Consider the following 72,089-nt stretch of genomic DNA (forward strand, 5'->3'; position numbering starts at 1 on the left):
TGTCTCATTAGTATGATATTTAATTCGATTAAATTTGTTAGTTCAATTCGTTTTTATTGATATTTTATTTTGCAATATATATTTGTTGATTAATCACAATCATAAAATAAATGATAGTATGTTAATTAGTAATTATAATTACGACTTTTTATATGTGGAGTTATGATTTGTACGATCATAAAAAAATAGTTAACTACAGTAACTATAATTATGCCTTTTTGTCTGAAAGAATAAATTTGTAAAAAAAATAATTATCTACATTAACTTCTATTACGACTTTTTACTGAAAGAATAAACTCATAAAAAATAATTAATTCCTCAGTAGTACAATATTTATTTCAATTAAATCTGTTAGTTCAATTCATTTTTTATTGATATTTTATTTTGCAATATATATATTTGTTGATTATATCACAATCATAAAATAAATGACAGTATGTTAATTAGTAATTATAATTACGACTTTTTATATGTAGTGTTATAATTTGTACCATCGTCAAAAAAATAGTTAATTATAGTAACTATGATTATGACTTTTTACTAAAATAATAAACTCATAAAAATTAATTAATTACATTAACTTCAATTACGACTTTTTATCGAAAGAATAAACTCTTAAATGTCGCAGTCAACTGTTACATCAACATTTTCAAACAAATGATTTTGATCATATTTTTGCTGGAAATTAGCTTATTTTGTCAATTTTAAGTGCGTCATGGACATTACATTCTCTCTGTTTTTGTAATTAGTAACAAAAGAAGCCCTACAAAACCCTACACTCCTACTAGTATAATTATTGGGACCATATTCTATATAGAATTATTGCATTATAACCCCATCATTGTTAATGAACATTTAACTTGACCTTGACCAAATGGATAGAATTTTGTTCCTACACACACATGTATATATTATATATATATACGTATAAAATACAACATATATATCTATGTGTATGTATAATTGCGCATGTATATGTACATGTATACATTATATATATACTATTTTTTAATCCCGATAAGACTTAATGTCGAAATTATACAAAATCAAAGAAAGAGATATATATATATATATATATATATATATATATTTTATTTTTTTTTTATTTTTTTTATTTTTTTATTTTTTTATATTATTATTATTTTTTTATTTTATTTTATTTCAGACGTGAATCAAGAGTTATAGAATTATTTGGAAGTAGAATCACAAATAATATATATTGAGGTATGAACTAGTTTGTTTAAAAAGACTCGTGGTTTGATTATAGAGAGTTAAAAGTGAATTTCGACACAAAATTATTACGAAAAAAATGCATTTACTTTTTATTATTATTGATTTTTTAAAACAAAGATTAAAACATCATAAGATTTCTCAATGTTTTGTTATGTTAAACCCTTTTTCACAAATTTATGTCAACAAAATAAAAAGAAAAATTAGTTGTAAATTGATATTCATCATATCGTTGATTGAAAAATATTAGCACAATAATATATCGAGTATGATCTCACAAAAGAAGTTTAAGGAAGGTAAAATGATTGTTTTCGATAGACCTAGGCTGATGAGAAATTACTATTAGTGACATATTTTATTTTTTTTAAAAGTAGTTGTAAGATTGATATTCTTCATATTTCACTCACCTATTTTTTCTTTTTTGAAGACCTTTGAATTTAATGAATGTAGTATACTACAATTAATTTGCAGTGCATTATTGGTTAAGTTAAAACCCAAAAGGACTTAATTTGACATTGATTAAGTTTTGGTCAAAATAAAATAAAAAATTGTTGAATTGATACCTTGACCATTGCATTGGTTGCTTGACAATAGAGGTAATGTTTAAATTTAAATTTAAACTTAAATTTTATTTTTGATTCCAATATTTGTTAGGGTCCATGGCTAAAAGTTAAAGGTCATTCCAAGTACATTGCACTTTACTCAATTACAAAAGCCAAATACTAACAACTTTATTTTATAATGGTGTATTTTACATGTGATAATTCATCTCTTCATATAAAAATATGATTCCTCAAGAATACCACTTTGTTAACGAAGTATAAATTGTTGTTTACGCAATTCAAAGGATATTTCAAAAACAATTTATACCTTCAGAAGAAAGTAGAAGTAAGACTGAATATATAGTACTTTTTTTAAATTTATTTTATTATATATTTCTCGAAGAGAATTTCTCTGACTTTCCAAATATTAAAAAATATTTTACTTATTTTCAAATAAAATGTTAAGCCGATAGACCAATTATCTTGAAACTACGAGAATATATTGACCGGCAAGTCACCTTCCAAAATGTTTTTATAATTAAAAACATAGAGTAAACCGGATATTATGCAAATTATTGAAACACTATTATTAAATGGTAGCATTTACGATATTATTTTATTTCTGACGTCTCAAAATAATTTATATTTTTTTGTGTTAAAATATTACTGTATTTGTGTGTTGCGTGTGTGTATTTTACAAATTTTAAACTATTTTTAGTTATTCAAATTAGATTTGATGCTTAGTTCTATAGACTTATACATACAAAAACTATTTTAATATTTTTGACATACCACTTCCCTTATCTAAGGATAGTATCAATATCTTGAAGTTTTTTTTAATAATACTTTTATGATTTGTACGAAATTAAATTGTCTCCCATTCAATATGATTTAACTTTTTCCAAAAAATAAATAAATTAATTAAGAATGAGATTTTCCAATTTTCCCATACTTTGTTAGTTAACTTTTTGAAAAATATTTTTTCGCAGAGAAAACAAGCCCAAATAGCATTTCACAATGATTACTGTTCGGCCACCAATGGCGTAGCCAAAAAATTCATAAAGGATATTCAAAATTTAGATAGTAAATATTAAAAAAAATTGATAATTTAATGTATCAAAAAAAGATCAAACTAAGCAATATGTAACTAAATATAAAAACATTTTAATAGAATTAACAAGTGTATGATTCAAAACTAACATAAAGGCAATATAAACTACTATTAAAAGCATAATTTAAAGTAAAAATGTAAAAATAAGGAAATCACAAAAAATTTATCTACATGACTCCATGAATTAAACCTAGGCATCGTGTAGTTTTGTGACCGCCCTAGCCACTTCACTACAATTTTCTTTATTTTTAAAGGTGTTCATAATACTATATATATAAATACAGTAAAATTTATATATATAGTAATTTTCTGACAAAGGATATCCAACTGGTGAATTGGACACTTCAATACAACTATTGCTCTGTCCTTGTTGGCAACACTCCAGCATATTTCATCTTCATTCTCACTCCTGTAGTCTCCATTCCTATCTCCCTTACCCCTGCGTTCCACCTCCGTAATATTTATTTAGATTATATATAACTATTCTTTTTATTTATATATCAAACATAAAAAATAAGTAAAAGGGTCACTTGCAAAATATTTTCCTTCGTACCGAACACATTCTAAAATATTTGAATGTGGGTCCACTGCCGACCAACAAAGAAGAAAAGAGGGTCCACAAGGCACTTTCTTTTTTATGATTGTTCTCTTATAAAGAAAACATGACTGGCAGGCAAAGTTAACTTCCAAAAAATACAAAATCAGAAAAGTTAAAATTTGTGTACAATTTATTCAGTAAGAAAATAAAAGAGTTAAAAAAGAAAAAGATTGATAAAGATATAATAATTTGTTGCCAAATGTCCATTTATTAATAACTTTAAAAGGACCACCCCTTTACCTTTTCTAGCTGTTTTTATTTTTATTTTTCCTTTTTCTCAGTGTGCTATAAAACTCATTTAATTTCGTTTGGTCCAATCTACATCATTTAATTAAATTAAATATGTAGAAATAAATTAGTATATCAAGTGATAAGATTTTAAATCATTGGTCCATTCATTATAGATATTCTTGTGGTAATAGGTATCCATAATCCATGCATTGTTTTCTTTATTTGAAATAAATTTATTTATATATACAACTCATCAAACACAGGGGAACACTCTTTTGACAGAATTTTAAATGACAAAAGTCTTTAGTATTTCGAAACATCTGAATTATCATCGATCTTGTTACTCCATATAATGTTATCTTAGGTCAATAAATATTATACAAAATAAAATGAACAGTATTGAAAGTCTAACTAACTCTTAGAAACATAGGACTTCCAATAAAAATGATACTTTTTTTATAAAATTTAAATTATGAATCAGTCTGCGTCGTTTCTTCATAAGATCAAAAAGTCCTTTGGTAATAGGTATTTTTATTAATCTGACATCAGCCCCTAGTTTCACCTATGCATGGGTCATGGGTGTTTGCATTTAATTTCGAGAAAATTGATTTTAAAATTGGTAATTGAAGAAAAAAAAAGATTTAAATAGTTATATGGGCCATGAGTATTAGTGGATGACGTTTGGGACCAACAATTTGTTGATGTACTCCAATTTCAGATAAGGCTATGGGGCCCATAATGTGGGAGCTACATGTGAGTTAAACTATTACTTCCGTTACAATTTATTTGTCCGATTTTGATTCCATACGAAATAAAAAATAAAGAATTAAAAAAAATTATGATCTTAAATTAATGACATGTGGAATGTATCAAAATATTCATTAATCTTATGATATTAAATATATTATATAGAAAATTGAAATTATTTTCCATATAATATTAAATGTATCAAAATATTCTATAAAAAAATATGATCTTAAATTAATGAACATGTGATACTCTCTTTGTTAATTTTTATTTATCCAATGTTTAAAAAAATATTCATTTTATTTATTAGTTTTAGTATATTAAGAATAAATAAGCTTTTCCTCTATTACCATTAACATTAGTATCACTTATTTACTAGATCATTTATCAAGAATCAAAATTATATATTAATTGATATAGGAGTACATTATTATGATGAGATGTTTAAATTCATTATTAGAGTATCTTTTTAGAAAATGTGATAAATAAAAATGAACCGAAGAAATATCGTTCTAATAAGCCAACGTACGATTTTGTGGCAACAAAAGTTATTAATTACTACGTGTGAATTGTGAATAGAAACCTATCATTTCAAACATCAGTGTGGTTCCCACATGGCTACCAATGACAATGTTTTCACACAGTAAACCACACGTGTAAGTTGTAACACGTGCTAATAATATTTTAATGAGTCGATTGATTCGCGAAAAAATTAATCTCTAAATTATAATTTTAGAAAAGAAATAACTTCATATAAAGGTGGATAAAATAGTATAAAGTTGATGAAATAATATGGGATATTCAAAAATAAATTTATATTTTGATTGATTGAAGATACAAATTTATCTAGAGATGAATTTATTCCTTTAAACAATTACAAAGTAATTTAATTTCAAAATTTGAAATATTATAGCAAGCACATATGTTGTATAATGTGAGATATTTCAATAATTCACTTTATATGGTATAATGTGATGCTCCTAACAAAGAACTGGGTTGTTGAGGATGAGTCAAGTAGGACTAACAAATTCTGGGCCGATAAATTTTTAAAGAAAAGAAGCACATGACATTTTACACAAATTTCAGATTAAATAAGAAGAAAGTGAAGAGCTTTAGAGCTTCTACTCCCTTAATATGAGTAGTCATGCAAAATATGGTATTAGAGCTTGTACTCCCTTAATATGGCGATGGAGAAAACTTCAGTGAGGACGTTGAGTGCCTAAATGGGATTTTACGTGCGCTCCAAACTAAGAGGCCAATGTGATGAGGGTGGCTTCAGTGAGATTGACTGACTTCTATGTTGAAAAGCTTTTGAAGATGAGTTGCACATGACACCTTGGGCAAATTGACATCAGAATGAGAGATAAAAGTGAAAAAAATTATAAGACATAACTCAAGTTTACATGCAAGATACACACTTTTGGAGCTGGATATAAAACAAACTAAAATAAAAACTCATACAAATCTAGATCCAAAACAGACAATATATATCATAAACTTAAATTGTGATACATAATGTAGTTTTCAACTATTAGTGTGACGCCAAAATTGAAGATTAGAAGTTCCATATCGACAAAACACAAGAGAGATGTTGAGTATTTAAGTAAGCAAACCTTACCAACTAGTGACGCGTTTTAAAGCCGTGCGAGCCTAGGCCCAAAGCGGACAATATCACTAGCGGGCTAGACCGTTACAAATGGCATGAGAGTCACTCTTGTGTCGGCCTTATCGATGTGGGCCAAAGTTCAACTGAGTTTCGGCAAATCCCATTCGGTGGGGTAAACCCTAGTGTTGAGTCTAGGCAAATCTCATTCGGTGGGGCAAACCTCAGCGAGGACGCTGAGTCTATAGAGGGGGTGTATGTGACGCCCCAACTTAAGATCAGAAGTCCCACATCGACAAAACATAGGAGAGATGTTGGTATTTAAGTAAGTAGGTCTTACCAACTAGTGACGCATTTTAAAACCGTACGAGGCTAGGTCCAAATCAGACAATATCATTAGTGGGATGAGCCGTCACAATTAGACAGGCCCTTTTTGACATTGGTATTTAAACTAAAAATAAACTTTAATGAATTTGGCGATGAAATGAGGTGTAATTTAAGAATCACGACAAGGTTAAATAAGAAAGGGAAAATTATGCAGAATAACAAACATTTAAGGGAAAAGACATAAATTCTCCTTTGAACTTGTCCCAAAAAGTCAGTTACACGCTTAAATTATCATAGTGACCTATTACACACCTATACTATTCAAAAGTGAATTTTCTAACCCCCTAAAACTGACGTGGCAAAAAATAAAATAAAAATAGGTGCGTCAGTTTAAAAAAAAAGTAAAAAAAATAAATTAAAATCCTCTTTCCTACCCCCACCCCCACACCTCTTCTTCTTCACACCCCACCCATTGTCTTCTTCTTCTTCTTCATTCTTTATTTTTATCACACTTCTTTATTTTTTTTATCACAATCTAAAAGCACAAATTTTTTTATTCGCAATCAGGTTAATTCCCATAGATTTGTTAGTGAATAATAATATTTTATCTAGAAAAGTTTCGGTTGATTGTTTCTATCTTTTTCAATTTTTTTGACTTTGTTAAAGAAATTTTGGTTGTTAATCAATTTTTGGGTTTGGTGGTGATAGCAACTTTATGGGTTTGGTGGTGATGGGTGGCGGGTGGCAAAAATTAAAATAGGTAATTGAAGGTGGTGAAGAAGAAAAAATCGATATTGATAATGGTGGTGGTGATATTTGGTGTTGGGTGACAATGGGTGGGATTTAGTGATGAAGACGATATAATTATTAAAGAATTAAAATAATTAATTTGTGATTAATTAGAGTAAAATATAGATAATAAAAGAAAAGTTAATTAATAAAGAAAACAAAATTAAAAAAATATAATTTTTGACATGGCGCTAATGTAGCGCTGATGTGGCAGCGAGTGTAATACACCACATAATGTGAGAGTGGTGTTACATGTCTCAGGGTGGTAATAAATTCACTTTTGAATAGTAAAGGTGCGTAATAGGTCACCGTGATAGTTTAAACGTGTAACTGACTTTTTGAGACAAGTTCAAGGGGGAATCTATGCCTTTTCCCAACATTTAACCTATATTAGGTACTATAGCTACAGTTTAAGAAAATTGTAATTAGCGGCTACAATTTTCCTTGCTATTCGTTTGATTTGTATGATTCGTCTGTTAGAATTTGTATAATTAGGTTCCTGATTGTATAAATCAGGAATTTCATATATGCTCACCCTAGTTATTTGTATATGATTTATGATATATTCATAATAAATTATCTTGTTTGTATATTAGCAAGCAAAGTATACAAATGAAATTCTAAAAATTCCTAAATGTATAAATACAGAATTCATATATATTTACCATATTTGTATATTCGCAAGCGAAATATGTAAACAAGCCAAAATATACTACCACATTCTCTATAGCAAAGAAAACTATAGTTATGAAGCGTAATTATCAAAACTATAGCTATAAAACCTTATTATGTCTATTATATTTGTTATTTCTAAAATTTTCTCAATAATAAATTTATTTTTATTAGAATAAAGTCAATTTGTTTTTCTTAATAAAAAATAAAAGATGGTAGGTGCGTACAAGACTATTTGACAACTAATTAGTCAATCTCTAAAATTCGAAGACCTTGACTTGACTTAATAATAGGTAAATAAATCCGTTATAATATTTGATATTTATTTAGGACTCACTAAATTCATTTCATGCTAAAAAGCAAGAAATTGCACAATTACTCCTAAAATAGGCTAGTTTTTAAGTTTATTATAAAAAATAACTTAATTTTCAAAATTCAAAATCAAACTTGAAGTTAAAAAGAATGAAAGACTTGTAAAAAATGTCTTAGTAACTTCGACCACAGAGATTTGTTAGCAATGTATAATTGCAAAGCCATCAAAAGCCTAAAGTTTGCAAAAGTAAACCACCCAATAAAACAAAATTAGACCCCAAAAGTAACAAATAAAATAAAGATTTTAAAAAAAAAATGCAAAAATAAAAATTGTAACTAGTCATTATTGGTAGTAATAATAAAAATAAAAATGGTGGTTTCTCTTTCTATGTAGGAACTTTAAAGAGACAATAGTATTGATAACACTATTTTTTATGATTGTTTCTTGAAATGATAGAACCTCTTTCTTTATCTCTACTCATCATATCATTTTTTTTTCTTTATAGACTTTTAAGAACATGGGATTGTAATTAAATAGACTACTACTTGTCTTTGTCAATATTAATTGTATCCATATATGATCGAGATTCTTTCATTTTTAATTATGGTGTCCACTTCAAGTTCATAAGAATACAAAAAAATAATATTAAAATTATTGTCTTAAAAATAAATCTTGTAATGCACGAATCTAAAATTAATTAAATTTTAATATGAATATCAGATAGAATAAAAAGACGTACTACTAGCTTTAATTCACCTTGTTTTACCTTATGTACGTTAAGGTAAAGTTGCACACTTTATGTATAGGGAAAAAAGGAACAATAATGAAATTATTGGGACCCAAATTTCATAATTAGATCTAAGGAAATCAATCCCCTCGAAATCCTAATCTCATAATTATGCATTTAAATATTGATATATGTTAGTACTATCTTCTTTATCCAAGCATAAATTAATCTTGAATATTTGTTCCATTACTTTGTTCATAATTGAAATCTTATTATATTGTTGCATTACAGAGAAAAATAAATCAACAGGTCAAATTGAAATCTTACTATATGATCCTTTTATTGGTAAAATTCGGATATTATATGTGATCGATATAAAAGTCGACACTTGGAAAGCATCACCAAGTTAATCAAGTTCATCTAGTTTGAAAATCATAAAAACCATTCAATTTCTATTTATATTATCATATAATTAATATAATACGTTATAAAACGATACGTAACAATCACTAAAACACGTTATTACCGGCTATCTATCATTTTCCACCTAGGAATATGGCCTTATCGAGTCTAATTAGCGTCTAGTGATTGATATTTTTGTGAAAAGTAGATTGACAATTCATGGAGACATATTGAAGTTGAAATATCATGGCCATAGAAGAAAATTAAAATGTGGAAATCCTACATTTTAAGGATATTAAAAAATAAAATTAAAAAATATATATATACAGGACCCAACTGTAGTTTCAAGAACTTGGAGGATGTGTTGCACCAGAAATGGTTTAGAGTTAGGACGGTTTTGTAAAGGGATGCAATCGCTATTATATTTGTTTCACTTTAGATGACCGTTTTTTCTTACCCCTCTATAAAAGCTTTCATTTTTATTGTTCTTTTGGTGATTCGAGCTCACTTTGTGTTTAAGTAATTATAAACAGTATTCACGCTGAATGTTTGCTTTAAATTGTGTAAAATTTATATGACTAAATAATTTTAAAAGTGAGAATATATAAAAATTAATAATAATTAAATGCTAAAAATCTATGAACACTACAAAAACTTATATTGCATGTATAAACTTTGATGTAAATGTAGTACATATAATTTTTTACCCAAAATTATTGCAATTGAAGGAGGTTTTGTAAATGAAAATTTGCATGTGGGGTCCTCTTAATTTCCTTTATTTCCTTTTTTCATACCCCTCATTTCCAATAAGTTAGTTGAGGCATTAAAATCCAAGTATAGTATTTTGATGGTACTATATAGTTTTTGTATAATATTTACACATCCCAACATAATTATAGAGTTTACTCATGGGTCCCAAATTGTTCGTCTTATCACTTATCACAATTATTTGAGTTTCTATATATTTGAAGTTTACAATCGATTTTTTTTTCTGTTCGATGTTTGATATTGTATTTCAATTTACATTATCGAGCTCATTTCTAAAGAGAGTTCTCAACCAAAAAAATTTCCATTCCAAAGCTTATAGTATGTAAAAATTGGTTTCTCCTTTGTAAAATACCAAAATTTACCAATTGGAATGTTTTGATTTCTAGACAAGAATGCAATGTTTAATGGTGTGTTAAAAAAGATAGAAATGCAACACAATTATTCATCAAAATTTAAATCGCGCATTATTAACCTTTGAAATTTCTTGATTACTAATTTTTTTAATAAAGGGCAATCCACTTATATGAAAACAAAAAAAACTTAACGTTTTAATGTAGACATATGTTTATTGTGTTGTTAGCCATTTTTTATTTTGTAATTTTTATCTCTGGATCATTGGGAGGATATCTTCATTGTATAATTAAGGATCTCTTTTTTTGGATTAGTAACCATTTCTTTTTAGATATTTAAATTTTTTTCAACATTTTTGCCAAATGGAAAAAATAAATTGGGGACCATTGATGCAAACATATCACTTTGTCCTCTTATGATACATCAATAGACAATAATAATAATAATAATTAGAGGTTTGAATTTTTCAAAAGGTCGAAATCAAATTTATTATTTTCTAGCTACTAATAATTATAATCGTTACTCTCCTCGTCTTAAATTATCTGTCATGTTTCTTTTTTTATATATTAAGAAAATATTAACTAAAAGATATTTTTGATTATTTTACCCTCATTTTTATGTTATAAACTATAATTTGTCTTCATTAAATATTTACTCGATTGACATAACTATTTTAGAAATCATGATAGATAATTTGAGATCAGAGTGTATCTCACAAGTTCTTGTCTGTCCCTTTCCTTTTATTTTGAATTTTTCTCCTGCCCAAAGTTTTTTTTTTGTTTTTAAAAGATATCCTCTCTTTTTTTTATTCTCATAAATCTTTCTAAAATATTAGATCAATCTCTTAGTTGCTTGACTTGCAGGCAAAATTTGGTTTTCTCCTGGCAAAATGCCAAAGTTTGGTGACAACCTTTGATAATCTACATTTGTGAAATCCCACACTAATCTATTCCTATATTTTTTTGTTTTATAAAATATTATTTCAACATCATCCAAATAAACTATAGGCTAAACAATCTTATGAATAAAAAATACCCTAATTCTGGTCAAACTTTTAAAAATTTGCTTGTTGAAAAGTAACGTTTTTGTTAGAATTGTTTTCGGAAAATAACAATTTCTGTTTGATTAATCAATTTTTAAAAATACTTTTAGCAAGTGTTTGATCAAATTTCAAAAAAAATGTTTAATTATGAGGATTGAGGAGACATTATTTCTTTTTAACTTCTGAAAAACAGTTTCTTTACAAATCAAAAACTTTTTTTCTTAAAAAAGAACTTGATATATTGAACATTTGAACCCTCTCAAATAAATATTTTTTAGAAAATTACTTTTAATTTTTTAAAACTCGACCAAACAGATTATTAATAACTCGACTTGCAAGCTAAATTTATTTTTCTCCTGGCATAAGTGCCAAAGTTTGGTTGACAACCTTTGTGAAGCTACATTCTTAATTTTAAAATTCACACTAATCTCTTCTTTTTATTATTTATTAATTTAATTTTAAATTTTTTCAACATCTTATCCAAAATAAACTATAGGCTACGTCAAATTTATAAAATAAAATACCAGAGGACCCCACCTCAAACATTATTTTGTTGGCCAACCAATCCCTAAATATTACACATAGTCAAAACCTATCAAACCCCACACCCTTTGTTTTAATTAAATTTTTCTTCAAATTTTCCTTATCCATAGGGACAAGACGAACTAGAGGCAAATGACCAATTTGTGTCAATTTTGTGCCATGTTAGTCTAATTTAGTATATATGTCCGTTTACTTTGTTCAACTTGTTTTATATATAATTCAAGTCAAAAGTAATTATAATTCTGTCGATTTTTTTTAATTAAAAGTATCAAGATACAATAAATTTAGAATTGATAATACAAATTTAGGTTAGTGCACATTTTGATACTTTAAAAAATTCAGTATTACAATTCAATATTGTATAAATAATATATGCATACGTTATGTATAATTTTGCGTACGTATCATTTTAATGTATATATTATAATATCCATCCTAATAATGACCCCTAATTGTTCATTTTCTCTTGCCCATACGTATAACGTAGTAGAATTAATAATAGAGATTCAAGATTATCTTAGATGTGTGTAGGTACATATATTATTTAGCTTATAATTAACTTATGTTTGGAACGATGTGATCCAAAAAAGGTCGTGTCAACAGTCAATGTGTTGGGGAAACTTTTATATGTCCAAATTGATTCCAAAATATTAAATCTTGATTAACTATAGATAAAGGATGTCCCTCGAACTTTTTTTGGTACTTATGCCTTGTAATTCACAATGTTTTCAAAGCTCGATTTATGATGAAGCGATAAACACTTTTATTTTTAATTAGGGATTTGATCAGATTCGAACCATGTTGGGTACGAAGTCGTTTTGGTTAAGAAGAGAGATTTTAAATTTAATCGAACCTGAATACAAGTATCAAAACACTGGATAAAAATAAAACAAAAAGGTTTTTATCAAGATCTCAAGAAAATTAAAATAATTCAAAATGTCTTTTTGCTGTCATTCTATATTTTTAAAAATTACCATATTTTTCTAATATGATACTAGTATTTTATTTTTCGATCATATTATTAAAATAGAGAAATGCATTTTTATATTCATTAGTGTGCCGTTTACATGAAGGGGCAGAGGTAAATGGTTGCAAGGGAATCCAATCGAATTCCATTGGCTAAAACTTTGTAGGAAAAAATGAATTCTTTATAATTATATATTTACTTGAATCCTCTCAACTTTTTAAAAAAATGTTTATTAATTTTAACTTCGTCACGAACTATATGACATTAAATTTATTAAATTTCAAACTATAATAAGCTCAGTTGATTGATTATTTAAACTTTAACTTTTTTAGTGAGAGTTCGATTTCTCTGTTATAATTCTCTTTTTCTATCCAAAATTTTATAATTATTTTTTTAAGAAAAAAGTAATGAGTTGTAGGCATATCGATCTTGTATCCCTATATGGATAATTTTAAAAATTTAACTTTTATGTTATGTTTGTACCTAATGCAACAAAAGGAAGTGTAAATAAACTCAAGGGTGTGTACGTTTGGCACAGAGAAAAATGTTTTTCTTGGTAAATATAATAATCTAGACAAATACGATAAATATAGAAGAGAAGGAGGTGGGTTGGGGTTAATTAGGGGGTGAGGTGGGGGAGGAGGGTATGGGCGGAGTCAGGGAAGACAATCAACATGAGATGCTTTTTATGAATTTTTTTTCTACTTTCATTAGGAAAATCGTGTTATTGCCTCTATAAAAAACTCGTTTTCTTAAAAAAAAAATTGAAAGATTTTGAAAGCAAACGTAGCCTTTCACCTCTTTTAACTCGATAATTAATTTAGAGAAAAGAGAAATTATAACAAAGCTTTCATAGGTAAACTCAGCGAAAAAATCATTATCAAAACCTACTAAGCAGAATAACTCGTAAACTTGTTTAAACACCGGGGGAGTTGCGCAATTAAAATGATAATTTTTCTTTTTATTTTGCATTGAGATATTTTGGAGCAATTGCATTGTGAAGAAATTTTTTTTTACATAAAAGAAATCAAAGTGGGCATGTTCTTATGTTGTTGGAAAGAAAGAAGAAAATAGGGTATCAATTATTTCACAAGAAAAATAATGATTTTTTTTTTAAAGTGAGAAAGTGACTGATGAAAACATGATTTTTTTTTTTCTGATAATAAAAAAAACTACTATGTAAGATGCAAGACATTGTTTTTTGTTTATTTCTGTTTATCAATACTATATACTTCTCATCACATTCATCATAGTTGTTTTTGGATTCTTGCTTTTGGTTTATTTTCTCTTCTTTGGCCAAAAAAAAAACTAAAAATCATAATATCCTTAAAAAATAATAATATTTGTGACACTTATAAATCTTTAAATTTTTAAATCAGGTTGCAAAGCTCAAAATATATTGATTAAATCGTTGATTTATTTTATAGCATATTACTGTGATTTCTAAATTTTTTTTTGCGTAACTCAATTATTTTACATGATGCTTGCTATCTCTCAACATTACCGAAAACTCTGTTAACCAAGGATTAAATTGATAGAAAGAGATCACTTGATGTCCAAAGTTTCATCTACTTCATTAATCGTTAGGCATGCTGATGTAAGTTGGTCTAATAATTAATTAGTGTAAAATCACGCATTGTCTTAATTTAGTGTCTTTGAAAAAAGATATAAACATCTAAAAAAAAATCACCTAAAATTATTGCAAATAACAATTTGGTTTACCTAAAGACATCTTTCTCTCCAAAAGTTATAATTAATGAAAGAATTATTTGACTTATCAAATATTAATACCATCATATAAAATAAGATAACAATATTTCTAAATTCACCTTTTCTTTATCTTTCAAGTTCATGTTACACTATTTTTATTCCTTTTCTATAGCCTATAGGTATGACTTGGTCCATGATCACTAGAAAAGGGCCCTTATGAATGTTACTTGTGAAAATGCGAGTCACTTAATTAATATTAATTATTATTTTTAAAAAGTCATTTTCTTCTTAACATCAATAGATTAATAGAGAAAATAATTTTTTGAGATTTAAATTATTAATTGAATAATTATCTGAAAAATTGAAAAGTAAAGAACATAGTAAAATTAAGTGATATGTCAAATAGAATTGTCATCAAAATTGATGGTACTACACTAGTGTAGCAGGTGATGATAGGCTTTCAAGTCACATCAAAAATTTTAAAAATTATTTTATTTATTTATTGTCATAAAAAAAAATAGTAATAAAAAAAAGTAAGTGAAGGGTCCCACTTTGAAATTATAGAACTTGATAGTTTTGTGGCCATGGTTGTGACTTGTGCACAAAAAAAATAATAACTTGAGTGGTTGGTTATGAATCATTTGCCCATTCAACCTAATTCAATTATTATTATTTTCAGTAAAAAAACAAAAGAAAGAAAATAATTATATTCTGTATATCATTCAGGAATATACTTCCAATTGGCTAACTTCTTAAAAACACTCAAATGTTTCCCTGTCTTGTACAAAGCATATACAATTTACCAGTATACTTTACATGTGAAAAAAAATAAAATAAGATCAATAAAGTATAGTCCATAGATAAATATCTTGACCTATTGAGATCTCAAATTTAGTTTCTAAGTTTTCCAATGAAGTATAACAATTAACAACACATAACCACAGAGGAATGTGGTGCAGCGTATGAGGTTGCTCTTTCCTTAATTAGAAGTCTCGAGTTTGAGCTCTGGGTGTGATGGAATCTCCTCCGAATGGAGCCCTGCGCGGTGCGAATCCAATTAATGAGAAATTAAAAAAAATAACAGCACACCCGGTATAATTTCACAAGTGAATCGGGAGAAGATAGAGAGATGCAAATCATATTTTCCTTTTTTGATTTCATTGATGTCCGATATTTATTTTGGGGCTCGGATTGATTTGAGATCACTTTGTGTAAGATTTACTAAAGTGAAAAATGCTCATTGTTATAATGTTTTATGTTCCCAAGACTTAAACCAAAGATAACTAATTAAGATTGGAGGAATCTTATCTAGCTCACGTGAATTCTTAGAGATAATTCTTTTCCCTACTAATTTGAATCTATTTCGCCCCTTATTAACCTTTTTGGTGCAATCAAAAAGGTAGTTAAATTTATCAGCTTTTTATCTATTTTGGATTCTAATCGTGTTAGGTACGAAGTCATTTTTACTAAAAGCGCTTTACCCTCAATATAAAATCTTTCTATGCGAATTTAAATTTAGTCGAACTTCCATAAAAAAAACTAAACATCATTTAAAATCAAACTCTCCATAGGGACAAGAATGACTTTCAACACAACAATAAAAAATAATAGACAACTAATAAATAGGATGATGACAACTCATTTAAAATTAAATGCCATCAATTTTTTAGATACCTTTCAGACATTTCAATTTTGGGGACAATTTTTTTACTATTTTAGAAGAACAAATCTGAACCTAGTATCTCAGATCTCTTATTCCTTCGTTCCACTCTTTATCATTCTTTTTTTTTTTTTTAAATAAAATAAATCAATACATTATCCCAAAAAATTAAAATTACTAAAATCCTATCTAGCTTAATATATACAATAATAAACATATTCAATGTAATTCTATAAATGGGGTCTGAAAAAAATAGTGTATACTGCTAGACAATTTTCAATAGATCCTCAACTGAACGACCTGTCTGAATGTATAGTGATGCAAGAAATGAAATAAAATAAATGTAAAAAAGGAAAATCCTACAAATGATTGTTTTTCCTGTATCTACATCTTGCCAGCTGTTTTTTCTTATTTTATATTTTATTTTCTATTTATTAAAATGCAATTTACCTGTCAATTAATGGTCCTTTTATTGTGGAGTCTATCATATTCTATGTTTGTTTCAATTATATGCTTAATTATTGATTGTAGTAGCTTTGGAAACATTAATTGTCAAATAAATACCTAGAAACTACTAAAGAACCTTGAATTATTAGATAACCTCATACATGCACCACTCTATATTAATATTATTAAGCAATAAGATGATAAACTATATTTTATAATAAATCGACTAATAGTCCATGAAAAGTACTGAAATATTTTCAGTATGGTTATTAAGATAAATATATCTCAGTCTGAGGATTGAGATGGTTACGTTAGCTTTTTTCAGTTATGAAAAATAACAATGTCTAGACTAATTTATGCATACCTCGATTATTACACTCTTCACCTGACAAATACATGTTACCTTTCAGTAACACATAAACTCGAGACTGAATAATGCATGTTATCTTCCAGTAGCACATGTATCAAATAACTCGAGTCAATAATAGACATGATAATAATAATTCGAAGCCCAGCTACCGATCCAAGGGGAATCACTTGACAAGGAAATTCATCCGAACCCCCTACATCAAAAAAATTATATTGTATATTCAAAGTTTTTTGTTTTTTATGTATATATTAGATGTTGAATCCCCTTGACTTCTTCTCGTGAAGTAGTGAAAATCTTGACTCCACTACAGAACGTTATCCTGCTAGAAACAAAAGCTCCTTTGTCATACATGGCTACTTTCAAATGCACCTTCTTCACGAGAGGACCAGTATTATATACACATACATTTAACCTAATTGTGAGGCTCATAATTTCCCATTGTACTGCTCTTTCTTTTGAAAAATAAAGACAGGCAATGTCCTCTCAATCAGACAATCAGATAAACAATATTAATAGAGACAAATGTTATTAAATCCAAATCGATAGATAGTAAAAGCAAACCAATGGCAACACACTCATAGCAGTTGTAAGAACATAATTCATAATATTCGCGATTATTTCTAAGGGAAACTGACACATCTAACTCAAAATAACTCAAGTAGAGGCTACATCTTCGGAATCCTAGGAAAACAGGGGAGTACACAATCTACTTTGGTACCATGTTGACTACAAGTGCAAGGCAATTCAGTAACATCAAATGTCGTCGAGATCCATCCACCTGAAATGGGGACACACTCGGGAAAGGATGAGGCTCATTGTTGTTTTCTCCCTAGCAGTACCAAATTGTTGAACTTTCTAATAGTTTAATATTGGCATATAATTGAAGTTGCCAAAGCTCAAAACTCAAGTACAGAATTAAGTTGTGCACTTATGGGACATTCATAACTTGAATGGACTGCAGCATATCGGAAACAGCAATGATGAGGTCACCTGACTTGATCATGCCCCGAGCTTTTAGTAGGGAGAAAGTTTTGTTTAGGTTGCTTTCCATATCATCAGAGTAATTCAAGCGGAAAGGCATTAGACCCCATTGCAGGTTCAGGCGTCTACGTACAGATGTTGCCGTTGTAAATGCAAATATTGGGCAATCAGGGCGGCAGCGTGACAAGAGAGATGCCATGTGCCCATTCTTGGTGTAAACAAAAAGAGCATCAACTTCCAAATTGTTAGCTGCAGAAGATCACAATGGAAATAATCACTAGACCAAATAGTAAGCGATTAGAAAACAGAATACCATGATTCAAATTAGGGTATGTTTCAACAAGTACCCTTATAAATTATAAGCTCAGAACAAATGACTTGTGATTTGTCCCACAGAACCGAAACGTAAGACTTCTAGAAAAAAATAGACTTGGCTCCCCACATTCAAAAAAAAATAAAAGTTATTTTGAGAAGCGCTTTCACTTTCAAATAACATTCGCTTCTTCCTGCTGGGAGGAAATGGAGGCTTGGCTTAGTTAATTTTTGCATCCTCCTCTTCCTCGTTCTGCATCTCTCTAAAGAGTTCTTTCATGAAGATAAACATTAAAAAGCTAATCCCATTTCGTAACCAAATAGTAGAAGGACCTTGTTCATTATTTAAGAACATCAAATTTAGATGATCACTAATCATATTGCTATTACTAAGGTTCAGGTTATTTCTTAGAAAAAGCATAAGAAACATTGGGTTTAGGTTAGGTCGCTGTCCAACCTAACTGGGCACCACCATTACTTTGGGAAAAGAAAGATATCCAAAGAAGGTATATTCAATAACTGAGCTTGGTCTTCTTTTAATGGAATCCATTTGCATTACTGGTATGAGGGTAAATTGGGTATCAACAGTAGTTTGGGAATGAAAAAGTTTCAACATTAGTTTTGGGAAGAAAAGGTTCCTGCACTAGCTGAATTAAGGTATATCTATACTGTTGTTCTTTCGCATTACTTGGAATGAGGACAAAGAAAGTTCCACAAACAGTAAACAAGATAAGAAAGGGTACACTGGCCAAAATGATACTTGAGCGTGATCAGTCCAAAGACTTCTCTCAACAATGAAAAAAAAATCAGCAGCAGGAAAAAGCAGCTCAAATGGATTGTCCAGAAGGAAGTATCATGAAAGGCAATTACAAGAGAAGTGCAGAAGACTATGGTCATTTTATTCAGAACTCCCTTCTTTTATAAACATGTGTAGTATTTAGCCCAAAAAAAAAACATGTGTAGTATTTCAGGACTCTTTAAGTTTAAGATTAAGTTTAGATGAAGTGTATCATTGAAGACACTCCTGAAGTGTATGATGACTATTAGGGTTGAAATGTGCTTTTGGTTTGATTCCCACTATCCATTTCATTAGTATTTGGAAAAGGTAGTAAACATTTTCCCGTTGCTTGAATAAAAGTTTAGTTCTGAACTCAGAGATGACATGTTTGAATGAAAGACAAAGAGAAATAGGCATCTATGGTTAGTTTTACTTTTACATACAGTCAACACTCAACCATATTCTTATACAATAAATAGAATAAAAAAAGTGTATTTATTATATATCATTTGTAAAAATAAAAAAAGATTCATCATATCTACTTATCATGTTTGTAGCATGGCATGAAGGACTAAAGTGTAAAGGATTGTAAAATATCAGGAAACTAATAGTTTTGTGATCAAATAACATTCTGACAAATGATATGATCAAACAAGTTCTCTAGCCTTCTGTCCTTATATTGACATATCAATGTTAGACACTCATGGATGACATGCACATTTGGTACATGCCCCCCTAAAAGTAGATTGCAGAACATACTAAAACTGTATAAGACTCCCTAGTATACTGTATAAATATATTACTTGGGAAGAAGCTATATCCTTACTGCATTTGACCGATATCAAAAGACACACACAGTCAACATGACTTCTAAAAACTACATTAAGGTACAACAATTGTTTACATAGACATACTTTTGGAAGAATTTATATCCTTGTTATATTTGACATTTTAACAGACAACAAAAGAGGCACACAGCCAAATGACTTGATTGTCCACACTTGTTTATCACTTATGTTCTCATCATAGAAGTAAATAGATAATTGCATATAGACAAAGATGCATAGCATGTGTGTGATAGCTAAAAGAGCTACTCTCTATGAGATGATAGAAATAATGTGTGAGTCCTTTTCCTTTTGAACATTTTAAGGCATCTAGATCTGAACCATTTGTAGAATTGGAGTGTTTACATGAATAGACTGACTAGTTATGATATCCCAAAAATTAGCAGTCAAATGGTTACTTGAATAACTCAAGAAACTGTTCTTGTACATTTTCCATCTGCAGTTAAAATCTTCTGTAGTTCTCCTTTGTTGACTAAGCATTATCAATGGTCACCTATTTAGTGACCAAACAACCCTATTACTTTCATTTGCTTGTAGCTGAGAATTGGACTAACTTATGGTGGATAACAAAAATCCTCTCGCTGTCATCCTAAAAGAGCAACTAGAAGTTGACACAAGAGAACAACAAGGTCGGAAGTGTACATACATGTGTATACCAAGAGTAGCATGTTATGACATATAAGTTACTATTGCAGAATATGACAATCTGCAAAAGCTTAAAAATGGGCAAAACTCATCAAAAAGGGAATGGAACTTCCAGCTTGCACTTCAATTCATTTGAAAGTGTATATATAATATATGTGCATGCCTTATTAAAGCCAACATAAAAATGTTTATTCCCTTTTGAAGGCTTACTCAAAATAGCTACTCATCTTTAACGCATTATCGATATTGCATGAACATCTTGATCATGAGAAAACTAACACTATAATTTGATGTGCCACATAAGAGAAGAATTGAACTAGACATCTCAGTCTCACTCTCGCAAAGCAATTCATAGTTGATCTAAGAATGTAAGACACACATACAGATACACTAAGATAGTGTAAAACATTAAAGTCAGAAATGACGAATTCAAGAAGCTTACTCAAAATTGGGTGAAACTAAAGAAAACGGGAATGGGTTTTCCAGTTTTCACTTAATTGCATTTATACATGTATCCTTCTAATCTTTATAAAAATCATGTATAAGTCCATGTCTGTAATAAAAGCCAAAAAAAGAAGCGTGTTTACTCTATATTCAGGCAGCCAGAAAATTCATGTTCAAAGTCATAAGGTGGTATATCAATTCTGAAATGTATCCAAATGCTACATTTTACAGAGAAAAGTTAACATGCTGCAAGGATGAGTTCCATTAACTATACACTTTTCAGCATTCCCTACATAGAACCATAAATAGAACTTAATTGTTGTTTTATCCGGATTTAGCAATAATGCATTAAATAACAGGGATATCCTGTCTCAGTAAAATGCATGGTATAATAGCTGCGCATCAGAACCAATATTTCTTAGATTTATGATAGCTCATCACTTTGACATGATTATGAGGATTTTACTATTTCCACTTCTAATTGTTTTTAATGACGTAGAAAATTGAACAGATTAACCCAGAAAAATTCCTCAGAGCACGCAAATTTCAGATAACTCTTAGTTTTTCAGGTTTATATCTTGCTAGTTTATAAGCTAAAAACATGCCCAGTTTCCTTAGGTTATTTACTAACTTTAGAAAATATTGGGCAAGTGCTAAAAGAGCTTTACATGCAGAATGTCAAAGTTCACGATTTTGCTATTTCACCATTTACTTGTCCAGTCCACAGACCACACAACAACAACAGAAACAAAGTAGTTTTACATCTGCAGGCTATAAAACAAATAAAAAGCAATAAAAATCAAATCAATCAGTATTCAAAAAGATAGAATTTTACCCATCTTGGCGGCAGAGTTGCAAATCTCTTCTGAAATACTATCAGAAAATGAAGATGCTATGGATGGCAATTCAATAACTTCGCGGCGTTTCTGTTCTCTCCACCTTCTTTCAATTCTCAAGCTAACAGTTCTTAGGACAGTCAATGCCTTCTCAGGAAACTGTCCCATGGCCGACTCACCAGAAAGCATCAAAGCATCCCCCCGTTGCCTAACTGCTTCGGAAACATCAGCAACTTCAGCTCTAGTTGGAATAGGGTATTCAATCATAGATTCCAGCAACTGGGAAGCTACTATGACAGGCCTATTCAGCTGCCTGCATAGCTGAACAATCTTCTGCTGCTCTGATGGAACCTGTTCTAATGGAATTTGAGCACCAAGATCTCCTCTTGCCACCATAGCACCATCTGATGCCTGAATTATTTCTTCTAGGTTCCTCAACGAGTCAATGCTCTCTATCTTTGCAATTACAGCAATATCACTGTGCAGCACATCAAACCAGATACATGAATAATTTGATTGCTGAGAGTCAACTTCTTAAATATATTCGGAAGTAAAGGTGTGTTCTGCTAAATGCAGCTTTACTTGCTAAAAAAGGCTCTTACCCATCCCGGGCCCTGGCTTTAATGTAACTCTTAAGATGCTTAATGACTTCAGCAGACTTGACAAATGATACAGCAATAAAATCTACACCCTCGGCAATCCCGAAGTCAATGTCTAGCCAATCCTGCAGCATTGAAATACTTGAAACAGTGACCATCTAAATATACTAAATTTCAGCAGTAGAAAAAATTAAGGGTGTGTAAGCAACTGTCTGCCTGGATCCTGCAAAAATTTAGTGGAAGTAGAACGCCAGGTATATCCTAATAGCTGTTGTACTAAGCTAGAATTGACTATACATACTCTTTGTGAAACATAAATGTTGCAGTATCAACAGTTAAGTCCTTAGATCCAGGCTACAAGAGTTCTTAGTTCCCTTTAAAGTGAGAATTTGGAAATTTTAGCTGATATAAAAGGTACTGTTTGATAATGGTGGTGACTGGGCCACAACTTCGCATCCCTCAACTATTTCACTGGGTACCTGCTACCTCCACCTACACAGGTATACTGCGTAACTTAGCCAACCAAAGCTTATCATTTTGAATTCTTTTTGGACTTTGTCCTTCTTGTGGCAGTTTGTCACCTGTATTGGCATGCCTCTTTTATTCAATCTTTTGCAATCTTGAATTAAGATTTGTTGATAGTCTTAATTATGCAACTTGTTCATATTATGTATGAATTAGAAATTTATTTTTAATATGGTTCTTAGTTCTGTTGATATTGGGTTTCTACCCTACTTGATTTAGGGTTCGATCCATCTTGATAAATGATTATGCTTGATGTGATGATGTGAACACATGTGGGGGGAAATTTGTTATTTGACAAACTTCCTTGAAATAATTTTATGAGCTTTCTTGACACTAGAGCCTTTCTATATTGATATTGATATTTGGAAAAACTTTAAGATTTGATATTCAGTACTTTTTATATATTATTTGTTTACTTGATTATGTTTATGCTCCATTTGAGCTACCTATAACTTAAAAGGGAATTGGAGAATCTAATGGCTTCAAGTCTAAAGTTTATGTACCACTAAGTTTTATGCATAGCAATAGTATGCTCGGGAAGAGATTTGAAGATGGCTATTTGAAGTAGACTTTTTGGAATCTTTTATGAAGAGCATATTTGCATAGAATCTATGTTTTGTATGGATTTGGGACTTGTACATGATCCGTATATCACACTTATATGTAATTTTGGAGGCTTGTTGGATCATATAGTGATCAAATTGTAACTTGAATTTGGTGATTTGTATGGCTATTTCAGAGTGTGCAAATCCAAGTCTTTGTAATGTACTAAACTTACATTTTGATTTGTAATATATTTCTCACATGTACAAAGGAGAAAACTAATTTATCTTTTGATACTCACAAGTTTGAAATTCATGTGTGGTATTAACCTGGAGTGGTGTTTGAATGAAAAAAATAATTTTGTTAGGTACTTGCTTCAATGGGAATATTATTGGTCCAAGTTATTGACTTTACTAATTTTGACAACATTAAGGGGCAATATAACTGAACAATATAAAAGGTGCAACAATAAGGCAAAAGGTTCATACCAGAAAGAGTTTCAACCAAAATATAGATCTCAATTTTTGATTAGGTAAACCAAGCTCATAAATTATTTTCAAAGGAACTGGAAAGGAATATAGGTGCAAACCTTTGAGGAAATTGTGGGCAGCATAGCATTGCGTTCCCTTACTAATTTACCATCCCGCCAAAATGTCAAATTAGCCCGAGGTAAAAGAAGTCCAGGATCCGTGCAAAGACACTTAACATCTGGGCCAATTTTCTCAATCACTTCAAATCTCACCATTCCACCATCTACTAGTAGATCATCACCCACTTTTACATCTGCAGCGAAACAGTTAAGCCAATAAATTAATCAAAATTGAACATATTTATCAAAGCGCAAGGAATGACACCGAAAACATATTTCTTGGCAAAAATGATCATTTTTATTTATAGCAGTCTATAGGGCAAACCTTCAGCAAAACCATCATAGTTAACAGTGATGGTGCGTTCCGGAAGTGGTGGATCAAATGCACGAACAGTGAAATTCCAAATTTCACCATCCTGTATAAAGAGAATAGTTAGATTTATTCAGCATAACAGATAATGGTATATATCCAGTGTTATCCATAGACCACCCCCCACCCACCCAAAGCAAAATTTCATAGATTATTGTTGGTGTTCAATATTTCTTTCTGATTCTACTTTGCAGAGAATATCAAGCAGATATAAATGCCAAGAACACAGTAATGCAGTAAAACAGACAAGTTACGCAACAATCTCTCAGCTTATTCCCTCCAAAGATATCGTGGGAAAAACAGTTTTTAGTTCATATCTGTAGCAAGATCCAACATCTTTTCCAACCAAGTGCACAGCCTGATTCTCGCTTACCTCCTTTCTCCATCCAAAGTAAATAGTCTCAAATGCCACTAAGATTGACGTAGTTAGCTTACCTCAGCTAGAATTAAGCGACAGCCACAAGCAATTCAGACAAGAACAAGCAAACACAGAAAGGAAGGTACAAAAGAAAACTTCAAACCGAGACCATCCCTGCGCAACATATTCCTGTAGAAAATGAGCACAATTTCCCCACCCAACAGCCCCACCCCCCACTCCACCCCACCCCATCCCACCCCAACCAAAATAAGTATCCTGATCTTAGCTTTATCCGCCCACCTCAAAGTTTATCCATGTTTGCTGACACCGAGACCATCCCTGAATTCATGTTTGCTGACACCATAAAGAGTAACAGTTATTTGTATCACTATCTATCAGGCTACATCTACATCCCATCAAGTATTTGTAATATTTGTAAAGTTACTTTTAGTTTTGCTGATTTAGGCAAAAAAACACTTATAGAGGAATTTGCAGATTCAAATGTAGGTGATGTTTTAGATGGAAGTTTTCCCACTTTCAAATTAAAGCACAAACCTTCGCTGATGAAATTAATTTTATCAAAAGACAATATACTTGCTTTCTCAAATTCCTGTACTAACACTTGAGCTTGAAAAGTATTTATTGCAAAGAAGACAAGAAAGGTAAAAGTACTTCAAAGCTATTGAAATGGTATTTCTTTTTACAAAGTAGTATATAACTTCGAAGAAACTGCAGAACACCCAATAGGGATCTTAGTCAGTTAAGCAAATACACATAAATGGAAAGGTTGCACCTTCCAGAAGCATCCCAATTCTACTCATACCACAACATAAACAACAACAAATTTTGTTGTTAATTCCCACAAACACTACATTGGTAAACACAAATTCTCTTATGAAAATACCACAAGAAATTAACTTGTCCATAAAGCAGAATATGGTACTAATTTCCTGCTCACAATTTCTTAAAATGAATAGTTGCACCAAATTCAAGCAAAATATATACCTCAGCTTGGGTGGATGAAGCGCAGCCAATCCAAATTAATTCGGTATTTGGTTTATTCAAATGACAACTTCCCATTGTCAAGGTAAAAAAGTTGTTGAGAGTAATATTATCAATTGGATGATAGGTTTTTTTCCAAGATTCATGTACCAAAGACTTAACAAAGTGCCTAAAAGTAGGTCTGAAAAGAAGCAGTAGGTGCTTAACTAAAGCTACTTTTTGAAATAGAACTTCAAAATAGGACTGGAAAAATTACTTCACAAAGCTACTGTACACTCCCAAACGAAACCTCAGTTTATTATAGCAAAACATGCACCAAATTTCGAAAGGTTGCAACTTCCCCAAGAATGCATTTTTTTTTTCCTAACTGACAAATCTATATGTTTCCGAGTACCAAACTCTATGGATATGGGCAGTCCGTCTACCCTTCTCGAGTTCACTTAAATACTAGACTTGAATAACCAACATGATTCAAACTAAGCAAAGCATACCAATTCTTGTCATACAACAACAAAGGGAAGTGTTAAAGAAGCAAATTTTGCTAGTTCCAAGGCACTTAAGACTTAACTTATCATAAACCAAACTACAGTATAAAAGATTTAAACTTTTAATTTCATGCGATTTCGTAGAAGGGGTTGCTATACCAAATTCAAACTAAATATATACCTCAGCTTTAGCAGATGAAGCCCCGCCAAGGTCTCCCATATGAATCTCACTACCTTCAGTATCCATCATGATGGCAACAGCAAACCCTTTCTCCTCATTCAACCTCCGAACTCTCTCAATTACCATACGATGCCAATCACGTGTTCCATGACACATATTTATCCTAGCAACATTCATTCCTTCCACAGCCAAAGCCTCCAGCTGCTCAAACCCACAAGTAGCAGGACCAATTGTACAAATCAGCTTCGTCCTACGTGTACTCCTAAACCCATTCTCCTTCAGCTCCGCCTCTGTTACAGTATCCACTTCAATCGAACTCGAATCCGCTGACGGTGCGACCGCATTATTACGACCATACTCCTTCGTCACACTTGATAACACCCCTCCCGAACCATTTTCCGACACTAACACCGGAGATGACTGTGACTCATCGAGATCTGACGCTGCCGACGCTTTCACAACTAAACTCCTTAACGATTTCTTCACCGGTACACGTAAACTACCGGTTGACACAAACACCGACGGCCTTGAGATTGTGAAAGTTGCAGGCGAATGTGAAGACGATGAAACAAAGAAGTTAATAGCGTGCGACATTGTTTTTCTCACTGGAGATTTCGCAAAATTAAGGATATTTCCGGTGATCGGGGGAGATGATACGGTGATTCAACGGAAATTGGAGTCGCCGGCGGACGGCGGAGGTAGTTAACAACAGGAGTTGAGAGGGAAATGGAGTGAGCAGTTTAAATAGGGAGAGAAGGAAGGCGGAGATAGCGAGGCTGGAGAACTTTGTTATTATCGTTGAACAAAACATTAACAAGGACAAAAGGATTTAGGAGGGATCTGCTAAGAAAAAATAAACAAAACTAGCCCCTCACGTTTGGGTAGGTTTAAAATGGTCCAACAAATTGTAAAACTTGATGTCAATAAGAAAGTTGGATTACAAGTATATACCAAAATATGACATTGAACCAAGTTTTACATAGTTATGTAAACTTATTTTACATAATAGCAAAATGTGATGCTCGTACAAAAGGTTAGTTGAGATTAGCTTTAGTTGTTCTGATCTTAAATCATAGGATTGAGACATGTTACACAAGTAGATAAGGTGAAGAATTAATACTCATAAAAAGTAGAAAAGGTGAGAAAAAGAGCCAAATCACAGTTGCACATACATGGAAGGAAGTATACAATTACTTCAATAATAATATGACTTAAAAGTACTAAACAAAAGGCTGATGAGAGCTAGCTCGATAGCAATTGTTTCGATGTCACCAAAACAGAGACAAATTAACACATACAAATACAAGTAAAGATTATCAATTTGTTGTCAATTTCACAAGAAAAACACGCACAAATGCAATAAGCTGTGGAAAGATGAAAAGAAATTAGATGTGTGTCCTTAACATAAGCAAAACATTTTTTTTGGCAGCGCATGTAACATAGACAAATTCTAGTATTTATAAATCCTAAATGTGTTTGAGCTTATCAATTCTTTTTATTTTGTTGATTCAAAAATGTGTTTGAGCTTATCAATTCCCTTCAAGACAGTTAAATAATCACAACTCCCCTTACCTCCTTCTTCAATTTTTCCCTCTATTTTTGTTTTAAAACACAACTAAATAATTTTTTCTGATGAAAAACTCAACTTGTAATAGCCATGTTCCATATACCAATTTCTCTTTCTGAAATTTGCTTCACCCAGGTTCATACTAATCTCTGGCCTTTTTCTTAAAACCCCATCACAAAAATAAAAAGAAAAATTCTTATTTAAACAACGGTAACTTGAGTTTTCTTTTTGTTAAGTTTTACATAGATAGAAAAAAGAAAAGACAAGTGATAGAGACAATTTTAGGCGATGTAAAATTGGGGTCTGCTATGTGTCTATTGAGTGGTAATAGTAAGACACGTAGCTTATAGATATTAGTTTTTTATTAGTTCAATGACCAAAATACCCATATTTGAAAAATAAATAAATTGACAACTAAGGAACCATGTTGAAACTATCTTCTACTATATAGAAATTTGTGCGATTCTAATTCGACGGAATGTCAAAAAGTTAAAGAGCTAATTATTAATTTATTATTTTAAATTAAAAATGTGGAAAATTAAATTTTAAAAATTACCAAAATATATATTGTTTTTTAAATAGAGAAAAAGAAAGCAAGACAAACAAATTGAAACAAAAGGAGTAATATAACAACTTCTGATTGCAAATTTAACAAAATCGTAAGAATTTAATTTTTAATCAAAAAGAAAACATTAAAACAACAACAACATCCGATAGAGTTCCACAAGTGGAATGTGCGAAGGGTGGATTTTTTCATAACTATATTTTTTACCTATGTAAGATAGAGAGACAATTTTCGATGGACCCTCGAATTTTCATAACATGATATGAAAGAAATGCAAGAGTAAAAATTATAATGAAAATAATGAAGAAAATAATAAAGATCAACAAAGTAAAAAATAATAATAGTATTAATAAAATCGAAGAATAAGATGCTAGCATAATAATAAAATGGTAAGAGAACTAATAGATGCTCCCTCTGCTCTACCATTGGAACATAGAAAATACTCAACTAACTACAAATTGTCAACATCAATTTTTTTTATCTTCAAGCTCTCCTATTTAAAGTCATGCCTTCGATAAAATAAGAATGTGTTGTGACATTTCTAATCATTTCTTCCTAATTCTTTTTTGATCGATCTATACATCTCCTCAAACTCATCATTGTTAACCTTTCACACCTTCCCATGGGGCATTTGTGTTCCTTTTTATTCATATGTCTAGATCATTTCAGTCTCAATTCTTGTATCACGTCTGCTATGTCCACTATGTAGGTTATTCCCACCTTATACATATATCTTCGCGCATGATCTTATTTATTCCACATGCTCACATGTTCATCTAAGCATCCTCATTTATATTAACTTCATCTTTTGATCGCACGAATTTTTGACTAGCCAATATTTCACTTCTTACAATATAGTCGGTTCAACAATTATTCTATAAAATTTAATTGTAAGTCTCGGTAGCATAGTCTTCCCATATATGACATCAATTATTTTATCCACTTTGTTTCAATACAATGTGTGGCATTCTTATTGATCATCCAATTTTCATAAATTATAGACTCAAAATACTTAACACTTCTTTCTTGAGAATGATTTGTGTATCAATTCTCACTTTTCTATCTGCCTCCGGTGATGCTACATCAAATTTTAATTGTGTCTTAGTCTTGCTCAAACTAAAATTTTTAGACTAAGGTCTTGTTTTCAAATCTTTAGTCTATGATTGACTTCATCATGTGTCTCATCAATTAATATCATATCGTTTGCAAATAACATACACCATATACTTCTTGAATATGTCGTGTCAATTTATCTATCACCACCACAAAATAGTAGATATGATTGAGAAGACATTTGTGCCAAAATTAGAGTTTTGGGCTAAAATCTCCCTCAAGTTCAACCCAAACTCAAAGGACATCCTTATGATATAATTATGAATAAAAGACATCCTTCAACTATCCTAAACATTGCAATAAACATCCTTCTTGGGAGTAAACACATACACAATCTCTCAAACTTGTCCTCATTTTTCATTTTGGCACTCCATTTTAGTCTTGTTCCATTCTAACCATTAAGCTCTTATTTTATGTATCATTTAAACACAAAATACCTTTTTTATGATTTTTTTTTAATTTTTTTTATTTATGTTCTTCAACTATAGTTTCTTATTTTAAAAATCTACGTGTGCCAATTAATTTTCATAAGAAATATTAAAAATTAATGAACAAATATTAATTTTTTTAAAACAATATTTTTTTTGAGAAATTTTATGTATTTTTGCATGAAAAATAACATCCTAAATTGTGTTGGTTTTCTTTCTTAAAAAATCGTTAACAGCCCGACGAAATTTGTCGAGTTTTAGTATTTTTTTAGTAGTTCTGTTGTTTCACTCGTATTGAAGGTGAGTTTTTTAATTCATATTGAATTAAATTAAAAATTACAAAGCAAGTATTTTGCGTTAAATTCAGATAGCCGGGATAATATGAAAAAAATAAAATATACGGTATTATTTAATTTAATTGAACGTTTAAGAAAGAAAATCAAACACTTTCATCAATTTATTTTCATGCAAAAATATAGAGATAATCTCGAAAAAACAATATTATTATTATTTCAAAAAATTGATGTTCGTTCGTTAATTTTTAATTTTATTCACAAAAATTAACGAACGCATATCAATTTTTAAAATAAGAAATTGCAATTGAAGAACATAAATAAAAATAAAGAAATCATAAAAAATAGTATTTCGCTTTTTAGATGGTACATAAAATATGGAGTCTAAGAGTTAAAATAGAACAAGGCCAAAATGGAGTGCCAAAAATAAAAAAATGAGGGCAAATTTGAGAGGTTATGTATCGATTTGGCCCTAAGAAGGATGTATATTGCAAAGTTTGAAATGGTTAAAGGATGTTTTTTGTTCATAATTATACCATAAGAATGTACTCTAAATTTAGATTATACTTGAGGGATGATTTTAACCCAAAACTCTCAAAACTAGGTATGTATACATAGGATATGAATAATTCCGTTAGTTTGGCGAATCCTTTACCCATGGTACATATTTATTATGAATCCTTGCTAGCAATTATGTTATGTATATTTACATATCCAACAAAATTGAGTGGTAGTTTAGATATAAGACAACGAACTACGTGGGAAAATAGACCTTCTTTCTTTGATTTGAAGCAAGATTTTTGGAAAGAGATCACTTTTCACTTTCTCGTCAGTCCAAACCTTGTCCTTGGTTCTATCATGGAAGACGTAATTGAAATATGCACCTGGAATTAAATCACATTGGTATAAAGAGCCGGAAAGGAAAAAGAGGAGGAAAGAAGCCGGCCGTACTTGTGATGGTTCCCAAAGATCCAATATGACGTAAACATACTCTCAATAATTTAGATATAAAACTAAAAAAAAAAGCTAATTTAAGTGTGTTTTTGACACTTCAGTTGGCTTCATAGATAGACGGATCCATGATATTACGAGTAGGTGAAAAACGATATAATAATCTATCCAAATATTATATTTATCGAAACACTGCAACACAATTGAACATACCACACTACATCATGAAACAACCATCCAACCAGATATGAGTAGAATTACATATATATATATATATATAATATATATAATATATATACCAGTAGAACCCTTCATAGAAGAAACTCAAAAACAGCTGAATTAACATAATTCATCATATCATTAGAGGAGTAATCCATTGAAAATGAACAAGCTTTATATACAAAATACACCTTCTTCAAACATTAAAAACAACACAAGATTGGTTACCCATTAGTGTAGAGAACTTCATCCAGTAAGAAACATCAGCATCAATATTCACTGTAATTGCTGTAATCATCCCTGGCTGTTATGTTGTTTTCAACTCTCTCTGCAATCTTGGCTTCTTCATACTTCAATCCTTCCCCCAATGTCAATCCTCTCAGTGTACCAGCCACTGCTCCAACCGCCAATCCGGTGCCTACCCCCATCCCCATTTTCCCACTACGCTTCTGATCGTAAGGAGGATAATAATCAACAGGGGCGCTTGGCCTCGAACCCAAACTGCCATAGCTAGATTGCCGCTCTACAAATGGTCGTGGAGGAGGGGGAGGTTGAGAGTAATACCCAGGTAAGTAAGTAGAGTAAGGATCAGAGAATCCACTGTAAGGAAAAGAATGTTGCTGCGGAGGAGGAGGTGGTGGTGATGGAGAAGCAGGTGGCGGCGGTGCCACTACATGCGACGGAGGAGGATGAGGGTGTGAGGGGTATGGGGAAGAAGGAAATGTTCTATAGGAAGGGGGAGGAGGAGGAGGGGCAGTAGAGTAATAATAGCTAGAAGGAGGGGGTATTTGGTAATCTAGGGTTGGAGATAATTCACGAATAGCAAGCTTGAGTCGGATCTTACCATGAGGACGACCGGAAGGTCGCCGGAGCTCAAAAGTTCTGATTTTGTTGTAATCGTCGACGTTAACCAGTTCCTTCAACGGAACCCTAAGTGTACCGACTAAAGGTTTGGGAGTTTCCGAAGGTTTTGAATGGAAGATCTCAAGAGTAAGAACAGCATCGTGAGGAGGAGATTGAGATTGGGGAAGATGGAGGACGAATCGTTCGTTCCAAACGGGTCGGGTATTGCCGGAATCATCAGCTTGTGTGGCGCGACGTTGATCCGGGTCGACCCAAAAAATAACATAGGGCTTGAGATCGCCGTGATGCCAATTGACATTTTTCAGATGCTTGGCGGAGACGATGGTGATTTCGAGATCGTAGGTTTTCTGGGGAGGACGAGAAGAACCAGTTGCCATTTCTGATTTTTGGGGAATGGAAGAAATGGAGAAGGTGTTTTATATGGGTCAGATAACAGTGGATTTTGTGGGATACCAATTTTAAATTTTTCTAAGAACTTTCGAAAATCTGACTGAGCTAATTATTTAGATACATTTTAATTTATAATATTACTAATCTTATCAGATATATGTTTACATAATGTGTTTCGAAATATAAATAGTCAAAATTAGATATAATTTATTTTAGATATACAGTAAGTGTATTTGTATGTATCTGGATTATATAGACAAATCTCGCTTGCCTCCCTCCCATCTCACTAGTCACTCTCCCATGTATCTAAGACAAATCTCGCTAGCTTCCCTCTTGTTGAAGATACATGTGAATCACACGAGATACAAACAAATACATATATCTTGTGTGTATCTAGTATGTTGATTCACATGTATCTGAAATACATAGACAAATCTCACTTAATTCCCTCATGTTTTCGCTCACCTCTCTCCCTATTTTAATGTATTTATCTGCTAGCAAAAATACATGTATCTAGGTGTATCTTCCTCAATATATGATAAAAAAAAAACTCTTATTTAGTGAAAAAATACGTAATTATTTTGAAAATATATGTACAATTGGCATATATGGTATAGATGTAGTATGTCTAATAGTTTTCCCTAAATCTTATTACTTCCTTCGTCTCAAAATAAGTGTCGTATTAGCAAAATTATTGTATACTTATTTTGCGCTCATGTTTCTGGATAACTACTTTATACTATATATACACATCGTAAAGAAAGGTTTTTGAGATGAAATGCACCATTGCTTATTTAGCTCCAAATCAAACAACTATGCCTCAGTCTCGAATAAGTTGAGATTGGCTATATGAATCCTCGGTATTTGATTTATGTCCAACTCATGTCAAGCTCCAAAATAAACGTTGAAACAAATAACATACAGTGGTTCTTGGTTGAAGGTTTAGCAACTAAGACAGGTATTATGAATCATTTCTAAACACAAGCAAATACTTGTTATGATGTTACAATAGAAATTAGAAAATGTCATCTGCACAATGCTGAGTGACCTAGCAATAAAGATTATAAATCTTGAATTTCCACTCTTAAGGGATATAAAAAAAAATGTCATTTTCTGCACATAAGACCTCTGTATAAGGCAACAAACTGTGAATACAAACACTTCAACTTCCTCTCCAATCAGTAGAACTTCCAAAATCAGCGGAGGGTCATCACAAATTCACAATATCCAGCACCTGCAACCTGATGCGTCTTGTGCTCCTTCAAACCATCGATCCCAGGAAGGATTTGTTGGACCGTGTGTTCTGGTGGAGGAAATATCATAAAATTTAGCGAAATATGACACTCATAAGACGCTGCGATAAATGAAGAGTAATTCTTACACTGGTAGTAATGGATCTGGCCTTGTTTCCACATTACTTAGCATCCTAAGCCCATGTAAGAGAATCAAGTTAGATAACCATAACATGCACTGAACATACGGTCTCAAGGCTTTACAGATATCAAGTTAAATATATTATGTTTGTACTTACTCCTTGCAAGCAGCTGATGCCTTTTCCATTTTGTCAAGCAATTCAAGTTCTTCCTGCACATGTTACATCATCAGCAATTTTGTAGTATGTATGGTCGGTAAACTACAGAAGAAGGCTTAATAAACAGGTAACAATTTTCCCAGAGGGTTTGGTCAGTGGCAAGAGAGTAATTTGTGGGTTAGGTGCACATCACGGGTTAGATCCCAACCACAAACCAAAGTCGGGTACTTGAGAGGAGAATGGTAGATGAGTGGATCCATTATCCACCAAGTTTTGAACTGTAGGCCACTAGCCCTCATGGATTTGTTGGTTATTATAAATAAAACAAAACAAGTAACAATCAACAAGAAATAGATACTGTATCATGTCTGATGTTGGAACATGAAAAACAACTGAGATCAACCACACCTAGCCTTAAGCCCTTGCGAAGAAGATTGAGGCAATGCCACCAGATATGGCACGACATGTGGAAGATAACTTTCCAAATAACGGAAAGCACAGCAGCTGTCAAATTAAGGGCTCAAAGAAGGAAGGAAGACCCTGGGAAAGAAACACAACATCAAAAGGAGTCGAAGGATATTCCATTAATATATAAGGTCCATATTCACAGTATCTTGTTGGACTTTGTGCAACTAAAATTTGTTCAAGGATTCTAGACCATAGGAGCTTTGCTATAATATAGAAGAAAAAAGAATTGCAACTTGTAACCTGGATCACATCCATAGCACATATCTTTTTCGTTTTCCTTTTTAATAATTCAGGAGTATTTAATGTTACGCCACATTGGTCTCAGACGTATCCTGTACATATATAATACAACACACATTAAGCCCCCCAAAATGTCTTAGCCTATCATCTATACATGCTGGACACGCTATCACCAAGTATTAGCTCAATTAAGATTGCCAGTACTTGATGAACAGATAGAAGTATTCACTATTATTTACTAACCACATTGAAGATACTCAAGCACAGCCTAATGGTTGCACGAATCTCATTTGCGTTGGTGCACAAACATTCATAGAAACAACAAGAAGTAGAGGGAGAAACAATTAGGAAGAGTATTGAGTTCCACACAGTACATATCTAAGTAACAGAAAAATTCTTGTAATTTCCTACCTGCAACTCACATATGTAATATTTAGGTTACTGAGCAATCAGAATCTATCAACTGATCAGCCTGGTTTACACAACTCAAGTCTTATAAAGTGAAAAACTCAGTGACTGTGATGTTCAACCTGCATCGCATTCTTCCCTCATTAAAGTTCTAGAATCCTTAGAGAGCCCAAGAATGATAATTTTTGGATCTAATCAGGTCATATGGAATTGATAATTCCTTAATGGAAGGCCTTCTCTTACCAATTCAAATCAGCTTGTATACTAAACATTTATCTCTAGGTGTAAAGAACATTTTACAGATCATCTAAATTATATGTGGCAATGTGTGATGGGACGTCACATATCTAGTGGATACGAGTACATAATTTAAATAGAGAAAGATTTGATTCTCCCATTAGCAAAGGGGGTACATAAGATATACCACAAAGCTCATGCCATTTCTAGTTCTCTATTATGTGATGAATTTAGCTGTATATATGACTGATCACTGTAAATGAGCTTCCTTTCACAGATAATGAGTCAGGAGAAACTTGGGAAAAAATATGTTCTGAAGAATCACATGCATATGTAGAGAAATTGCAAATATTGTAAATGTGCTTTTTAAATGATATGTTTGACACTAATAAAGTGTTTTCATGAAGAAGATTCATAATTCATTAAGGCAAGACTTTCAGTAGCCATTATTTTGTGGCTTCACTTATTAGGAGTGTTATCTGAACTTTTGCAGCAAGGAGTCAAGGACAAAACATCCTTCTCTCTCCTAGAAACTCCTTTACATGAAGATTATTGTAAGAACTCCTTTCTCAGGTTGCTTTGCATGAACCGGATCACTTGAACTGGTTGAAGTCCTTCGAAGTAACTCTAACCAATAAAGTTCTTCTTGCTCAGAGGATAGAACATTTTAGAATATAAAAACCAAACGAGCACGAGGTGTTGTGTTTCTCTCAACATGTTCTATTTCCCAAGTTTGATGTGTAAGATCACAGGGACGTAAAGATAATTTAAGCAACTATGAACCAAGACTAGGTCAAATATTTATAAAGGTAACAACTTTTAGCTCACAAAAACATCAGCGTAAGTTCACATTTTATTTTTTATAGTGGTGGTAATTGGTATCCTGGACAGATTTGTGCGCACATCAACACCAGATACCTACAACCCCCCCCCCCCCCCCCAATTGGCACAAATATTAGATACCTACACCCCCAACAATGCTTAAAGAGATGTAAATAAATTTTCTGACCTTTTCCTATGCTGACATCTGAGTGCATTGTATACTCCGTGTCTTTAACTGAATACCTCTTTTTTATAAGTTTAACTAAATACATTTTTCCTGGTAGTGGATTACTAATTTCAGCCTCCCAATATGACAAGTCAAGTTACTTTTCATGGGATCCATGAATAATCATTTGATAAGATTGGATCAATTTCTAAAGAAAAAGTTTCCAAAGTCAATATATACGAATGCACATTAAAATGCTATTTGTGAGTGATAATTAATCCCTCTACAAACTAATAGTTTTAAACATTACAAGACATTTAAGTTCAAATTATTACTCTATCTTACTCATTCTTATGACGTCTAGTCATGATTGATACCATTCTGTTTCTGTACAGCTTTCACAATTTTCAAGAATTCAAATTGATAAAGTGGTTCAAATTTTAAACTTTGATGTAATGTTTTTTCTATTAGATTCATGTTTTCTCCACAAGCAGAAATATATTTGTAAGTCAAAATTAACACCGTATTTGCAATGTTCAATCAAATACTTCCATATAAAAAGGGATGAAGCCTGAAGGAGTATAATATTCTAGCCCTTTTCTCAGAGATAATGAAATGATAAAAGGAGTGAAGCTAAGAACTAATGTCAAGAAGCAAAAGTCAAAAAACAAAGATTCTAATTGCACGGTCAGAGAAGATTCTAATATCTGTCTCCTTCCATATATCCGATAACCATGAAAATTTGTCTGCTTTAGAAATCCTCACAGCTAGATATCCCCAACCAACACAAAATCTTCAAATATTTGCATTTATATCTCGGAATCTCCTCCACATGTATTCCAGGGGTGACGAAGAAGAAGATTCCACTGTGTAGCTAGGTAAAAAATTCCTTTTTATGTATGTATAGTACATATTGACTCCCCTTGCCTTCTTTGTAGGTTTACTCCTTCAGAATTTTGACACCCCTTATTGCTTCCCATAATGAACAACAAAATCCACAATAAGGAAAAGCCAAAATAACAGAACAGCTTATTTTGTTTTCTGGCAGTGAAGCAACTCAGTTTAATTACTTTGATTGGTTTGTGGTCCAATGATACTTTTCCTACTCCAGGTTTCTATTTCCCCTTGTATCCCCCCCCCCTCTTCTCTACCGTCTCTTTCTTCCTCCCACTCCAACATCAAATAAGTAAGGGCTTCCGATGTTCAACTAACAGCTCCTTAATGGAGAGAAACAATGTCCACTATATTCTTTCTGATTTCAGATGTTTAGAGGAAGGGATACCTGTTAATGCCTCATCAGATACTATATCAACAGTCTATTTTATATATAGTTACAAATCAAGCCTTCATAATCTTTTAAGCAACACAAATAAAAAAGCATTTCAAACAATAACATGTAAATTTTGCATTCAGTGCAGTAGTTTTTTAGAACAAAGGTGTATACACATATATATAAGCAAACTCTGAACCAACTTCCAAAACCTAAAACAACTGACTTGTGGATTCAAGCATCTAAATATGAATGAAGAAGAACTAAAGCTTAAAGACGGCCAGAATTCATGGTTGAAGTTCAATACAGGTCTCCAATGAAACATCAGTGAGCCCTATATGTCATATGTTCAACAGGTTTCAAGGCTCTCGGTAAAACTCCATGCCAAGTCCAAAACATACTCAAATAATTATTATTCAAACTCTCAAAAAACATTAAGCTTTCACTTCAAAACTCAAATGAACTCCCCCTACTACATCGAAAATGAAACGAAAGGGGACATACACCCTCACACTTCCACAACTCAAGAACTTTAATCAGATATGAAACATGAAATAGCTCATTTTTTATGACAAGGGAACCCGCAACCACTACTCCTTGGGTGACCACGGGGCAAACCTGGCTCTTGTGCAACAGCTCGCAAACCACAAAGGAGAGGTAAACCACACTAGGCAAGTGCGTGCGAGAAGATGAAATAGCTCATTAGCACATTAATTCAACCAAAAAGGTAAAAAAGCCCCTCTTTACAGAATTGAAGTAAAGAAAAGCTCTCTTCTTTTTTTTCAGTTGATGATCAACCCATTTCACATATTACCAAACACATAGAACAATAGCTCCCTTTTTTTAACATCATTCATTACTCCCATCTGCACTGTGTACCAATACAACACAAGACTCCCCTTGAAGAAAGATTCAAACTTTTCCTCATATATATCAAATTCACAACAACCATATTCAGCAAACCAGAAAAAACAGACAAAATTTCGAAGCAACAAAACAAAAAGTCAATAAGAGACATCAGAAGAACCTCTAAAAAACGAGTTTCTTGCTCAAGTCTCTTCAATTCAGCAGATATCCGATGCTTCCCTCTAGTATCAGCTGCTGCCACAACCGATCTCACCTGTTCTGAGCTCTCTGATTGCATTTCTCACAATTAATCAAAACCCAAATACCTAAAGAATCAGAAAAGTTCAAAAACCCAAAAAAGGAAAGAACATTTTATACGAAAAACAAGAAACCAAATCCCTAAAGAATCAAAATCATGCAAATGAAACTAGAGATTCTGAAACTGTTCAGAGACTAAAAAACAAAAACCCCCATTTGGAAAAAGAATCAAGAAAGCACTCAATTTTCATTAAAAATAAAAAAACTTGAGATTCTGGAACTGTTCAAGAAACCAGATAAAGGGTTTTAGCAGTTTCTGCAGAACAAGAAATGGACAATTGAAGAGACAATGCAGAGTGCTTGAAGGTGGGGGTAGTAGAAGTGGGGTGGTTGGGGTGGGGGGGTGGTTTACTTTTGTTTTGTTGGTCTACAAAGTGAATTGAAATGTTCCAAGAGATAGGCAAAGCAGAAAGAACAAAGAAGAAAGATGAAACCAAAAAGAAGAAAAAAAACAAAAAGGAAAGTTGGCTTTTTTGGTTTTAAAATTATTTTTCTTTTTGAATAATGAGAAAGTTGGTAATCTTCTTTCACTTATTTTACTTTACAAGATATTCTTCCTTTTTTGTCTCTTTTTTCTTTTTTGCTTCTGTGTTTGGGTTTTTGGGGTGTTGGGGTTTGGGTGGGGGTTGTGGGGGTGGAAATGAAATCAAAGTTTTAATTTTATGAGTTTTGAATTTTTATAATAATAATTTCAAGTGTTAATATACTACGGCTAAACTCTAAATTTAATATACTTCTTAATACAAATATATAATTTTGAGAAATTTGATTAACGGTCGAATTCGTACTCAAACTTCTAACTCCGGCTCTAAAAGGGTTAAGGGGGATAAGCGGAAGTCTCCTGCAAAATCAGAGTTTTAATTTTATTAATTTTAAACTTTTATAATATTTTATGTGTTAATAACTAAATTCTAAATTTTATATACTCTTTAATATAAATTATATCATTTGAATAAAAATAATTAAATTTGATCGAATTCGTATTCGAGCACTCGCCCAGAGAGAGTGTTGAGGGGATTTAGGGGAAGTTTCCCACTGTTGAGTTCAGCTACTGAGCACTTGGAAGTTGGAACACTGATTTTGTCACCCTCAACAGTAAGCTCCAATATATATCAATATCAGTACCATCTATATTACCTCTTTGTTTCAATTTATATAATATTATTTAATTAATTAAATATATGATACTAATAAATATTAGCTGGCTTGCTCCCAATTTTTAATCTATTTCTACATAGAATAGAATGTCAACAACCTTGAAATTAGCAGTCGAATTTAGGGAGTTGTGATCCATCTCAATACATATAATTTAACTGATTTCCTATAATTATAATATAATGAAAGCCAGATCATTTTGAGTTGGTGTTGAATTCTTTTTTTTTTTTTTTATAACGATGGTTTTCAGGTCAACTATCGCACATCTCAATTAATTTAACGGGATATCTATCACCTCTCACCAAAGTAATTCTGTCCACCAAAGCTAGAACAAATAGAAAAAATCACTTAATATTTTTGTATCAACATTGAATTTTGAACATGAGATCTCATAATTCCTTAATACTTTCTTAGATTGTAAGCCAATGGAATTTATTACAAGTATAAAGTAAATAGTTGCAAAGAAGGAGGAGTCAGGTTTGAAGTTTTTCAATGCTCGAGCTAAACTTTAAATAATTTTTAAAAATAGATTATGTTTTAAATGACGTTGTGCACATATACTTTATTTCAAGATTTCTATATAAGTCGTAGCTGAAATTTCTTTAAATTAACTTCAGGTGCGTGCGTTTGAAGTTCAGACATACACGTAATATGTTTGAAGTTTGATCTGTCAATAATGCTTAACTTCAGACAATTTGAAAATAAGTAAACTCATATATTTTTGTGTAAAATTTAGATATATATAATTAATCTTTAGATATTTGCAATATCTCATCTCTCAAATATCCTTCTTCATGTAGTACAACAAAATATCAAAGACATCAATAATATCAGTTTGAGATTAGTTTAAATAATCAATTGTCATCTCTTACCATATTTTAAATTTTTTGTAACAACAACCACTTGATTATTTTAAACACACTTTTCATCAAATCAACTTCTTCAAGCTTGCAACAAAAGCAATTTTTTAGATGTATAAATTTACTCCTTAAATGTTGTAAATAAAAGCTATCGGGAGAAGAAAACAAGCTTTAATCAAACAACACCGTCTTAATTTAAATTTACTCTCATATTCGATATTCAAAACCACTTATTCATGCAAATAGTGATTTCATTATTGAAAATCTTTACGGGTTATTATGAATGCAAAGTTTTTTAAAAGGTAACTACACCTTAAATAGCGTTGTGCAAAAAGGCTGATTTTTCTAAAAAAAAATGTTTTAAATGGTTCCATAGCAACTACAATCGATGAAGATATGACTCAATTTAAAGTTATCGAGGACACAATTTTAAATAGGAGGGTGTGAAGTACATATTAGGGTAGAAAGTAGTAAGCAGTGGAGTGTTGTCTTGCTTTTCAAGGGTTTAGGTGTTTGTTGCTATTGTAGTTGGTTGTTTAGTGTGTTTTGATTGTCGCACTATCCGTTGTTCTTGTCCTTTTTTTTTTGTAGGATTTGCGCTACTTTCTTTTTTCTCACTGCTTTCTTGTTTTTTATTCTCTGTAGTTGGATTTGCTACACTTGAGCCGATTAGAGTCTTTTACAAACAACCTCCTTATCTCTACGAGGTAGTGATAAAATCTGCGTAAATCATACCTTCCCCAAACCTTACTCATGGAAATCTATTGAATATGTTATTGTTTTTGCTCACAGAGCAAACAAAAGTCAAAAGTTTAAAGTTAAACAAAAAGTTTTATTAATAGAGAAAGTGAGGTTAAAAATTTAAGACCACCTACCTCTGAAGGCTATTTTTGTGAATCATTCCTTATGATCTACCAGGCCCAAATATTATTCTTGTACCAGATGCTGGGCCGCTTCACCCAATGCAGGCCCAACATGATCCCATCACCAATAATTTACTAGCAGCTATTTGACCATGAATTTTTTTTGAGCAACTTTCATATATAGCAAACATAAAAAACATATTTGTATACTATATCTATAATTTGCATAATTGCGCTCCATAACAAACTTTATGTTTGCTATGACTATTAATATGTATATTTCGCTATACATATACAAAAGAAGCAATTGTATAATCTGTATCGGTATACATATACAAAAGAATCAATTGTAAAATCTGTGTTTGTATAAAGTGAGAAAGAGAGAAAGACAAAAGAAAACTGGGCAGAGGAAGATCTGTATTTGTATAATCATAAGTGTATAGGATGAAAATATATGTAGTTGTATTTGTATACACAATTTTCTCTCGTTTTATACAAACACAAACACAATTTATACATTTGTGTTTGTATAAAGTGATAGAGGCGAAGATAGACTGCCCAACGAGAAACGAGAGTGGCGAGCGAGATATTCAGGGAGAGAGGCGAAATGACAACAGTTTGCTACGGGTTACAATTAAATCAAACTGTGGTTATAACATTTAATTTGAATTAATAGTTTGCTATTTTATATAATTTTCCTTTTTTTTCTTAATTAAAATACTTTTTTCACTTTATTTAAAAATGCATGCTTGATTTTGAAATAACCAATGATCTTTTAAAAATAATTTTTCTGTCTTTAAAAGATAGTAGTGAAATTTGCATATATTCTATTGTTCCTTCATTATAAAATATTGAAATTGAGTTTAAAATTTGAAAAAAATGTTGTATTCCAACTCTACTTTTGTAAATTTCCCTACAAATATAACTAAGCATAACTCCATCAACTTCATAAATTTTAAATATTTAAAATCTACTACCAAACTTCTCAATTGTTGTTTTTCATTAAAAAAAAAAGAAAAGAAGGTGAAAGTTATATTTGCATGGCATTCTAACTTTTTTGTATTTTTATTAGTGTATACCTATAAGAAGGGAAGTTTTTTTTATGGGAAGGGAAATGGGAAAATTTTGAAATTTGGTTGGCTCATTTGTCAAATTTCAAATTTCGTACTAATTGATATTGAGTTAAGCTCATTTAATAATTGGAGTTGTGTGAAATTTGTCTCTCGTTATCCAAGCTTGATAATTGATATGATAGCGATTCATTTTTCGTCATTGTTCTTGCACGTTTTTTGAAATATATTAACAAAAATTAATGTAAATATTAATTGAAACCAAATCGATCGATTAGTAAATATATGGAGATCAATAACTAAGTGCATGCCAATTTTATTTTAAATATTATTAGAACTATTATCATTTTAAATATTATCTCAACAAAAATCAATGCAACTCTTTTTGAAGATTATTATATTAGCAATAAATGAAATTTCACTAAATAAGATCCGAAAAGTAGAATCTTATTATTATTTAATCAAGGTAGAAAGACTTGTTTTAAAAATTAAAATATTTTAATTTATAATACATAAATAAAAATAAATATTTCATGAAAATATATAATTTTAAAATATAGTAGTAAATAACAAAAATAAAATAATTTTTCTAATTACTCCCTCCGTTTAAAAAAGAATGACCTCCTTTCTTTTTTAGTCAGTTTAAAAAAAAAAGACCTCTTTTTTTTTTGTAACATTTTAATTTCAGTTTTTCACGTGACATGTTTAAGGTCACAAGATTAAAGGTAATTTTGTACATTTAACATAACTATAGTTTAGAACCACAAAATTCAAAAGTCTACTTTATTTTCTTAAATTTTGTGTCAAATCAAATTAGATCATTCTTTGTGAAATCAAAGGAGTAATAGTTTTTAAAGTATACATTTCTTAAGTCTAATACGTGTCAACTCAAAGTCCATTTTTGTGCCACGTACATGCAAACACTACTTTATTTTCCCTTCTCGATAAGTCCAGGCGTTCCTCGTTGCTTCGATCTCCCCTACGAAAAACTCTCGTAAAAAAAAATAAAAATGAATCCAATTAATATTTTCCCTAAAAGCTTCTCACAATTGTCTTCACTTACTAATCTCCATAAACTCTCACAAATTCGTATTGCTTCAATTCAATTAATACAGCACCACCGTGGATCCCGCAAATATTCCTCCGATGATCATCCACCGGAAAAGCCACCGCCGGAATTTCCTGCGGCTCCGCAACCAGACAAGCCTTCCGAGTCGTCCGAAATCCCTAGCGCTCCGAACGACGACCCGACTCCGAAGACAACACAATACCGGGGCAGCCCGTATGGTTCCGGGGCAGCTATACCTCAGCAAAGTTCCAAGTCAAAAGTGCGACAACCTCATGGTGCTGAAGTGAAAACACCTGTTCCACCGGAGTCCGATGATATCGTTCCCTCTTAATTGTGAATGGCGATGTGTCAAATATCTACTGCAGTTAAAAGCGCTCAAATTCGCAAAAAATAGCAAGTTTTGTTATATTTTCAAAATAATAATAATAATAATAATGTAGCAGTATTTTAATTTTAAAATGTTGCGGAAATTATGTTGATATAATAGTTACTGTAGTCTGTATGTGTACGGAAATTTGTGGAATAAGTATTTGTGGGTTTTTGTATATATAGTAGTTTAAAAGAGATTTTTACATAAAAAGTTCGTCCAATTCATAGTTTTACACTTTTTTAATCGATATATAGATAGTTAGATATTATACCCTTGTTATATATTCAAATAGTATATATAATGTTATATAATATTATATTGAGATACATGACGTAATATTTTATGTTAAACGGCATATTTTGAAAATTTTAAATTGTTCTTTAATCGCATTCGAGGAATGCGTTTTATTCATTGTCAGTGATCTTCAATGCATCTCTTGGTTTTCTCCCTTATTAGCATTAGCATTAACTGAACTAGTAAGTAACATATATTTTCTATCATTACACGAAAATTTCACTTTATTGCATATATTTTCACCATTTTATTAATTTAATTATTCTCACATAAATACACATATGTATAACATCTACTTAATGGTACAAATTTGAGATTATAACATCTACTTAATGGTACAAATTTGAGATTATTAAATTATGTGAATTTATAAAAACATCAGTTGGTATATATTTTTTTATACAAATATTTATTTAAATTTGAGAGAATAGAGCGAGTAACTAAATTAGGTAAGATGACCGTAAACCATCTTTACAAAAAACAATAACTAGAATAAAAATATACAAAATTTTATCAAATAAATTTAAGACCTCTCATAGAGATTTGACTTTAGGCCACCAATTTTTTTAGCCACTCTTGTGCACGCACACTCAAAGTTAAAGATCATAGATACAAGTTAAAATCAAGTTAAATGACACATTTGTATATTATGCACTATTTATTAGACGACAAAATATATATATGCACCATTTTCTAACAAAAGATATCTCCACTCTACATTGCAAAGTTTAGAAGTATATTTGCCTATTTTCCCTTTTTTTTTAAACATTCTATACCTTGGGGTGTCAACAGAAACACCCGTTTGGCCATACAATATGGAATCATGATATATATGATATCATAATATGAAATTATGAGATTAAGTTGAAGTTTTGTTTGGATATGCGATATGAAATTTTTTTGTATTGTATATTTTCTCATAAGTTGTAAAACTATTAAAATAGCCCCAACTGTTTATTCAATCTTACCACATAAACAAAAATTATAAAATCGCATAATAAATTATTACAAAACTATTTGTTCTTCAACTTAAGTAACTGTTTCATCTAACTTTAATTCAATAAAAAAAATTGAACATAAATTATAGTGTACTAGTCTTTAATATAATCCTCCCACATAGTACAAACAATCTTCTCACGTTGAACTAGCATTTCTCGATCATATAACCGAGAAGATGAACCAACATTATTACTTTGAACCATTTGTTGGTTAGTATCATTCACAACTATATTTTCATGTTCATAGACCATAAATATTTCATCACTCTTTTGGTATTTTCGCAAATATTTATGTAACACTTACAAGTTATGACAATTTTTACTTGTGTGTCAATAATGATTCATGCCTTGTTTCACTTGTGTGCAATTACACATTTTCAGTGCATTAATTTCGTACTAAAATCAAACATATTGGAAGTAGTGATTATCAAACATACATCAAACAATTTTGTCTTTTTTCATATTAAATTGCTTCAAACATTTTCATATGTAGCCGAAAGAGAATTTTTTTTATTATGAAAAAACAAAAAAATATTAGTCCCTCCGTTCTTATTTATATTCACTAAATCAATCCCTACTTTATCATTTGTATTCACCAAATTTAAAGTAATAACAAATTTTATGTTGGTGAGAATAAGAAATTTTAAAAAGTAATAATGTGATTATCAATTTTATTTAATTTACATATGAAATAAATGGTTAGTAGATATAAATGTGGATTTGTTTTAACAAAATATAAACTTTTGGGCCAATTTTTGTTTTTAAAAATTCTCAAATCATGATATGAATACACAAATAATATTTTTTGGAGAATATGTGATTCCATCTCATGATATGAAATCATGAGATGGAATCAGCGTGAAATCGTATGTCTAAATGTTGATTTCATCTCACGATTCCATATCGTGATATAATATCGCATGACCAACCGCCTACTTAATTTTACACAATCAATAACCGACGATGTAAATATTGTTTTACACAATCAATAACTGTGAAGCCTATTACAGGCAATCAATCTGTTAGTACTTTTTCTGTTCCTATTTGCTTGTTCATTTTTGACTTGACATACCTATTAAGAAATTAATAATTGACATAGTAAATTTACTATTTTACCCCTATTATTTGATATAATTTCAAAATCAATTCACTACCTTTTTAAAAAAAAACAAAAACATTAATTTTCTAAATAAACTGAGAATATAATAGGTAAACCATATTGTCTTTTTAAAAACACAAATAAAAAATCAAAATTGGACAAGTAAAAGAAACAAAGAAAGTATCCACCATTGTGGAAACTATTTTTTATACAAACAAGCACTTTAGAACTTATTATATGTTAGTTTTAATTAGTTTTACTTTTTAATATTCAAATTATAAATACGGAAAATAGTTATAGAAGACAACTAGGACTATATTTACTCTACTATTTTATTTAGAGTTTAACTAATATGCAGAGACAGTGGATACTTAGTTAAACTCAACTTTATGTACGTATCTCTTTCAATCTTTTGTCTGCAGCGTACTTAATTTGAGTATTTTTTTTGGTTCTTCGGTCTGCAGTGAACTGAATTAGAGTTTTTTTTTTTGAATTTTCGGAGGAATTTGAGTATCGCCGCCCTTACTGCAATGGCTGATTTATTGCCTCAATGTCTTATTCATAAAATACTGTGTCTGCATAGTTTTAAGAGAGCAGCCCAGTTGAGTATTCTTTCTAAAACATGGCTGCAAGCGTGGTTGACTATTCCCAACTTGAGTTATTCACTTGGTTATCTCGAGCATAATATGAAAAAAGTAATGGATAATATCATGGAGAGATATCGAGATGGAAAAATCCCTATTGAAAAGTTAGATTTATCATACTCTGTTGATTCTAATGAAGTTTTTCCTTTGTTTAATAAGTGGCTTGATATTGCACTTCAGAATGGTGTAAAAGATCTTGTCTTTCGAATTCCTAGCCATCTTACGTCATACCCGTTGCCTATGTTAACAATCTTGGCAACAAAATCTTTAAGAGAATTAGTATTAACAGGTTGTGATTTGTACTGTGCTTCATTATCTAGTGGTGTGGTGAATTGCTATTCGTTGAGAAAGCTTTCTCTAACTCAGGTAGGTTTAGGTGATAACACGCTTCAGATTCTACTTAATAGTTGTCCCTTTATTGACAACTTAATTTTAGATTACTGTTCTTGGTTGAAAAAGATTGAGATACTGAATAATCTTCCAAAGATCAAGTCGGTTTCTATTCGGAAATCTGGCACAGAGCTTGTTAAAATTCAAGCACCAACTCTTGAACACTTATCTTATTTTACTGGTGTGGAAGAGTTTGCTATGTTCGATATTGATGCTCCAAATTTGGTGTCATTGGAGTATAAGGGATTTAAATTTCCTGCAACTTTTATGGATACTAATTTGCAATGGAGTTGTTATCCTACGAGATTCGTCCTTGATTCAACTAGCGAAACAATTGCTAGTGTCATGGACGTTTTAATGCATATGATGAGCTCGAGTCATTCTACTTCTCATGGAAGCAACAAGCCTTTGCATCGTCAATTAAAAGAAGTTAAAGCCGATAAATTTGATTGGGAAAACCAGAGATGGCATTGTGATCCTGTGGAACTTGGAAGTGAAAGGATGGCAATAAGGGACCTTAAGGATAAGTTTTGCTTTTTATTATATTGGTCATGCAATTAATTTATCTCTATTCCAAATTGTAATGCATAAGTTCATTAATATAGAGAATAGGACTGCATTTATCACCTGTAATCGTCCTGCATAAGACAGAGTTTGAGCATATGCACTAGTAATTCGACTTGTCAATCTTATTCACCAGCTGATGATAATCCATGACCAGCACAAAGAGTAAGGGTCACCTTACCTCCATCGCCTCTTCCCTTCAAAGTAACCAAAGTTATCACAATTAGCTTTGATGGAAGTCACACAAGCCATCACAATTCCAATAAAGGAAACTGGAAACCCATAACCCTTCAGAGCTTCCTCTATGAACTCCCAACTCACCATATGTCCATATCGTATGCCTTCCTTAGGTCGATCTTTATCATGCACCGAGGGGTGGTTTTCCTATTGTAATGTCGTAGCAGATCATGACAAATCAGAATGTTATGTACTAGTGATCTCCCGTGATGATATGAAACTTGAGCTCCTTTGTTTTCAACAGTTTTTACCAGACTTCTGGCCCTACTGATAGCATGAAATTAGACAGATAAAGTTAGTTGCAGGTTCTTGTGGTTGTGGAGACTTTGCATTGTTATGGAAGAGTTAGAATTATCGAACTTTGGTTCCCCTACAATTGATAAGTGGCTTGACATTGCACTGCATAATGGTGTAAAAGATCTTGTCTTTAAAGTTCCTAGCTTTTCATAGTACCCATTGCCTATTTTTCACAATCTTGACAGCAAAATCTTCAAAAGAGCTGGTTTTGTGGGGTTTTAATTTGAAGCACGTTTCGTTTTCATGTGGTATAGTAAACTGCCAATCATTGTGAAAGCTTTATCTAACTGCTGTCCATTTAGATGAAAACATGCTTCAAACTCTACTTAATAGTTGTCCCTTGACTGTTAGTTTCATCTTTAAGTATTGTTCAGGGTTGGAAAAGATTGAGTTGTTGAATCTTCTAAAGATCAAGTCAACTTTAATTTGGAAAGATAGAAACCAGCTTATTAAAACTCAAGCACCAACGCTCGAGCACTGAACTTATTTTTGTGTTTTGAAAGAGTCTAGTCTTATGTTGGATACTATTGATTATCCAAATTTGGTATCACTAGGGGATAAAATTCCTGAGACTTTTAATGGTAACCATGTAAACATTACCATTACGAGAACAAAAACATACACTCAAAGAGCCCTTGAGTCTCCAACAAAACACAAATACTAATTACACTTGCAGCGTTTGCAAGAAACCACAACATTTACAAGCTTTCTTGATGAACTAAGTACGTCTATTCTATCTAAAATCACCCTCTTAATTTGTGTGTATATCTTAGCCGTCTGTACATGTACTCCTAATACATTCAGAAATGGTTGATCTGCTATGGTGCCCTCTGAGATCAATATAGCTCCTTGTGATTGAGTATTCACATCCCTTAGTCATTCTGTATCTATCTTGAGCATACCAGCTTTACATTTTTACTTTCATGGAGTGTATCTTCCTCCAGTACCAGCTTCTATCTACAGGAGCATTATGTCTCCAGACATCTTCTCCCTCTTTCATATACATGCCATGCACTGACTTAACCCATAGTGAGTCCTTATTAACAATTACTTGCCAAAGCAACTTATCAACAAGATGCAAGGTTCCATAAGCTGCATTCCTTGGTATTTAGCCCTCCGAGCTTCTTAGGCAGATACAGTGTACTCCATGAAACTAGTGACATCTTCTTCTTAACATCAGACCCACCCCATAGGTACTCTCAACATCTAAGTTCTCCCGTTTAGTACCTTATTAGTATTTTTCTTAAGAATAGTTATGTCAAGTGTGATTAAAGTTGGAAACATCAAGACACTAAGAAACTATGTTTGGTGAATAAATGATGCGTTTGTCATCGATAATTGCCTGTTAAAAGCTTTTTCTGACACTTGGATTTGATATACTAGTCTGAGGCCAGCTTATAGGTGTTATATATGTTGTACTTCAAAATCACAGAATCAATTGAGATATACTCAAATAAGAGATCTCACAGTGCCCTGTCTTCTAAAAGTAGTCGCGTGCGTATGCAACTGATAAGAGTGATAGGCCTATTAAAGTCCTCTTGAGGCCTCTGAAGTATGTACCTTGTTGAAAAGAGAAAATTATGCTGCATATAGATCTAACTTAGACTTCTGATATCAGAGGTTCTTTCACATTTGTAAAATTTGATTTTGTTGACGTTATACTAGGCCATAGCACATGCAAGAGGAAAGAATTTCACTATAGAATGGTGAGAAAGACAGAATAAAGAATCTTATGCTTCAACTTCAACACAATTTTATACAATGGTGAGAAAGTGCAAGAATTTAAAGCTAGACATAAAACAGATTAATAAAGTTTAGGAATGAACAAGTGCATTCGTTTTGAAATAGTGATAAATTAATTGCATTGCCAATCTAATAAAAAATAAACTTCCTTCCTGTCCTCCGAAAGGGTGCTTATCGCCAGTTCCCCACTTACGAGTTGCAGCTCTTGATTTTTCCCATCAAAAACTTTTATTTCTTTCAATTGACTATGCCAATGGTTGCTTCTTTCCGAAGAAGAATGACTCAGATTCTTCATATACATCAAACGACTGACGAAACATGTAATCATTTCAACCGTTGATGATAGGTTGAGTCTCCTAGGATTACAACTCCATAGCAAAGCATCCACAAATGTTGGACACTCCCCATATGACCTTGTAATGTTGACATTTAAAACGTCCATTTGGGGGCTAGCAACTCCGTGGTGCTGCTGCAAATCTTTAATCTTGATGTCATTGTATTCGGGAAAACAAAGGAGAACTTGGGACCAAGGGGCCGAATTCGATAGAAGCTTCCTCAACTTACTAAACCATGCAGCATCTAAATTGTTGTTGCCATGAAGAACGATTTTTGAATGCTTCAATTGACTTGAAGCTTTCGCAATTTTAAGTTCAGGAATTTGATATCCTATATACTCAAGTGATACCAAATTCGAAGTTTCAATCTGTCTTATGCCCACACAATACTGAATTTTCAATACTTCTAGGGATTGCGATCTAGAAATAAGGTTATGGAGAAATCCAATACATATCTTCACATATGATAGCTCTAAAGATTTTAGATTCTGACAACCAACGATAACCAAATTTCCCGATAAATAACCATTATAAAACAAGTGTTCAAGAGTTGGTGCTTGGATTTTCACATGTTGGTTTCTATTTATTGATACGGAAACTGACTTGATCTTTTGAAGATTCATAAGCTCAATCTTTACCAACCCCGAACAATGATCAAGGTTGAAAGAGACAATGAAAGGACAACTATTAAGTAAAGTTTGAAGCAAATTTTTGCTTAAAATTATATAAGATAGAGAAAGCTTTCTCAAAGAATGACAATTCGCGAACCCACTAGATGACGAAACATGCATAAGGTTACAACCTTTCAGAACCAATTCTCTTAAGGAATTTGCTGCCAAGACTTTAGAAATAGGAAAAGGATATAATCGTACCGAGTAGAGAAGATCTACATAGACTAAATCTCTTGCGCCATTTTGAAGAGCTGTGTCAAGCCACTTATCAATCAGAGGGAAAACTTGATGACGACGATTGAATTTCGAACAATTTGAAAATCCAAACTTGTCAATGGGGATATTGTTTTCCTTGTATGTCTCCATAATTGCGTCCACTATTTTTGTTTCTTCGAAATATTCAACTAAGAATTCCAAGTTGGGAAGAGTAGACCAAGCTTGTAGCCATGTTTTAGATAGAATTCTCATCCGGGATGCTTGGCCATAGCTAAGATAACAGAGTATTTTGTGAATCACACATTCCAAGAAAATGTCAGCGGTGGCGGCCATGTTTTTGGCTTGAAAGGGGAATTGACAAATACGGTGGAAAAAAGGTAAAATAAAGCCCTATTTATGCTTTAGAAACCCTAATTAATTTCTAACGACTTTACCCTTTTTCTTAATTACTTAGACTATCTCCAACCTCACTTTATTTTACTCTTCATTCTCTATATTTGGAGAGTAAAACAGACAATTGGATCTCCATCTGCTCTCTAAAAAGCTCTCTATTCTCTATTTATAGAAAGGTAAATAGTACTCCCTCCGTCCCTATTTAGTTGTCCATATTTTCTCTTTTAGTTATTCCTATTTAGTTGTCCATTTTGACAAATCAAGAAAGAACAACAAATTTTTTCCTATTATACCTTTATTTAAACTTCTTGAAAATTTCTAGTAAGCTGTAATTCATCATTTTTGAAACTATACAATACATTTATTATGCTTGGGGAGTTACACAGTCCTATAAGTTACCTATAAAGCATTTTGTTAGTTTATGAGTAAAATTTTTGAACAATTTTTTTAAATTAAAAAATGGACAGAAATAAAGTTGAAGTTTCAACTAATTCTCCTATCAAAGTAGAAGGCTCACTTATATTGATTGAAGATCCACTTCAATAGAAATATTTAAATCTATTCCATTCATTGAACTTGATTTATTTTGTCTTGTATCCATTGGTTGTTTGATTTCTCATTTCATTGAAGCATTTTTTTATAACAAAATATTTTGATGGGAAATTTTTAAATGTTACAAAAAATTGTAAAAGTGTATGTTGTTTTCCTCCAATTTATTTCACTTGAACTCAAAGAAGTGGCTGCAATTTTGAAGTGAAAAATTGTTATAAATAAAGTAAATAAACTTATGAACTTCCTAGCATTGATTAATTATCTTGAGTGAATTTATTTTAGAATTGTAAATTGTACTATAAGGGTAAAATTGTAACTTTACTATGCTAATCATTGTTGCCTTATCTGTGTGTCATTTCTAAAGTGGACAACTAAATAACGATGGAGGGAGTATTTCTTTAAATTTGGAGAACTACTACTCAACTCTCTATTTCACTTTTTCATTATTTTAATATTATTTCTATTATTTGTAACTAACATATTAATTTTCATATAAGGCCTATTAAATAAATTTCTAATATTCGTAATTCTTTTTAAATATAGTACAACATTTTAAAAAATATGTTATTTAATATATACTATTTTCATCATGAATTAACAATATTTTAAATATATTTTTTCAACTTTCATCACTTTAAGAGATAATTTGATATTATTATTGATTTTCACTACGAAAAATGCACAAAATTTAAATGATAAAATGAAAAATTTAATTTAAAAATACAATACATGGCATAATAATTTAAATACAAGACAACAATACAATACATAACATAATGTTTTTCACAACAATAATTTAGTAATCCGGCAGGTCGTTTTTAGATTTAACAATATTCAAAAAAAAGATAGTGTATCATCTAGAAAATTGTTGTGTTTGTGATTGCGGTTGTGCTTGTTGATTTCTTTTTTCAATTTTTCGTAGTTGTTCTTTAAATTTACAATAAAATATAATTTCATATTAAATAAAGAATTTAAAATAATAATAATTTTATATTACATGAAAATTATATAGGGTGATTATTTTGAAAAAAGAAAGAACGGATTTATATTATGAAATAAGAAAATGAAATAGAAATAGAAATAATAATACAATATTGAGGAGAAAGAAGAAGATTGATTTTTATAGAGTAAAATAGAGAATTGGTTGTCTGAAAAAATAGAATACTCTATATTTGGAGAGTAAAATAGAGTGTAGGATTGGAGATGCCCTTGCAAGACGTTCCATAACTTCATAGTTTATACGGGGAAAAAATATAATACATAAATATGCCCTTTAACTTGGCTTTAATTTACATTTATGCTCTTCAACTTTGAGTGTGCACAAACATACACTTAAACTTGTATAAAATTGAACAAATAAATATACATTTTATATGTCATCTTACATGACAATTTGCATTTTACGTGGTGTCCCTACGTATATTATGCCACGTAGAACTCATGTATCTATTTATTCAACTTTATACAAATTTAAATGTATCTATGCACACTTAAAGTTGGAGCACATATCACTTGTATATGTTATGCCTTTTTTTAACTTTGATAGATAAAAAGTAGGTTTGAAATTGTTTTCATAAAAATAAACAAATTAGCTAGTACGAAATAAATTTAAATAAGAAAATTAAGTAAATATGGAATGGTAAAAGGAGACCAAGTATGTAGGCAATACAAAAAAAAAAAGAAAAAGAGACCAAGTATTTAAAGAAGACAAAAAAAATTAAAGATAAAAATAAAATTAAGTTTTAATAGTAAAAAAGATTCAAACTTGAAATATAACATATTTGGATTAATATATTTTTTATTATTATATTAGTAAATTATTTAAGTTTGTTATAACTGTGCTAAAAGCGCGGATAAATTTACTAGTGTAACAGTATACTGTTCCTATAATATATAGGGTTTTGATTTACTCTTCCTCTGTCAGTTGTTACAACAACCGCAGTTTGTCAATTCCCCTGCAACTTCCATGCCATGGGGACAAGCTCAGCTGACATGTTGTCTGTATGCCTCATTCGCAAAATACTCTGTTATCTTAGTTATGGCGAAGCAACGCGGATGAGAATTCTCTCTAAAACATGGTTACAAGCCTGGTTAGATCTTCCCAACTTGGAATTCGAAGTCACTTCGGGTAAAAGCATAACAATAGTGGATGAAATCACTAACAGATATAGGGACGGAAATATTCCTATTGACAAGTTCGAATTTCACAACTTTACAAAGCCTGCCTGATCATATTTACCCTCTGATTGATAGGTGGCTCGACATTGTTCTTCAAAATGGTGTAAGACATCTTGTGTATAGAGATGTTAGATATTCAACATCATACTCCTTCCCTGTTTTTAAATTCGTGGAATCGAATTTTTTACGAGAACTAATCCTGACGGGTTGTGATCTGATGCATATTTCATTATCTAGTATTAGTTCTATGGCCACTTCTCATTCTTTGAGAAAGCTTTCTCTATCTTGTGTTCGGTTAGATATGAACATCCTGTTGGGTTTTATTTGCCCTGATTTCTTACCATAAATAAGTTTTCCTTTTAGGAAAGGGTTTTAATATTTTGACTAGTCCTTTTCTTGTAGGAAAGGTTTTAGGACTCTATAAATATAGACTTGTTCCTTCTAACTTAATTAGCATTCACAATGTAGTCTTAAGGGCTTTGAGAGTTTTGGTTAGGGGGAGAATTTATGGGTCACAAGCTTGATACGTTATCACTTGTGTGAACCTCCCATGTATTCCGAGTGAATTGGTTGAGGTTGTTTCTCTCTATATTTTGTACTCTCATATTTATAGTGGATTGCTCATCTCCTTTGTGGACGTAGGTCGATTGACCGAACCACATTAAATCTGTCTCTTTTGGTGTGTTTCTCGTTTGTCTTCCTACTCGTGGTCTTTCGAGGTTTGCTTTGCTAGCTTCCGCATTACACCTGCTTATTTCGATCCTAACACATCCTTCAAACTCTACTTAATAGTTGTCCCTTTATTGTCGATTTAATCATTGAGCATTGTACTAGGCTGATAAATATTGAGCTTTTGAATCTTCGTAATATCAGGTCACTTACCATTCGTATTCACCAACCCGTTACAATCCAAGCACCAGCTCTTGAACACTTGTCTTATTCTAGTTATTGTTTGAAACAGTTGCATATTATTAACTATGAGAATCTGAAATCTTTAGAGATATCAAATACGGAGGTATCTTATGGATATCTCAACAACCTTATTTCAATACCTTACTGTCTTGAGAGATTGATATTAGCTAACAATACCGTAAGTAAGTTTGACGTTTGCAGGAGTCAATCCCTTAGGGTCTTAAAGATTTGGAATTGTAAGATCATCGGAGCTATTGATGCTCCAAATTTGCGATTATTTGAGTATAAAGGACGTGTTATTCCTCAGCTTAAATTTGTACAAGAATCAAGACAATTGAAGCACTCACAAATCATTCTTGATCCCTTGTACAATTTAGATGCAGCATGGTTTTGTGAGTTGAGGAAATTTCTATCAGATTCGACTTCTTGGTCTCACGTTACCCTTTGTTTCCTCAAATGCAATGAGATTAACCTGAAAAGTTTTCAGCTGCAGTGTAGAGCTGTTACACCCAAAGTGGACGTTTTAGATGCAAAATTTTTAATGCCGACTGGGGAGTGCCCCACGTTTGTTGATGCCTTGCTGTGGAGTTGTCGTCCTAGGAAACTCAATCTACAATCAACAAGTGAAATGTTTACATGTTTTGTGAATTGTTTGAGGGAGATGAAGAATTTGAGTCATGGCCAATTAAAAGAAGCAAAAGTCTATAAATTTGATCAGAAAAGTCAGAGTTGGCATTGTGTAGAACACAAAAGAGGAGGAGAGCTCTCAATAAGGACTGTTAGCAAGTCGGAAAAATATTTCTTTTTATTAGATTGGTGATGCAGTTTATTTTATTGCAAATTGAATGCCCTTATTCTTAGAAGTAACAAACTGCAATTCAATTTTTTCGCAGCAAACTGGTTTTCATCAAATAAATGCAGAGAGCTTACTTCTGTTTTATATATCTTCTATCGGAGGTTCTTTTGCAGTCGTAAATTTTGATTTGTTAACGTTAGCTTGATACTTCGATTTGATATGTTAGTCACAGAATCTATTGAGCTATACTCAAATAAGAGATCCCAGTGTAATACTTGAATCACACTCAAATCTGCTGGTGCATAGTAACAATTTTGTCTTAGTACTCACTTTGGTATTTTTGGTTAACCGTGGTACCCAGGTCAACTTGAGCGCACCTAGACAAATTCCACGGGATATCTCTCACCTCTCACTAACAACAGATACTAGATAACCCTGTCCATCAAGGCAAGAATAAACTGGAAGAAATCAAAAGTTAACTCTGTCCGCTAAGACTAGAAATCATTGTGTTTTTGTCTCCGTTGGGATTTGAATTTGAAACCTCATTGTGCTTAACATAGTAAATTGACCACTAGATCACACCATTGAGTGCGTTTTGGTACTTAAGTAGTGCAAACTAGTACTAAGACGATTAAACGTAGTTTAGCATCGTATATATCTCTTTTTAGCACCCAACAAAGTCCAAGGTACTCTGCTTTCCCTCTTCTTAGATGTAATCAGATTAGTTTCTTCACCAGTATTCATTTTCCTTTGAGGGCGCTTTCGTTCTCCATTTTCATTTCATAATAATCCAACGCAGTTAGCTAATATGAAATAAATTTAAAGATGGAAAGGTAAAGAGAAAAAAAAATGTAGGCTATACTAAAAAAAATTAGGCCAAATATTTATAAAAGAAAAAGAATCCCAAAGTGATAAACATATTCACATAAAAATAAAATCAAGTGTTGATAATTAAACAAGATCCAATCTTGAAATCTAACATATTCGGATTTTTTTGTATAATGATATATTTTTATTATTATATTAGTAACCAATTGTTTAAGTTTGTTATAACTATTCTAAAAGCACGGATAAATTTACAAGTATTACCGTATACTGGGGTTTCTAGAATATATATATATATACTTTTCCACTGTCACATCCACTGCAATTTCCAAACCATGGGGACAGCTGACATGTTGCCTATATGCCTCATTCGCAAAATACTCTGTTATCTTAGTTATGAAGAAGCATCTCGGATGAGAATTCTCTCCAAAACATGGCTACTAGCCTGGTTGGATCATCCCAACCTGGAATTCACAGTCTCGTCGGGCAAAACCATAACAATAGTGGATCATGTCATGGAGAGATATAAGAACGGAAATATTCCTATTGACAAGTTTGAATTACACAACTCTACAAAGTCTGATCATATTTTTCCTCTGATTGCTAGGTGGCTCGGTATTGCTCTTCAAAATGGTGTAAGACATCTAGAGTACATAGATGTTGAACTTTCAACATCATACCCCTTCCCTATTTTTAAATTCTTGGAAGCAAATTTTTTACGAGAACTGGTCCTGACGGGTTGTGATCTGATGCATGTTTCATTATCTAGTGCTAGTCAAGCGGTGACGTGTCATTCTTTGAGAAATCTTTCTCTATCTCTTGTACACTTAGACAATAACATGCTTCAGACTATACTCAGTAGTTGTCCATTCATTGTTGATTTAATCATTGGGTATTGTAGTAGGCTGAAAAATATTGAGATCCGGAATCTTCCAAATATCAGGTCTCTTGTCATTGGTAATGACCAACACGTTAAAATCCAAGCACCGTCTCTTGAACACTTGTATTATGGTAGTTCTTGTTTGAATAAATTGAATATTGTTGAACATAAGAATCTGAAAACTTTAGATATATCATGTACAGAGATATCTGATGTATATCTCAATCACCTTATCTCCATACCTTACTGCCTGGAGAACCTGATATTAGCTAACATTGCTTTTGGAAGATTCGACATTTGCAGGAGTCAATCCCTAAAGGTGTTAAAGATTCATAATTGCAAGATCATAGGAGCAATTGATGCTCCAAATTTGGTTTTGCTTGAGTATAAAGGACAAGATATTCCTCAGCTTAAATTTGCTCAAGAATCAAGACAATTGAGGCAATCACAAATGATTCTTTATCCCTTGTTCAATGTAGATTCGGCATGGTTTTGTCAGTTGAGGAAATCTTTATCAGATTCGACGATCTCTTGGTCTCAAGTTACCATTTACTTTCACAAATGCGAGGAGATCAACATGATAGATTTGCTACTGCAACCTAGAGTTGCTATCCCCAAAGTGGACATTTTAGATGTAAATTTTTCAAGGCCGAATTGGGAGTTCCCGACATTTGTTGATGCCTTGCTGTGGAGTTGTCATCCCAGGAAACTTAATCTACAATCAACAACTACAATTTTTACATGTTTCATGAATCGTTTCATGCAGATGAAGAATTTGCGTCATGGTCAATTAAAAGAAGCAAAAGCCTACAAATTTTATCAGAAAAGTCAGAGTTGGCATCCTGTAGAACACAAAAGAGGAAGAGATTTCCCAATAAGGACCAGTAGCAAGTCGAAGAAATATTTCTTCTTATTAGATTGGTGATGGAGTATATTCTATTGCAAATCGAATGCCTTCAATTTTTCGCAGCAAAAAGTAATAAATGCAGAGAGATTTACTTCTTTTTTGTCTTCCATTAGAGGTTTTTTCCCAGTCGTAAAAATTTGATTTTGTTAATGTTAGCTTGATACTTGGAGCATTTTCTGATATTTGGATTTGATATGCTAGTCTGAGGCCAACTTATAGTTGTTATGTTGTACTTCAAAATCACAGAATCAATTGAGATATACTCAAATAAGAGATCTCACTGTGTTTGTCTTATAATTCTAAAAGTAGTTTCGCCTGTATGCAACTTATAGGCCTATTAATTTCATCTCGAGACCTCTGAAGTATGTACTTTGTTGAAAAGAGAAAGCTATGCTGCATATAAATCTAATTTAGACTTGTGATATCTGTGATCTTTGCATCGTTTCTTATTTGGTTGCAGTATAGAACCATTTAGCACCTTTTTTTGGGCCAACTTGAGATAACCTAGACTAATTCCATGAGATATTTGTCAACTCTCACTAACAATAGGTACCAGGGAACCTGTCCATCAAGGATAGAATAAACTGGAAGAAATCACCAGTTAACTCTATCTGCTAAGACTAGACATCACAGTGTTTTTGTCTCTGTTGAGATTTGAATTCGAGACCTCATGGTACTTAACACAGTTTATTGACCACTAAATCACACCCTTGGGTGCGTTTTCATACTCAAACTTAGTAGTGCATACTAGTACTAAGACGATTAAATGTAGTTATAGCACCCAACAAAGACCAAGGAACTCTGCTTTCCTTCTTCGTAGATGCAATCAGATTAGTTTCTTCAGCTGTGTTCATTTTCCTTTAAGGGCGTTTTCGTTCTCCATTTTCATTTCTTAATAATCCCACTCATACGATCACATTGAGGTACTTACACTGACATCGGTTTCCTTTCAATAGTTTTCTTAACATTCTAGACCGTGTGATGCCTCAGGAAAATATATCCACTCTTGTTTATACCTATCTTGTCAAGTACTGTGAACGCAGCCCACTTCCAGTTCTAACTTCTTGCTGCTGGAAGCTAAATGTCATTGCGAAATCTATTTAAAATAAAGGGAAAAAGGACGAATTTACCCCCGAACTTTGATAAATGGTACGTCTATGCCCTCCGTTATACTTTGGGTCCATCTCAGCCCCTGCCGTCCAATTATCGGTACACACATGCCCCTCTCACTAACGGCCCCCTCATCCTATACACGTGTTTTAATCCTAATCAACTACCCGTTTGATCATTATTTTTAACCCATAAACTAACAACCCGCCCCATAAACCCATACCCACCCGATTCCCTCTAAAATATTCAATTAAAAGACCCAAATCTTCCGGGTCTCATTATAAACGAATTGTAACATCCGACAATTTAAAAATGAATATGAAGAAGCTTGAAATTTGGAAATAGTCATTTTTGGAAAAAATTAAAATCTGGAAAATTTGGCTAAGTGTGGAAATCAGTGAGTTTTTGGCCAACTTTGAGCAGTCATAACTCCTAGATCAGGATGATTTAGGAGTAGTTCCAGTTATGGTTTCGAAGCTTGTGGAACGATCTTTCCAACGCCACTGAGTTTGCTCGATTCCGAGTTCGTATGAGCGAGTTATGATCTTTGAAAGTTGGGCAGTTGGCAGGGATTCCGTTCCGGAAATTTAAGGGCATTTTGGTCTTTTCACAAATAATTTCTTTTGAGCTTATATTGTTGTATTAGGCTGATATTTGGATCATTTTGTCCCATTTTGAAAGAGAAAGAGTTAGGGTTCAAGAGAAGAAGAAGAGAAGAAGGAGAAGAAGAAGAGAAGAAAGAGGAGATCAACAAGATTTGTCAAGATCATTGTGGATTTTCGTCGGGGGTGATCCCTATCAAGGTATGTGAGTCTTTAGTGTGGGTTTATCCTTTCCCCCCACATACCAAGCTCGTTTTTATGATTTGAGAAGAGATTGGATTTGTTGTTGAAGTTGTTGAAGTTGTTAGTTGTTGTTGATGTTGTTAGTTGTGTTGTTGAAGTTATTGTTGGTTGTGGGACAGGATTGGGCTGTGTATTTGAGTTGTGACCTATTGTATATTGAGGGATTTTATGATCCTTAGTGTTGGTTGGTTCATACCCCCACACACCAACTCGTTTTTAATTCCAAGAGAAGATTTATTGGTTGTTGAAGTTGTAGTGGTGTTGTGTTGAAGTTCTTGCTGATTTAGTACAGATTTCTGGCTGTGATTTTTGAGTTGAATCTATTGTATAATAAGGGTCTTTATGATTCTAAGTGTTGCTGCTGAAACCTTGAGGTTGAGAGGGTTTAGAATTGGAAAGAAACAAGGGGAAAAAGTCGGATTTTTGGGGAAAAAGGGGCTGGGCTGTTGCACCTCTCCTAGTGCCAAGGACACCAATCCTTCCCTTTCATTCACCATTTCTTTTTTTATACATGTTCCTAGGTATTATACCTATGTTTCCTAGTTGTTTCCAACACTCCAAGGTACTTCCAAAAGTCAAGTAAAACTACAAGTCAAGTGAAGTTAGTTTCCAAGTCAAGTGAAGTTAGTTTCCAATTCAAGTGAAGTTAGTTTCCAAGTCAAGTGAAGTCAAGCTTAGAAGTAAGTAAGTCAAAGCAAGTCTTTAAGGTTTTCCAAGAGTCTTCATTGAGCGTTTTAACTTCATTCTAAGGCTCAAGTTCCAAGTTAAGTATTGAGTTTCAAGTTAAGTCAAAAGTTAAGAGTTTCATGTTAAGTTAAGAGTTTCATGTTAAGTTAAGAGTTTCACATCAAGCCAAGAGTTCAAGTAAAGTAAAGAGTTTAAAGTTGAGTTCTTTTCTCAAAGTTATTAGGGAACTATGTATTCCCAAAGAAGTTTTAAAGAAATGTTTTTACATTTAAACAAGGTTGGAAACTGAGATTTCCAAAAAGCCTTCGGGCTAGTTTTTGAGTAATTATCTCATATCAGCAGGAAGAAATATGTTTTAAAAACATAAGAGCCAGTACATTTTTGGGAGTAGTATCGAGCACCGAATTGGGGGAGCGTTCAAAGAACCCACAGCCCCCATAGAACCATGTTAGCCACCATAGGTAGAAAAGGATCATACTTTTTAGATGAATCCTTTTCAGATTAGACTAGTGGATCCATTAGGCAGTTCAGGTCTTATGCTTTTGGCCGGGTATAAGATGCTCTGGCAGCGTGAGGACGATCGCTGTATCATCACTATAGCTCTTATGTGATGGTTGTCGGTTAGAGAAACTCCCACAGCAGTTATTGTATTTTTCATACACAGAGATTATTGTATTTTTATATACATCAGTTCATTGTATTTCTATATACATTTCAGGCTTATTGTATCTTTGTATACACACAGAGTTTATAACATGTTTTAAACAGTCTTTCTTTATATCACACTTGTTTTAAATTGCCTTATATTGAAGAAGTCAGTCAGGTTGAGTTGAGTTGAGCCAGGTAAGCTATTCAGTTTCTTCCAGATTTCCTTCTAGCCTCTGTTGCTTAGTTTTCCAGCTTGCATACTCGTACATTCCATGTACTGATGCCAGTTGGCCTGCATCGTTTGATGATGCAGATTCAGGTACCCCGGATCAGCATCCTGCACGTCGTTGATCCAGCTGAGCACTCCAGAGTCAGTGGTGAGCCTCCTTGCATTCCGGAGGACTCAATTATTTTGTGTTCTTAGTTTTTGTTTTATTAGGATGTTGCGGGGTCTGTCCCAACATCCATCTCAGTATTTTAGAGGCTTCATAGACAGACAGTCAGTCAGTTAGTTTTGAGTCTCTCATCTATATATATATGTAAATATTCTATTTTGAGATTCGAGTTGCCTTTATGGCCATATTTTATAAGTTAAGTTGTTTTGTAATATTGCATTGCATTGAGTTATTCTGTTGAGGTTTCCGCTGAGTTAAGAAAGCCAGGCCAAGGGTTCGCTTGGGGCCAGAAATGGTCTCCGGGTGCCGGTCCCGCCCAGGGTGTAGGCTCGGGGCGTGACACGAATAATTCAATCAAATTGATATTGAGATGGCCCTTGAAGCTTTGAATTCTCCAACTGGTACTTCAAATCCGCAGACGTTTCAATTTGAGAGCAAAGGTCAGTAGCAACTTCGGTACCTTGAGAATTGGACTAAAGGGAAGAGATCTAAGAGGCCACGGAGTATGGATCGCCAGCCGACTGAAGAGGGATATTTGGCGCTTTGTTTGATTATGCTTGCACGGAGCGATGGCTCTGTTAATCAGGTACTATCTCTACCATCGCCGGTGACAGTGATGAAAATCCACGCGCCGTCGGAGAAGATGGAGGAGAAGATGTTGTATAAGTGTTCGGTTTATGGTAAGGGATTTGGATCTTATCAAGCTTTAGGAGGACATAAAACTAGTCATCGGAAACTCGTCGCCGGTGGCGGAGGAGGAGATGATCAGTCGACTACCTCTACTACTACTAATGCTACCGGAACTACTAGCTCCGGTAATGGTAACGACTGTGGAAGACTCACGAGTGTTCGATTTGCCACAAGTGTTTTCCTACTGGACAAGCTTTGGGAGGACACAAACGGTGTCACTACGACGGCGGTAACGCTAATAGTAGCGTTAGCGCTAGTGTCGGAGTTACGACGTCGGAGGGCGTGGGGTCTACAATCAGCCACCGTGATTTTGACTTGAACATTTCGGTGTTGCCGAAATTCTGTCCTGGATTTGGTTCCGGCAAGGATGAGGTAGAGAGTCCACATTCGGCGAAGAAATCTCGGCTATCTCTACCTCCAAAATTTGAATTATTCCACTCAATTCTCATTTTTAAACTCTCAAATTTTTTGTGTTTTTGATTTTGTAGTGATTGAATTGAAAATTGACAGGGAGAAATGAATAGAGTTGGTGTAGAATTAATAGAGATTGAAAAAGAAGTAACGGAAAAAATGAAAGATGGTGATGGTGAAGTGAAGAGAATTCTTCCATGGACTAAACAGATCACAGTAGGAGGAATTGTGAGATAGGAATGAGACCCGGAAGGTTTGGGTCTTTTAATTGAATATTTTAGAGGGAATCGGGTGGGTATGCGTTTATGGGGCGGGTTGTTAGTTTATGGGTTAAAAATAATGATCAAACGGGTAGTTGATTAGGATTAAAACACGTGTATAGGATGAGGGGGCCGTTAGTGAGAGGGGCATGTGTGTACTGATAATTGGACGGCAGGGGCTGAGATGGACCCAAAGTATAACGGAGGGCATAGACGTACCATTTATCAAAGTTCGGGGGTAAATTCATCCTTTTTCCCTAAAATAAATAAAGCACAGAGCCAACTTTCCTACCTTTGAGTTCTGTTTGAAAATGTTTTCATAAAAATGAACAAGTTAGCTAGTATGGAATAGGTAAAAGAGACCAAATATGTAGGCTTATACTAAAAAAGAAAGAGTCCAAGTATTTAAAAAAGACAAAAAATCCCCGAGTGATATAAAAAATTAAAGATAACAATAAAATCAAGTGTTAATAATAAAAAAGATTCAAACTTGAAATGTAACATATTTGAATTTTCAATAATAATATATTTTTATCATTATATTAGTAAGCTGTTATTTAAGTTTGTTATAACTGTTTGTTCTAAAAGCGTGGATAAATTTGGTAAGCTATTATTTAAGTTTGTTACAACAGTTCTAAAAGCGCGGATAAATTTACTAGTGCTAACAGTATAATAGGGTTCCTAGAATATGTAGGGTTTTGATTTACTTTTTCACTGTCACTTACCCTGCAACTTCCAAGCCATGGGGACTGCTGACATGTTGCCTGTATGCCTCATTCGCAAAATACTCTGTTATCTTAGTTATCGAGAAGCATCCCGGATGAGAATTCTCTCCAAAACATGGCTACTAGCCTGGTTGGATCTTCCCAACTTGGAATTCTCGGGGAAAAGCATAGCAATAGTGGATAATATTATGGAGAGATATAGGGACGGAAATATTCCTATTGACAAGTTTGAATTTGACAACTCTAAAAAGCCTGATCGTATTTCTGCTCTGATTGATAAATGGCTCGGCATTGCTCTTCAAAATGGCGTAAGACATCTAGTGTATAGAGATGTTACACATTCAAAAATATACCCCTTTCCTATTTTTAAATTCTTGGAAGCAAATTTTTTAGGAGAACTAGTCCTGATGGGTTGTGATCTGATGCATGTTTCATTATCTAATACTAGTAATGTGGTGATCTGTCATTCTTTGAGAAAGCTTTCTCTATCTCGTGTACGCTTAGATAAGAACATGCTTCAGACTATACTCACTAGTTGTCCCTTCATTGTTGATTTAATCATCAGGAATTGTACTCGGCTGAAAAATGTTGAGCTCCGGAATCTTCCTAAGATCAAGTCACTTGCCATTGATATTGACCATCCCATTAAAATCGAAGCACCAACTCTTGAACACTTGTATTATTCTAGTTTTTGTTTGAATAAATTGAATATTGATAAATGTAAGAATCTGAAATCTTTAGAGATATCATGTACGAAGATATCTGATATATATCTCAACCGCCTTATCTTCAGACCTTACTGCCTCGAGAAATTGGTATTAGCTAACATTTCTTTAGGAAGGTTTAACGTTTGCAGGAGTCGATCCCTAAAGGTCTTAAAGATTCATAATTGCAAGAAAATCGGAGCAATTTATGCTCCAAATTTGGTTTTGCTGGAGTATAAAGGACATGATATTCCTCAGCTTAAATTTGCACAAGAATCAAGACAATTGAAGCAGTCACAAATGATTCTTTATCCCTTGTTCAATGTAGACGCGGCATGGTTTTGTCAGCTGAGGCAATCTCTATCAGATTCGATCTCTTGGTCTCAAGTTACCATTTATTTTCACAAATACGAGGAGATCAACATGAATGATTTGCAGCTGCACTGTAGAGATGCTATCCCCAAAGTGGACGTTTTAGATGCAAATTTTTTAAGGCCTACTGGAGAGTGCTCGACGTTTGTGGATGCCTTGCTGTGGAGTTGTCGTCCCAGGAAATTCAACCTACAATCAACAAGTGAAATGTTTACATGTTTCATGGATCGTTTGATGCATATGAAGAGTTTGAGATGCACTCTTACTCATGAAATGGGTTGTTTGATGCATATGAAGAATTGGAGACGTGCTCTTTCTCATGAAAGGCATGGTCAATTAAAAGAGGTAAAAGTCTACAAATTTGATCAGAGAAATCAGAGTTGGCATCCTGTAGAACACAAAAGAGGAGAGCTCTCAATAAGGACCGTTAGCACGTTGGAGAAATATTTCTTTTTATTAGATTGGTGAAGCAGTGTATTCGCAATTTGAACTCCCTTATTCTCTTAGAAGTAACGAAATGCACTTCAATTTTTCGCAGCAAAAACTGTTTTTTTTATCAGATAAATGCAGAGAGCTTTACTTTTTTTAATCTTCTATCGGAGGTTTATTCTTAGTCGTAAAATTTGATTTTGTTTATGTTAGCTTGATACTTGGATTTCTTTTAAGGGAAGGCAATATGAATTATTAGTTTTTGTGTAATCATTGGTTTAACTTGCCTAAGATTAGAATAGAGAAATATGATGTGAAACAGTATATTTCCTCAACTTATAGCAACGGTATAGTTGTCTCTGTGTGACCTATAGGTCATAGATTTAAACAGTAGATTTAACTTGCCTAACATCAGAATAGAAAAACGAGAGGATCACTATAAACACGATCTACTACACCATTCTGAAGAGCAATGCCAAGACACTTATAAATCAGACAGAAAACTTCACAGAGTCTGTAACGTTGCATAATTTAAACTTATCGATAGGGACTTCTCCGTGATTCTATCCTTGTATATGGGATAGAATCATCTGTATTAACCCTAATGTGCAAGAGAATCTCCAAAATATAAAGGGCCATACAAAATTTATTTTAGTATAGTTTATTAACCTGAAATCCTTGTGAAACCAATATCATTTTTTACTTAATACAGATGAAAATAATTGATCATATAAAACACTTAGAATGGAGGGAGAATCACATAAGCCTAAATTTGTATTAGTTTTAACAACACAAAGTCCCACTGATACCTGCAACTATCTTTATCTGTCGAATTTCATGCTATCAATAGGAGTTGAATCAACAAATCATATAGACTGATTCAATGCAAAAACCACAAGTCTTGTAAAATGGACCTCGAGTTTCATGTTATCAATAGCAGATGCATAAGCATCAATGCAGTTAAGTTGTTCAAAGGTTTCATACCGAACAACTGGTCCCTTTTTGACAAACAAGAGGATCTATAACAAAAGCAGGTAATCACTGAGGCAATACGTGCCATAGTAAATGGTCAGAGAGACAACTTATACTCGATTTTGCCTTTGTCAAGCTGCCACAGGAACATATGAATCCTTATTGTGGAGTTCATACACTAAACGTCTCAGAACGAAGTACTACAACTTCTATTTATCTCTAAAAGCCAGGTCCATAGACATCTATATAACGCGACATTATATTAGTCTAAAATAAGAAAGGTGCTTAGTGGTTCGATAGACAATACTCCCACCAAATAAGAACAGATGCACAGACCACAGAAAGCAGAAGTCTAAAACACAACTGTATACCACATAAGTTTTTCTTTTCAACACAGTAATAGTTTGCAATAACTAAAATATCTAATACAAGTGTCTCAAAATTGAAACAGAGAAGTACTTACAAGAGATAAAAATTAACTGTATCACCAATCTAATAAAAAACGAAATCTATTCCTCTCGGTATAGTACCTTATTGCCTCCTTTCCCCTTCCGAGTTCCACAAAATGCCATCTCACTTCTCCCCAATCAAATCTATAGACTTTTACTTCTTTTAATTGACTCGAACTCTTCATGTACATTAAACGGTCCATGACATATCCAATCGTTGTACCATTTGACTCGAGGAGGAGTCTCCTAGGATGACAACTCCATGGCAATTTAGCATCCACGAAAATCGTGGGCACTAGATTTCCCTCATACACAAGTGACACCAAATTTGGAGCGTCAACAATATCCAACTTAGGAGAAGTTTCCGGTTGAGTAACATAAGACAAGTGTTCAAGAGTTGGTGCTTGAATTTTAACGAGCTGGTTTCCAGCTTTCCAAATTAAAACCAACTTGATCTTTTGAAGATTATTCAGTAGCTCAATCTTTTTCAACCCGTAACAATTATCAAAGATGAAACTGACAATAAACGGACAACTACTAAGTAGAGTCTGAAGCATGTTTTCATCTAAAACTACATCAGATAGAGTAAGCTTTCTCAACGAATTGCACTTCACCACACCACTAGATAATGAAACATGCTTTAAATTACTACCCCTTAGAACCAATTCTCTTAAAGATTTTGATGCAAAGATTTTGAAAATAGGCAAGGGGTACGACGTATAGCTAGGAACACCAAAGACAATGTGTTTTACATCGTTCTGAAGTGCAATGTCAAGCCATTTATCAAACATAGGGAAAACTAAACGCAAATAACTAAAGTCTGATAATTCAAACTTTTCAATAGGGATTTTTTCATCCCGATATCTCTCCATGATATTATCCACTATTTTCAAATTGTTGCGATACTTAACTGTGAATTCCAAGTTGGGAAGAGTCGAACATGCTTGCAACCATGTTTTCGAGAGAATACTCAACCGAGTTGCATCTGTTAAACTAAGGTAAGAAAGTATTTTATGAATGAGACATTCAGGCAATAGGTCAGCCATGGTAGGAGAAGTTGCAACGATACAAATTAAAATAACCTATACACAACCCCTAATTATATAAGGATGGTTTTTGAAAAAAAAAAAAGGATGGTATATTATTTATTTTAATATTACTTCTTACACGCGTGTGCATATATTTTGTGAGAGAGTCAAATTATTATTATTATATAAAAATTACTCCCTCCGTCCCATTTTATGTGACACTTTTTGGATTTCGTGATTCAAACAAGTCTAACTTTGACCGTAAATTTTTCATAGATCTTTTAAACATTTTGAATTATCAATTGTTGTAACTTATAATACTTTTTACGTAGTTTACAAATATATAAATTTCATTTCAAAAAAAATGAAGATTTCATGCGCAAATTCCCGGTCAAACTTAAACTGTTTGACTCTCGAAAAATGAAAAGTACCACATAAATTGGGACAGAGGGAGTATTATATATGTATGATTTTTTTTTATAATATATACACATGATATAAGTTTTTATATCTAAAATATACCATATATTTTATGGCAAAAGTGGAAGTAGTTTTATGTTGAAAAAATTGGTTATTTTATATGTCATAATTGATAATAGCGATGAAGGTGGAGAAGAAAACAAAACATATTAATTAAGGTAAGGCCTTGGCCCCCTTGTACTTATTCGCATTGAGGATTTTATCTTACTATTAATAAAAGGCCGCTAGACGCCCTGTCTAGTGGTATAAATTTGTTTTTTAAAAAAGATATATAAAAAACTAGAAAACATTTTCATTGCCCCTTCTTTACCACTAAATGTCAGTCAGTTTTGATAGGGGTTCACAAGTTAATATACATATATATTTATTTAATTTTCCAATATAAATACAGGATATACGGAAAAGCTATGAATTCGTTCAAACCCTCACTTATCTCCGCCCCTGGCTTATATATGTTGCAATATAAGCCAGGACTCCACTTTATTACATAAGATTTTGCTACTTCCATGCCAATTGAAACAGTTCTTCATGTCCAATTTGATCCATATATAGTCCTATAGTGAAATCGGGACAAGTCGTAGAGGACGTAATTTGCCTACTATAAGACCACTTTTCTCCTCCACATCTAAATAGTCGTCGCCTTCAACAACCCAATCAAATGAATTCAACAACGAACCCAACATTATGGGAACGGTCCTCATAGCCAAAGATATGGCAGGACACATTCTTCGACCAACACCAAAAGGAACAAGCTTAAAATCATCTTGACCACGAATATCCATAACATTAGAACCCCAAAACCTTTCAGGTTTAAATACCAAAGGATCCTCCCAAATAGTAGGGTCACGACCAATTGACCATATATTTATTATCACTTGTGAACCCTTTGGGACAAAGTAGCCACAAAGTTCAAATTCTTGCTCGGCCTTGCGAGACAAAAGAGGAACAGGCGGGTGGATCCGCAATGTCTCTTTCAAAATGCAATGCAAATAAGGAAGCCGAATGAGATCGGCTTCCTTTATTGCCTCTTTCTTGCCAACAACTTGTGCGAGTTCCGCTTTAGCCTTTTTCATTGCGTGTGGATTTTTCATCAGCTCTAGCATTGCCCATTCTAATGTAGCGGAACTCGAATCAGTTCCTGCAATGAAAAGATCCTGCAGCCACTCGAAAACAGAAAATATGCTGAAGAAATATTCAAAAACGTAATAATCTCTCTGTTTCAATTTTATGTATGATGTAGTTGGACTTGGACGTATAGAACATGAAATTTTAATTGAAGAAAGAAAAAGGAAATTTTTGAAGTATGTAAACGCTAACAGCTAAGTGATCTAACTTCATATATTCTAGATAAGTTATCTAAATGGAAGGAATGAAAAAACATCTAAATTAAAAGGGGACATATTGCTTATTAGTGCTTTTTTTCCTTTAGCGTCAAAACTTGGATCGCTTAGCTATATAAATACGTATATCAAGTTTACTTTATTATGTTTATCAAAATCACTTTAATGCTTATTTTTAGTTGACTTTTTTCACAATAGAATGTTATGAATCCAATGAAGATAAAATGGAGATAAGGTTATTAAATAGTTGTCAAATGTGACTTCTTTTATAGACCCAACTATAATGATAAGGTTATTAAATAGTTGTCAAATGTGACTTCTTTTTTAGACCCAACTATAATTGGATATATGGATAGAATAGGGTGGTGGATGACGTAAGAAGGGAAGGACCACCCTAAGCTTTCGAGACTTAAAAAATGGGGGAAACTATATAAATTGGACCCATCAAGTAAAGTATTTGGCTAAATTGGACCCAATCCAATATATTTATTCTGATTGGACCTACGGTCCAAATCATTTACCCGACTGCTCCTTGTTCAATTCAAGGAACCACTATTTCTTCATCCTTAATACCATTAGAGTATATATATATATATATATTTATACTTTGATGATATCAAGCAATAATTGGAAAATCTTTTCACCAAAATATTGCATGTTCCTTCTTGATGTAGACTCTAATGGTATCAAGGAGTAACTGAGTAGTGTTTTCACTAAAGCACTACCTCTCCTTCTTGATGTATACTCTAATGGTATCAATGAGTAACTGAGTAGTGTTTTCATTAAAGCACTACCTCTTCCTCTTTGATATCAGATGGTATTGAACACTAAATGCACATTAGTAGTTAAACACATAGAGTATGAAACTAAGGAATAACAACTTGTAA

At 32.4% G+C, this 72,089-nt stretch overlaps 8 protein-coding genes and 1 pseudogene across 8 annotated transcripts in view; 3 read left to right on the plus strand and 6 right to left on the minus strand.

Moving 5' to 3' along the window:
• Positions 1-17,650: 17,650 nt before the first annotated feature.
• On the minus strand, positions 17,651-27,422 carry LOC125839467 (pyruvate kinase isozyme A, chloroplastic). Its single transcript, XM_049518440.1, has 6 exons — positions 26,644-27,422; positions 24,573-24,663; positions 24,248-24,441; positions 22,594-22,715; positions 21,991-22,469; positions 17,651-18,380 (listed from the first exon to the last, which is right to left on the minus strand). Exons 1-6 carry the CDS (start codon positions 27,235-27,237, stop codon positions 18,079-18,081), a joined length of 1,782 nt encoding a protein of 593 aa, XP_049374397.1. The 5' UTR covers positions 27,238-27,422; the 3' UTR covers positions 17,651-18,078.
• Positions 27,423-31,703: 4,281 nt separating this feature from the next.
• LOC125839479 (formin-like protein 20) lies at positions 31,704-33,064 on the minus strand. Its single transcript, XM_049518455.1, has one exon. The coding sequence runs from the start codon at positions 33,018-33,020 to the stop codon at positions 32,049-32,051; it is 972 nt and encodes a 323-aa protein (XP_049374412.1). The 5' UTR covers positions 33,021-33,064; the 3' UTR covers positions 31,704-32,048.
• A 964-nt stretch (positions 33,065-34,028) lies between these two features.
• LOC125839489 (guanine nucleotide-binding protein subunit gamma 1-like) lies at positions 34,029-39,946 on the minus strand. Its single transcript, XM_049518463.1, has 4 exons — positions 39,203-39,946; positions 34,565-34,617; positions 34,415-34,459; positions 34,029-34,336 (listed from the first exon to the last, which is right to left on the minus strand). The coding sequence occupies exons 1-4, from the start codon at positions 39,317-39,319 to the stop codon at positions 34,252-34,254; spliced, it is 300 nt and encodes a 99-aa protein (XP_049374420.1). The 5' UTR covers positions 39,320-39,946; the 3' UTR covers positions 34,029-34,251.
• Positions 39,947-47,647: 7,701 nt separating this feature from the next.
• LOC125839419 (FBD-associated F-box protein At3g52670-like) lies at positions 47,648-48,712 on the plus strand. The gene has a single exon (XM_049518399.1). The coding sequence runs from the start codon at positions 47,648-47,650 to the stop codon at positions 48,710-48,712; it is 1,065 nt and encodes a 354-aa protein (XP_049374356.1).
• A 2,345-nt stretch (positions 48,713-51,057) lies between these two features.
• Positions 51,058-52,547, minus strand: LOC125839420 (probable F-box protein At1g60180). Its single transcript, XM_049518400.1, has one exon. The coding sequence runs from the start codon at positions 52,545-52,547 to the stop codon at positions 51,105-51,107; it is 1,443 nt and encodes a 480-aa protein (XP_049374357.1). The 3' UTR covers positions 51,058-51,104.
• Positions 52,548-63,689: 11,142 nt separating this feature from the next.
• LOC125839421 (zinc finger protein ZAT10-like) lies at positions 63,690-64,680 on the plus strand (annotated as a pseudogene).
• Positions 64,681-65,445: 765 nt separating this feature from the next.
• On the plus strand, positions 65,446-66,972 carry LOC125839422 (FBD-associated F-box protein At5g38590-like). Its single transcript, XM_049518401.1, has 2 exons — positions 65,446-66,751; positions 66,824-66,972. The coding sequence occupies exons 1-2, from the start codon at positions 65,446-65,448 to the stop codon at positions 66,970-66,972; spliced, it is 1,455 nt and encodes a 484-aa protein (XP_049374358.1).
• Positions 66,973-67,799: 827 nt separating this feature from the next.
• Positions 67,800-69,400, minus strand: LOC125839424 (putative F-box/LRR-repeat protein At5g02700). The gene is made up of 2 exons (XM_049518402.1): positions 68,444-69,400; positions 67,800-67,952 (listed from the first exon to the last, which is right to left on the minus strand). Exons 1-2 carry the CDS (start codon positions 69,398-69,400, stop codon positions 67,800-67,802), a joined length of 1,110 nt encoding a protein of 369 aa, XP_049374359.1.
• A 961-nt stretch (positions 69,401-70,361) lies between these two features.
• The window catches only part of LOC125839425 (geraniol 8-hydroxylase-like), a 3,112-nt gene continuing 1,384 nt past the window's right edge, over positions 70,362-72,089 (minus strand). The window contains exon 2 of the mRNA XM_049518403.1: positions 70,362-71,016. Coding sequence (XP_049374360.1) covers positions 70,417-71,016 — 600 coding nt within the window. The 3' untranslated portion in view covers positions 70,362-70,416. The remainder of the gene's footprint in view (positions 71,017-72,089) is intronic.

The sequence above is a fragment of the Solanum verrucosum genome, unplaced genomic scaffold, assembly GCF_900185275.1.
Source record: "Solanum verrucosum unplaced genomic scaffold, falcon-dt-bn FXZP01000306.1, whole genome shotgun sequence".
Lineage (NCBI taxonomy): Eukaryota > Viridiplantae > Streptophyta > Magnoliopsida > Solanales > Solanaceae > Solanum > Solanum verrucosum.

Coding starts and splice junctions, on each gene's coding strand:
- LOC125839467 (XM_049518440.1), bottom strand. CDS start 27,237: ATGTCGCACGCTATTAACTTCTTTGTTTCATCGTCTTCACATTCGCCT. Junction 22,716..24,247: donor TGCCCACAATTTCCTCAAAG/GTTTGCACCTAT, acceptor TCAATGCTGCAG/GATTGGCTAGACATTGACTT. Junction 22,470..22,593: donor AAAGCCAGGGCCCGGGATGG/GTAAGAGCCTTT, acceptor TGTGCTGCACAG/TGATATTGCTGTAATTGCAA.
- LOC125839479 (XM_049518455.1), bottom strand. CDS start 33,020: ATGGCAACTGGTTCTTCTCGTCCTCCCCAGAAAACCTACGATCTCGAA.
- LOC125839489 (XM_049518463.1), bottom strand. CDS start 39,319: ATGCAATCAGAGAGCTCAGAACAGGTGAGATCGGTTGTGGCAGCAGCT. Junction 34,618..39,202: donor AAGAAACTCGTTTTTTAGAG/GTTCTTCTGATG, acceptor TAACATGTGCAG/GAAGAACTTGAATTGCTTGA. Junction 34,460..34,564: donor GCATCAGCTGCTTGCAAGGA/GTAAGTACAAAC, acceptor ACATGGGCTTAG/GATGCTAAGTAATGTGGAAA.
- LOC125839419 (XM_049518399.1), top strand. CDS start 47,648: ATGGCTGATTTATTGCCTCAATGTCTTATTCATAAAATACTGTGTCTG.
- LOC125839420 (XM_049518400.1), bottom strand. CDS start 52,547: ATGGCCGCCACCGCTGACATTTTCTTGGAATGTGTGATTCACAAAATA.
- LOC125839422 (XM_049518401.1), top strand. CDS start 65,446: ATGGGGACTGCTGACATGTTGCCTGTATGCCTCATTCGCAAAATACTC. Junction 66,752..66,823: donor TCGTTTGATGCATATGAAGA/GTTTGAGATGCA, acceptor GTGCTCTTTCTC/ATGAAAGGCATGGTCAATTA.
- LOC125839424 (XM_049518402.1), bottom strand. CDS start 69,400: ATGGCTGACCTATTGCCTGAATGTCTCATTCATAAAATACTTTCTTAC. Junction 67,953..68,443: donor AACTCGGAAGGGGAAAGGAG/GCAATAAGGTAC, acceptor CTTTTGTTATAG/ATCCTCTTGTTTGTCAAAAA.